A 72,089-nucleotide genomic window follows, 5' to 3' on the forward strand; every position below is an offset into this window, starting at 1 on the left:
CCCATTTTTCTTTTGGTCAAGTTATCTGCATTGATACCATTACAGTGCTCTTGCCATTTCTACTTTGAATTAACTCACAGGACCACAACTAGTTATTAAACTAGTATTGCATGTCTAAGTACTGATCATGGCCAAAATGCAAAACAAGATAATACTTAAAAGGTTATACTGTAACTCAGGAAAGGTATTCAGTTTCCTGGATGTTGCTAATATATTTGTTATTCATACATTTCTGTTTGTTTGAGGGCCCAAATACATTGTAAGTTTGAGAACTGAATCAGGGTTTCCCTTTGCCTATTAAATCTTAACAGTAAAACATACCATTTAATTTCTCCTTGGTTACCTATAAGTACCAGACATCAAAGATTCTCCTGGTTTTTGTGAAACAACATTGGAATCGGAGTAGAAACAGGACATAAATTTTGCTCAGTAGCTATAGGCTCTTAAGCAAATCAACTCTGAATTCTGGTTCCCTTGCTTTCAACAAGGCAGTAGTTTAATCCCTAATTTTCTAATGCTGCTAAAATGCTATGACTGTGCAGTCAGCTTACATCAGTTGAATTTCTCTCATGTCTTGTCTAAATACTTTATAAATTAAGTGCTGTTATTGGCCATCTGCCTATTTACACCAAGAGTTGTCTGGTGTATTTGTCCCGTTAGATGTTGGATATTGTTTTCAGAGATATGATTTAAGCTTCCAGGCAGTTAAACTTGTCTCAGTTATTGAGACTGGGACCTCACTTTTCTACAGTCTTATATATTAGTAGTCATTTTGGAGTGGTGTGAACTTCTTTACAGATCCAGTATCTCTCTATCTAGATATAAACATATATGGATATATAGCCACACATATGATCCATTTCATGTACACACACATGTGCAAAGATAGATATACTCTAGCTCTGATTCTGTTTTCTTAATTCTTTTGTGTATTTTTGGCTGTGCTGGATCTTCACTGCCTGCGGGCTTTTCTCCAGCTGATCCAAGTAGGGGCTAGTCTCCAGTTGGGGAGCAGGGGCTCGAGGGCGCGCGGGCTCGGAAGCTGTGGCCCCAGGCTCCGTAGCACAGGCTCGTAGTTCTGGTTCACAGGCTTAGGTGCTGCGTGGCATGTGGGATCCTCCCAGACCAGGGATCAAACCCTAGCCTCCTGCCCTGGCAGGCAGATTCTTTACCACTGAGTCACCAGGGGAGCCCTGACCCTGTTCTTCTACCTAGAGCATCTTGGGTCTTCTTGGCAGTCTGGTGGTTAAGACTCCATCCTCCAATGCAGAGGGTGAGGGTTTGATCCCTGGTTGGGAACTAAGATACCAAATGTTTTTTGGTGGCCAAAAAACCAAAACATAAAACAGAAGCAACATTGTAACAAATTCAATAAAAGCTTTAAAAACAGTTCACATCAAAAAATATATTAAAAAAAAAGAAAAAACCTAGAACATCTTGAGATCTATTGCTTTCGTTGGAACAATTTCTCCTCAGTGCACTAAATTATTGGGCTCTCCTACCTAAAGATATTGAAAATGTCCCGAGTGTGTTCAGTATACATCGAATGAGCAGGATGGTCAAAGAGAAAATGAGCCATTTTCATTTTTCAAGGGCTGAGCTAAAAAATCGAATCCTTGACTCACTCACCTTCAGTGTTCTGTGGGAATGATTATAAAGACAAATAGTGTGTTATAGGTCTAGCCCCCGAGAGGAGATCAGGTTTGCACATTGTAACCTCACATGGGGTCTCCTATTAATGGTTTCATTCTGGCAGCTACACACCCGAGAATGAGACACACAGAAGCCACACTCTTACAACAGCTGTTTCCTACTTTCTCCACAAAATTATTTTAAACACCTTGTGACCTGAGGGGTTAGGAGTGAGTGGATGACTTTCCAAGTGAATTATCACCTGTCTGCTATGTCATTTCAGAAGCACTTACTAATTCACAGAAGGATTTTTCACAGTTATCTTTTACAATATGCATATTTTAAAACTATACTCATTCTCCAGTCTTATGTTTCATTCATAAAACCTCAGTGTGCACAGAATCAGAACTTCTTCAAGAAATATGGAATTGTGCTTCACTTTATAAAACATACAGGATTTACTAAATACTCTCGAATCCTTTTGAAAACCTTCTCATCAGTAGAGAGCTTCAGGATTAAGTCTGCGGGGTTTTAAATTCTAACGGTGCTGTCAAAGAGCTATCTTTTTTTCTTTTTTAAAGACATAAAGAAGTACCCAAACTTATGTTTTAAAATACCATATTGAGGATAGGAGTACACTTCGGTATTAAAATCTAAAACAAATTGAATGATATAGCTGCAGTAGGAACACTCCCTAACTGGTTGCCTGCTAATACTTCCATGATTAACATTATTTCAGTGATAAATCTTTGTCAGTAAAGCCATATCCCACCTCTGCAACTATAACACACACACACACACACACACACACACACACACACAGAAGTGAGAAAATGGGAAAAGCTGAAACTTTCTGACGTTGTAAGCCAATTTGCACAGTATTAAAGTATCAGCCCCTTGGACAAAGGAAAGCAGGCAGTCATTAATCTTAGCTCCACTATGATCTTGAATGTCTCTTCTATTGGTAGACGGGATATTGTGCGGGCAAGTACCCTCAGTTGTGTTCGACTCTTTGCAGACCATGGTCTGCCAGGCTACTCTGTCCATGGAGTTTTCCAGCAAGAATCCTGGAATGGGCTGCTGTTTCCTTCTCCAGGGGATATTCCCAACCCAGGAGTTGAAACTGCGTCTCCTGCATTAGCAGGTGGATTCTTTGCCACTGAGCCACCAGGGAAGCCCACATTCTAGCCCTACTGTATCCTTAATAAATTCCTCCTCTTAAATGAAGTGAAGTCAGTATGGACACTTATGCCCACACATCCCTGCCTAGCACAGGTGATAGCAGAAAATAATAACTTTCTTAATATAACTAAATCTGATTTTATAAATGAAAATGTAATGATGTGATGGCAATTCTGAGGAATGAAAGTCCTAAAGAGACTATGATTTTTACAGAGTTAAAATTGTTCCAAGTTAGAGATTACTGAATAATTCTGGAACCATATTAACCTGCTTTAGAGTAACAATTTAAAATACTGTATTTGCATAGGATATCTTGAAAAAGTTACAATTTAATTGGCATGTCAAACTGGAAATTGCTTTGGGGAAATATTATTATAATATTAATCTGGTTTATGCCTAATTAATGCAAAGAGTTCTTTCACATTAAAGCAATCTTTTTCTTCTCAATCTATACCCCCTGAAATTTCCTGCTTTCAGAATTTGTAGAAAGACAACATATAATCCTTGTCTCTAACTGCAGTCACCATGATGTTGGTTAGGCTTTTATTTCTCCCATAAAATGTCTTTTATTTAGTAGAATCTATTTTCCAGGTGTTAAATTTTCCAGAAGAGTAATTTCCCTTGTTTTAAGTCCTGGCTTCTTTGGTATTGGTCTCTCTTGACTAGTTACTTGCAAATAAAAAGAGTTAATTTAAATTCAAGTCCATAACCTATTTTCCACTGTTTGTAGATGATACTATATGGTGAAAATTAATATAGTTCCTTGTTTCTTTTTTCTACTTCAAAAGTGATGTGACTTTGAATTCAATTGCTCAGTTATTAATGATAACATCTAATTTAAAGATGCTATGTTTTAATAGAGAGCAAAGTTAAGTTGATTTAATTGGGACAAATTTCTCTTCCAGAAGACTGGGGTAAAGATGTTTATATAGGTAGAGTTCGGTTGTCATTTTAACAGTAACTCATGTGGTATCATAAAATTTAGATTGGTACAAACATTAATCACTAAGCCACATACTTCCTTTTTCATTTTATGCAGGCTTCAAAGTCCTGCAGAATGTATTATACCAGGAGGTACCTGTTTATACTTCTGGGTCACCATTTATTGGAAGAGAGAACACTGGGATAAATCTTTTACCCTAAGTCATAAGGAAACGAGATTTCTTCATTTCTTTTTTTTCTTTTAATAACGGCTACAAGTATGAAAGTTTAGCCAAGAGGGAATTGAAAATATCTTCCTGTTACATTTTTTCCACATCTGCAAGGCCTATGCTTAGAGGATTTAATTTTAAAAAGATTTCCCCTTATCATGAACAGGTTATGACTTAAGCCAATTCTAGTTTAATACCTTCTTAAATAGAACAGAGCTTTCTCAGAATTCCTGTGAATTTCCCTGTTTTATTCTCTTCTTGCCTGTCAGTTTCCAAGACTTCCTATCATCTTTGCTCCACTGTTTGCTATCTGTATGGTCCTTCAAGACCTGTGCAAGCTCCACAGAACTTTCCTCAAAAATTCAAGCCCACAGCTATGTCTTCCCACACTTGATTTACCAAGATAGAGTTATGCTCTGCATTTGTAAGTATTAGGACAGATCTTTTATTAACGAATAGTTCCTGTATGGTTTATATGTGTAAGCTTTTATAATTATTGAAGGCAAAAAGAGAAGGGGTGGCAGGGGATGAGATGGTTGGATGGCATCACCGACTCAATGGACGTGAATTTGAGCAAACTCTGGGAGGTGGTCAAGGACAGGGGAGCCTGGAGTGTTGCGGTCCATGGGGATGCAAAGCATGGCTTGACTTAGAGACTGAACAAGAACAGCGGGCACTTCTCCTCTCCTGCTACACCCAGGTGGCTACTATGGCAACAGCAGAGGTTGTGCGATGAATCAATGCTTCTTTACAAAGAGCTGAGGGTAAACGTGTGAGGCCATCTGAAGAGAATGGTCAAGGCCTTTTCTCTGCCACGCTGCTCATTCAGTTAGTAAACCATAGGTGAGCTTTCCAGTGAGACATCTCAGAAGACCTTAGTCATTAAGCATGAGGGTGAACATGGTCCTGAAGTCCTTCCTCTCGGGGCAAAATCATCTGGATTCAGGGAGTCAGAGGAGAAACAGGAATGAATGAGAGGAATCTGGGAATATCTCCCGGATGCATGCGTGCATTTCAGGGAGACTGACAATCTAATCATTTCTTTATTGCAGTGAAAGGTTATCTCTAATTTGGAGTGATAGGAAGTCACGAGCAGTGTTCTGAAGGATTTGCTAAATATATGCTGCTGTGTGGCACATTCGTGATCTGGAAGAGGGCTTCCTCTACTACCAAAGTTCAGGTGGCCCTGTCAGCTGCTTGCTTCTCCAGATGCTTTGCTCTCCTCCTCTGAGATCTGTTCCCTTTGTACACACTGGGCTCATCCAGGGGAAATTGCGTCTGACGGCTCCTCCACCGAGGAAGCAGAACCATAGTGGTTTAATGACTTTGACATTTCAAGTCAACTCGCTGGTTCACATACAAATCAAAATTTAATACAATCTATGATGGTTTTATTGCATGCTATTGCTTCAAAAGACAGAAGAAAAAAAAAACCCTTCCATCCTTTGGAAACTTTCCCTAACTAATTTGAAGATAGGTAGTAAATCTGTCCATTGCATCCTGCCTTAATTAAAAAAATAAGAATAAATAAATCAATAAAATAATCTACCATTCTTGCTTTACCTGTCATCTCACAGTACATGTTGACATCATATTTAGGAGCATAATGTGAGCATGTTAAGGCAAAGAATGTCAATGTATAATATTAATCTATAAGAAGGCTAACGCAAAACTGGTTTAAGCTGTGAAAGAATCCAATAGACCAGTTTCAGGCTTACTGTTACGCTAACAGGAGAATAAAAAGTACTCTAGACTGTGACACCCTGTACAGAAGAATCTCCAAAGACGGGATTTTGGCCCTCCTGACCTTGGCAAGGTCCGGAGAGTGTTTTCATCAGTGTGGATGGAGGGGGGTCGCTACTGACCTCTAGTGGGTGGAGAGAGGTCAGGGACGCTGGACACTTCCTGCCTTGCTCAGGTCTGCTGATGCCTGCCCCCAGCTCCCATCAAAGAATCACCAGGTCAAAGTGTAAATAGGGCCAAGGTTTCAATTCCTAAACCACAGGCAAGCACTTTTCTTTCCCTGATATAATGAAGGTGTTGTTTCTATTTTAGAGTGTTTTGGGTGCATGTGTGGGTATGAGTGGGGGGATGTAGGAGGGAGTGAGACTTTTTGGATGAGAAATATATGTACTGAATATGAAAATGCTTTCTCTGATAAATTGTGCAGGCATTGTGGAAAACAGTTTGGAGGTTCTTTAAAAAACTAAAAATGGAGCAGCCATATGATCCAGCAATACCACTCCTGGGCATATACTCAGGGAAAACTCTTACACAAAAAGACATATGGACCACAATGTTCTTTGCAGCATTATTTACAATAGCCAAGACATGGAAGCCACCTAGGTCCACGGACAGAGGAGTTAAGATACAGTGCATATATACACAACCGAATATCACTCAGCCATGAAAAGAATGAAATACTGCAGCAACATGGATGGACCTAGAGATTATCATAGTAAGTGAAGTAAATCAGAAAGAGAAAGATAAATACTACATGATATCTTATATGTGGAATCTAAAATATGACACAAATGAGCTTATTTACAAAACAGAAACAGGCTCACAGACACAGAAGGCAAACTTATGATTACCGAAGGGGGAAGCGGGGGAGGGATAAATCAGGAGATTAGGGTTAGCAGATACACACTGCAGTTTCAGTTCAGTCACTCAGTCGTGTCCAACTCTTTGTGACCCCATGGACTGCAGCACACCAGTCTTCCCTGTCCATCACCAACTCCTGGAGCTTGCTGAAACTCACGTCCATAGAGTCAGCGATGCCATCCAACCATCTCATCCTCTGTTGTCCCCTTCTCCTCCTGCCCTCAATCTTCCCCAGCATCAGGGTCTTTTCCAATGAGTCAGCTCTTCGCATTAGGCGGCCAAAGTATTGGAGTTTCAGCTTCAGCATCAGTCCTTCCAATGAATATTCAGGACTGATTTCCTTTAGGATGGACTGGTTGGATCTCCTTGCAGTCCAAGGGACTCTCAAGAGTCTTCTCCAACACCACAGTTCAAAAGCATCAATTCTTTGGCGCTCAGCTTTCTTTATGGTCCGACTCTCACATCCATACCTGACTCCTGGGAAAAACCAGAGCTTTGAAGACATCCTCGGATCTGGCAATAGAGCAATACTTCAGGTTATGTGACTAATAGTTACTAACACCTCACACTTTCTCTGTGTGATCCGCTTAAGGCATGAAATTGTCACAGGCGCTATCACTATCTCTATTTTATTTATTATTTAGAAAGTCTTAATTTTTATTGAAGCATAGTTACAATGTTGTATTAGTTTCTGCTGTACATAAAAGTGAATCAGCTATATGTATACATATATCCCCTCTTTTTTGGATTTCCTTCCCATTTAGGTCACCACAGAAGACTGAGTAGGCTTCCCTGTGCTATAGAGTAGGTTTTCATTAGTTATCTATTATTATCTCTATTTTAATGATGAGAAAACTAAACCCCAAAGGTCCTCTTAGCAAATGTATACTAACTAAAAAAAAAAAATCTAAGGCATTTATCCCATTATTATAATACATAAGTCATAGGTTTTGGAGACCAGCCACCTTGATGAAGGACACACAGCTATGCAATGAAGGGACCAAGAAGAAAATGTAAACTTGTATTAGTTTTTTCCCCATGATCCTTACACTATTAACACAGGATCTAACCTGGATGGAAAGAAAGTGCTATGAGTAATTAAATTGGATCACACATTCTCCAGACTAAACTGGCACACAGCTGAGGCATCTAACACATGGTCCTATAGGTACAATTTTGCCTGTCACTCTTGACACAATATATTGCATTCTGCAGCCTAAAAGAGTTGATGACTGTATGTTTTTATGTTGAAATAGTACAGGCATGCTTTCTTTTTAATGCAGGTATAAATCAAGATACACCAAGAAAGCAACAAGTTAATTTATTTTGAACTTAGTTGGTTGCTGAAAAGAGACAAGACTGTGTGTCAGTGTGGAAACCAATGGCCTCATCAAATAAAGAGAATTTGGGGAGGATTTATTTACAGAGGATCCACTTGTAACATGTGGATGTGGTAGAGAAACCGCAAAAAGAACCCATGAGGGAAGAGATAACCATCTGTCACCCCTAGATCAAATATAAGGTGCCCAGTTAGATCTGTAGTTCAGATAAATAACAAACAAATGATGTAAGTTTTAGTGTCAGTATGTTCCCCCCACCTTCTCTTTTCTGTTTAATCTTGCAATGCTAAGCCTCCTCCCCAAAAGGAAGGAACAGAGTGAGATTCCTGGAAGACCAGAAGGCAGTGATTTGGGTCAAGAAGATGAGGAACCGTAAGAGGAGTGAAGAGGCAGAGTGAGCCATACAGGGTGAGGACCTCGGGATGAGGAACCTGGTCTCCCTTTCCTACTACCTTGAGCCCCTACCTAGAGAGGCTTCCCAATGTCTGAACCCCCAAAGACCAGCTTCCCAGGACACAGAGCCCAGGGAAGAAATGGGCAGAATAAATCGAAAGAAACTAGTAGAATCTGTCTGGCCCAGATAGGACTACATTTCTAACATAGCAAAGGTGGTGACCAGGCTTTGGAAAAATAAATCTATACTTAAGGTGACACCTGACTAGTTAACCACCTTAAAATTAATTTTTTGAAGTGTTCTATGTATGGGGGAGCTTGGGATTAGCAGACACAAACCTGCTATATACAGGGTGGATAAACAATTTCCTACTGTGTAGCACAGGAAACCTTATCCAATCTCCTGTGATAAACCAGGATGGAAAGGAATATGAAAAGTATACATGCTATGTATAACTGAGTCACTTTGCTACACAGCCCAAAACAGCACACTGCTGCAGATTAACCACACTTCAACAAAGTTTTTTAAAAATAGTTACTTTGTAATGCCCACCTCCCCCCGCCCCCCCGCAAAAGCGCTAAAATTAATAGGAAATTATAAACAAATGACATTATGAGCTCTTTTACTCCCAATACTTAGCCTGTGTAACAAAGTTTGAAACAGGGAACACAAATGATGCAAAAAAATATATGAAGTGAATCAAAGGAAAATTTAATAAAACTAGTTCCTTGCTTCTTTCAAAAGGCAAGGCAAGTCACAGAATGGAAACCAGTTTAAAGCAGCTACATGGTAATAAAAAAATAGAATAGCCTGTACCTATTGGATTTTTCTTACAAAATTGAATAAATGAAGGCTGAAATTTCTAGAGATTCAATCAACTTTTCTCCTTTGGAGAACATTGTTTAGGATATAAAAACTTTTTTTAAGCGATTTGAGATAGGTCATCTTATACCGGTACTGTTTATTATTAATCATTGCCTGTAACCACAGCATTTTGCAAACTTTATCTGCACACACGATTGTGGATACCTTATTTTTGTTGTTGTTGTTGTTGTTCAGTTGCTAAGTCATGTCCAACTCTTTGCAACCCCACTCACTGCAGCATGCTGGGCTTCCTTGTCCTTTACTGTCCCCTGGAATTGCTCAAACTCATGTCCTTGAGAGTCAGTGATTCTATCTAATCACCTTATCTTCCGTTGCCCTCTTCTCCTCCTGCCCTCAATCTTTCCCAGCATCAGGATCTTTTCCAATGAGTCAGCTTTTCATATCAGGTGATCAAAGTATCGGAGCTTTAGCTTCAGCATCAGCCCTTTCAATGAATGCTGCTGCTGCTGCTGCTGTTGCTAAGTCGCTTCATTTCTGTCCGACCCTGTGCAACCCCATAGACGGCAGCCCACCAGGCTCCCCCGTCCCTGGGATTCTCCAGGCAAGAACACTGGAGTGGGATGCCATTTCCTTCTCCAATGCATGAAAGTGAAAAGTGAAAGTGAAGACGCTCAGTCATGTCCGACTCTTAGCAACCCCGTGGACAGCAGCCTACCAGGCTCCTCTGTCCATGGGATTGCCCAGGCAAGAGTACTGGAGTGGGTTGCCATTGAATATTCAGGGTTAATTTCCTTTAGGAGTAACTGATTTGATCTCTTTGCAGTCCAAGGGACTCTCAAGAGTCTTCTCTAACACCACAGTTCTAAAACTTCAATTCTTCGGTGCTCAGCTTTCTTTATAGTCCAACTCTCACATCCATACATGATTACTGGAAAAATCATAATTTTGACCTTAAAAATATGGACCTTAAAAATATTCATTGTAAGTCAAAACCTAAATATCAATTTACACAATACGAGCACACATGTATGGTGAAGAAACACACAAATCTAAGACACAAAGGATTTGTGTGCATACATATATATGTGGAAATAAACGCACAGAAATGATGACACTGCCTAATTCTGCATGTGAGAATTACAGGGAACATTTCACTATTATGATTTTTTTTCCTGTACCTTTGAAATTCCCCACACGACATGACTATGATCAGTCAAAATAAATAGTTTAATATTCTCTTTTATGAAAATTTCATGTTTTAAAATATGTTGACTTGTCCTTTTACAATATTTGTGCTTTACTCCTGGATAATACATTGTATTTATCCATTGCGAACGCCCCAGAGAAGAGGACTGAAACTTTGTGTTTTCCTTTCGTTTTCGTAGTAAAATGGAAATTGTTTGTAGTCACTGCCAAGAATAAGGCTTTGTACCTTTGAGTTTGGCACTAACCGTATACTGTGTATCACTATCCAAATGCTGCTGGAAAATCTGAGACGTTTTTAGATGCTTTTGTATGAATGAGTGAAGGATTATCTTATCACAATGACCAATTATATGCTGGTTTTTTTGAATGCGTACGAGGTGGGTGGGATGTCAAGGGACATTTCTGGCCTGGCATCTTGACTCCCCATATTTGGCAAAGGAATGATTTTCGCTCTGTAACTTTCTGTAGGGAAAGGAGAAATGGCTCACGGTAGGGGACGTGCACTTGGCATCGTTTAGGCCATTTCTCAACATTTCAGTAACTGGAATGCCTCGTTTCTCTGTGTCGACAGTCCTGAGTAACATAGTAGTACCCAGGAGATCATTTAACGTCTCATTTTTTTAAAAAAATAGGTAGCTTTTCCAGGCAAGCGTAACATTTTGAATTTTAAATCCTGTCATCACCCATAGGAAAAAAATATATATATGATGTATTTCCTTTCCTGAATCTAAGTTCAAATTTTTGAGGTCTTTCTTTTTTTCCAAATAATCTCTGGGTGCAATCCTTTTTTTCCCTGTTAGTTTCAATAACTTACCCTTGAAAGATATAATGGATTAAAGAAATGTTAAGATTTGCATTTTTTTCTGAAACTGAGATCAGCACACACTTTATGAAGCTGATATCCTTCCATCGGAAAGTATAATAATAATTTGAGGGTTTCTAAGTTGCTGAATAAGAACATTTTTTTAAAAAGTGCCTTCTAAGTTATCTAAATGCTGTTGTTCAGTTGCTAAGTCATGCCCAACCCTTAGCGAACCCACGGACTGCAGCATGCCAGGCTTCCCTGTCCTCCACTATGTTCCAGAGTTTGCTCAAGTTCATCTAAATGTTCTTTGGTGGTGGTGGGTTAGTGGCTAAGTCATGTCCGACTCTTGTGACTCCATGGACTGTAGCCCGCCAGGCTCCTCCGTCCATGGGATTTTCCAGGCAAGAGTATTGGAGTGGGTTGCCATTCCCTTCTCCAGGGGATCTTCCCAGACCCAGGGATCGAACCCGGGTCTTCTGCACTACAGGCAGATGATTTACCAACTGAGCTATGAGGGAAGCCCATAATATATATATATATATATATATATATATATATATATATATAAGCTCTATATAAATGTTACTAATTATTGCCATTGAGACATTAGCTGGAAATTCAGAGAAGGGTTAGATTACAGAATGTTTTGAAAGTTAATAGAATTTAGAGGTTATGTGACTTTACAATAAATCAAAACAAAACATTGTGAAGTTAACAGAGAGGAGAAGAGAAGAGAGAATCAACATTGCTTGTTCCCGCTTGAGTTTTTGCTACAGGTGTAGAAAGAAGGTCAGCTGGGAGCATCTGATATCATTTTTTCACTGAGGTGTTCAGAGAATAATGTACGGATTCTATGTTGTTATATTTGCTAATTCGTCTCTGACTCTTTGCGACCCTGTGCATTGTAGCTCGCCAGGCTCCTCTGTCCATGGGATTCCCCAGGCAAGAATACTGGAGTGGGTTGCGGTTTCCACCTCCAGGGGATCTCGGGACCCAAGGACTGAACTCTGGTCTCCTGCGTTGGCAGGCAGGTTCTTGGTAGCCGGTGGCTACTTCAGAGCCACCAGGGAAGGCCCACAGTTTCCATGAGTCTATGCTAATTACAAAAGAAGCAAGTGTTCTTTGTAGCCCCATCTCTTATTGGACATCAAATTAGTTAGGATAACCAGGGATATGGAGTGAAGACTCCTTAGAGTAGAATCAACTTAATCAAATCACATTTTTGAGTTCTTTCATTTATCTTCATCTGAAACGTGGATAACTGTGGTCAGTCACATAACCAATGATTAAAACATGATTTAAAAAAAAAATTAAAAATGTCCTTGCACACACATTCACATACTTCCATGCACGCCTCCACATGATTATCTATTGGAGTAACTCAAGACAAAGAATGGGAAGAGGCTTCAACGTATCTGGTAACTTTAGAGACTAGAAACTATAAAACACGGCCGTGTTAAATCTGTCAGCGGCCATATCCGCCCCAAGCAGTGGCAACGTGCTTTCATTTTGGGGCTGCTTACTTTATTGTGGAACACGCTCATCAACACATGTGAGTTATGGAAGTTCAAGTCCAATATCTGTCATTTGATTTGGGCTGCGGAGGATGTTCAGGATGCCTGAGGCGGACTTTCTGGGACTTTTCGCGGGTGGCGCTTATCAAACCTAAGTCTGCACAGCCTTTTGGTTTGCTTTTGCCTTCCCTTTCTGGAATTAGAGTGTTTTTATTAGAGAAGGTGTACAAACATGAGCTGGCTTCCCTGGTGGCTCGGCAGTAAAGAATCCGCCGGTGGGTTCAGTCCCTGGGTCAGGAAGATCCCCTGGAGGAGGAAATGGCAACCCACTCCATTATTCTCACCTGGGAAATCCTGTGGACAGAGGAGCCTGGTGGGCTACCATCCATGGGGTCTCGAAGAGTCGAACATAACTTAGCAACTAAACAGCAACGGAGTCTAGCTCAGTTACAGAGTAGCTGCAGTGGCGTCGTAAGTATTGGGTCTAACAGTGTCTCTTAAAATCAAGATGTCTCAAGGATCTGTCTTGTGAATGAGCTATGAAGTTTTCATGGTTAACAAGATGTGGAACAAGTACTAATATAAGGTGGATAAGAGCATCCCGCCTGGATGATAGTTTACATTCTTGGCATTTTCAAGGTGAATGTCTTGTAAACATTTCCCAGTTTTTATACATGTTGAATGAGACATAGCTCAGGGGATTATCTTCTCAAAGTGCCTGTGTTATAATGAATTTTTTTAAGTGAGTGTGTGTATGCTTGACAATTCTGGCTTCAGTTTAATCTCTCAGCCAAGTTAAATTAATGAATATAAATCTATAGTTTACTATTACATAGCAGCATGCAGTCTTCAAACTGAGGAAATATGAATAAAATAACTAGTTTAACCTGGTTAGAGCATTTTAGATCTAATTATAGCCTCATTTTCTACTTCTCTTGTTCCTTGCACACTGGTTTCACTTTTAACCTCACTGTCTTCCAAATTATTTGAAACATAAAATCCCAGCTCCTGACACATGTACTATTTTGAAATAGTTACTGGTGCTACTCTTTCAAAAGAAATTTACTATCATATTTGACATTTTATATCATCATAAATAGCCCAGAAATTTGAATTCTGCCTGAAACTGCTTTGTTTCCTAGGTAAAACTCTGGTCATAATAATCTATCTATGCCGTTCTTTCTGAATATTTTGAGAATGTTTGTTTTTATTGATTGGGAGAAAGTTTTCATATTTTTTCCCAAATATTCTGAATGCATTCAAGAGACATATTGTTAACAGCTGGTGGAAAACTCCCACCAGAAATTAGTTCCATAATGAGACATTACATTTGACTGTTTCCAAGAGCCCACAATCTTGATCTGCTGATAATAGGCGATTGGGCAGGATATCAGGACCAAATGATTTCCTAGATGTTACACGAGGGAGGAAAACAGATTTCCACCGGGCCTTTGTTGGAAAGGAAACAGGATAAAACTTCCTCTTCTCATTCTCACTCTTAAAATGTCAAAAATCACAACTTTCTATCACCTGTACAGTTTTATTTTGGTTCAAAATACGTTATCTATATATCTTTTATACATTTACTGATTTCCTCTCTTCTTGTTTTAGAAATTATTGAGAAAGAAATATTTGAAATTCTCTATAAAGGTGTTGAAACAACTGAATGCTCATGTCGGGGGAGAAAAAGATGCGATCCATGCTTATACCATGTGCAAAATTTCAAAGAAAATGCATCATAGACTTAAACGTCAAATGTAAAATTATAACATTTTTTAAAGTATACTTAGGAGAAAATCTTTGTTCCTTTGTATAAAAATTTATTAGACTCTAACACCAAAAGCCTGAGATATTAAAAAACAATTGATAAGCTCTCCTTTATCAAAATTTAAAATCTCTGTTCTCATAAGACATTGTTAAGGAGATGACGTCACCATAGGCTAACAGAAGAGATCTTCAAATCATGTGTTTGATACAGGGCCTATAGCCATACTACATAAGAATGTTCACAACTCAAAAAAAAAAGCAAATGATCAATTTGGAAAAGAGAAAAGTTTTAACAGCCACTTTGCCAAAGAACATAAATAAGCACATGGAAATTTGCTTAACATTATTAGTCATTTGGAAAATGAAATTTTAAAACACAATGGGATATGACTGCATAGCTAGTAGAATTGCTGAAATTCAGAAACAGATCCTATGAGATTTTGACAAAGGTGCGGAGTAGCTGCAAACCTCATGTGCTGCTGGTGGGAATGTAAAAAATACAACCCCTTGGAAAAATCCTTTGGTAGTTATTTAAAACTTTAAAATAAATCTAGAGTAACCCAACTGTTCTACTCCTTAATATTCATCTAAGGGAAAGCATGTGTTCATGTAAAAACACGTACAGAAATGTTCTCAGCAGGTTTACATGGGTAACTATCCCAAACTGGTGAAAAATGCATTTGTCCATCAACAGGTTGTTGTTATTCAGCTGCTAAATCATGTCTGACTCTTTATGATGTCATGGGCTACAGCATACCAGGCCTCCCTGTCCCTCACTGTCCCCCAGAATCTGCTCAAGTTCATGTCCTTTGAGTCGGTAATGCCATCCCACCACCTCATCCTCTGCCGCTCTCTTCTCCTTTTGCCGTCAATCTTTCCCAGCATCAGGGTCCATCAACAGGTAAATGGATAAAACATTGTTTATCCATTATATAATAGGATACTACTCAGCCATATAAAACAATGGACTATTGATAGAACCACAGGGTTGGATCTCAGAACCTTCTGCTCAAATGAAAGTAGAGAGACAACAAAAAAGAGTAAAACTGTATGATTCCAGCTATGGAAGACCCTAGAAAATCCAAACTTAAAATATAGAGACAGAAAGGAAACGATTGGGTACCTGGATGGGAGTAAGATAGAAGATGTAGAAAGAGGAATTACAGCGGGGTACACGGACAGTTTGGGGATGAACGTGTATGTTCACTGTCCCGGTGACAATCATGGTTTTATTAGCACTGAAATGTGAAATGAATCAAATTGCAGACTTTAAATATGTTTGGTCAATTATGCCTCAAGAAAGCTATTAAGAAACTGGGAAAGTGGTTGCCATTAGGGGAGACAGGGCAGTTATGACAGAGAAGAGACACGAGGAAGCTTCTGGGGTTCAGGAATATTCTGTTTCTTGACTCAGTTGCAACACAGGTGTTCTTTTTATTCCAATGCATTCAGCTTGATAGAAAACTATTCAACGCTTTATGTGCTATTTTTATTTCACCATTTTAAAAGTTTAAAAATTTTGTATATATACATGTATTATATTTGGAAACTATATAATTTCTAAAAAAAAAAGAGGTAGTTATCCCTGACTCATGAATTTGATCATTATTCCTTAATAATAGTCTTAATAGTTCCTTGATAATAATATATCATTGCCCCTTAATTATTGCATCATAATCCCTTAATAATCGACCATTTGGGTCTGAGGAGGAGTGTATATACCCCTTTGTGTGTGTGCTCAGTTGCTAAGTTGTGTCTGACTCTTTGTGACCCTATGGACTTGTAGCCCGCCAGGCTCCTCTGTCCATGGAATTCTCCAGGTAAGAATACTGGAGTGGGTTGCCATTTCCTGGGATCAAACCTGCGTCTCTTGTGTCTCCGGCATTGGCAGGTGAATTCTTTACCACGGTGTCACCTGGGAAGCCACATACCCCCTAAGTGACTTTATAAAGAAAGTGTAGTTTAAGTTGCTTTTGGAAATTGAGATCAGTTTCTACACTGTTGACAATCACATTCCTACACAAACTGCTTTGAAAAGATAAGCCGGGAAACTGAATCGCGTCTCTCTGAGCCTCACTGGTGGTCCATCCGCCATGGAAATTTGTCTGTTTATCAGTTTCTGTGGCGCTGCTGGGTTTATAGCAACATTAGGGTGGGTGCCTATGGGGAATAGTACAGTCTTCCATTCTGTGTCATTTTTATGGCTTTCCTACAGTCTGTAGTCATTAGGTGCTGTGCCTCTGTCATCCCCTGGGGTAGAGCAATATATTTATTGTACACATTTATCTCATCTCTGGTGGTTCATTTCCTTTCCCATCCGTGGAGAATTTCCTTTCTGCCTTCCACATCACATCGACAAGGTCTTTCTGTTCAATTGCTTGACATGCGTTAGTGTGGAACGCAGTCTATATGGAGAATCTAGGGGGAAGCGTTTGTATCTATAAATGTCTCCAAGAATATGTCCTTGGCAATCAAGGGGAACAGTTGTAACCTGTATCCCATAGGATGAGAGATCTGGGACAGGATTCAGAAGGGGGAAAAAATCTGATATCATAAAAACAGTAACGTCCATGTGGAGAGACGAGAAGCACATCCTAACATTAGGAAGAAAAGATAAAATGGATGAAAGAACACTTTCGAAGCAGTAATGGGGTGGGCGCTGCCTTCTCAGTGGTGGTTGTGATCTAGGGAACTAAAAAGTATCTTTTTTTTCCCCTTTTGAATAACCTTTGGGTTAGTAGATGCTTGATAATTTCCATTTTCAAACGAGGGAGATAAGCCAAAGAGTCTTAACACTAAATCCAAGACCACAGAGGGAATTGGGTTCGAAGTAGGAATTTTCATTTTGTTCTCTTTTGTGCACACATTAAAAGCATTAGTCGTAATAAAACTCAACCTGATGTGGCCTAGTGCTTCCCAAGTGGCTCTAGTGGTAAAGAACCTGCCTGCCAATGAAGGGGTCATGAGTTCAAACCCTGGTTGGGGAAGATCCCCTGGAGGAGGAAATGGCAACCCACTCCAGTACTCCTGCCTGGAGAATCCCACGGACAGAGGAGCCTGGTGGACTACAGTCCATGGGGTCCTAAAGAGTCAGACATGACTTAGTGACTAAACAACAGCAATATAATTACTGAAGACCTACCTACATTATTTCAAACCCTGGAAACATCACAGGCAGAGCTGGTCTTAATATCTCCATTTCATGGATGATCAGACTAAGGGTCAGAGAGGTTGCACCGTTGTTAAAGGACTGATCTGGTCTTCCTTCCGGGTCTGTCTGAGCCCTGCCTTGCACATACTTGCCCCGTTATACTATTGCTACTGCTTTTCACTTTGAAAGCAACCGAAAGGACTCTTTTAAAGGTGCATCAAGAGCTACCTGTCCAGGGGGCTCAGCTCCCTGCTCTGTGGTGACCTAGAGGAGGGGGCTTGGGGAAGTGGGAGGGAAGGGATGGATATTTTTTATGTGTAGCCGATTCACTTGGTTGTACAGCAGAAACTAACACAACATTGTAAAGCAGTTATACTCCAATTAAAAACTAAATAATTGAAAGTTATTTCTGATATTAAAAAGAGTGAAGAGGTTTCTGCTCTCAGCCTTCCTGAGCATTACTGTGGATGCAGGAGAAATAGATTAATAATATAACTAAGCAATGCACCTTTAGAGGCAGCATCTCATGGAAGAAATGCCCTAAGTGGGACCCAAAGGAATAACTCCAACTTTCTCACAGTTGTTTCATGAACTTTCTTTTTATTTTGGTATGCTCTTGACTTGTTAAAGAAAGTACTTGTGATCATGATGGTGATGATGTTGCAAATTTACATTTCTTTCCAATGCCAAACAATTAAAGCCTTTGAAACCAGCACTGATGCATACGAAATCTTGCAGTGATTGGATAGAAAACATGTCTACAAGTCTACTTCGGTTAAATAAAAATAGAACCATTGAGTGCTCAGGGATAAATATACTGAAATGTGAAATAAGAGGTAAAACTCAAAAGCAGGCATGGGTGTCATTTATGCCAGAAAAAAGTATCAAAACACTGAATGACTTCATCTTTAACATTTCTCAAAAATCATATTTTTGTGCCTAAGTTGACACGGTTTTATATTTATTGTCAGTTTGTGAGCACAGCCCAAGAAAATGATGAATGTTGAGACAGTCAACTCTAGGAAACTGTTTATCTCTGAGAAACTGTGGCTCCATCCTCAGCTAAGCATTGTTTGAATGTTGGCATTTTTTAAGGATCTTGTGTTTTTTTGAAGTCATGTTTCATCCTCTGCCAGAGAGCAGGACTGTTGTTATTTCATTCAGTTCTCCTTTCATAATTTCAGAGAAACTTGAAAATAAAAAGGGTAATTAATTTCTGATGTCTTACAAATGATTGACATAGTACAAGAAAAAAAGAAAGTACGTTTTTTCCAAGTTTAGAGACCTGAGATGGGATTTCAGAGTCAAACGTGCCTGCACACAGCTTTTCAATGGTGAGCCTTGCTCTTAGATGGTCCTTTTTCCATTCACCATTCCAGGATTTTTCCCCCAAAATCTCCTGTGAGGTCCAAATGGTAGCCAGCATTCTGTCTTTGGTTGATGAGTCTGTACTTTTCCTAATCCAACACTTGTCTTGAAAGAGAAACACAGAGGTGTATTGCAATTAATAGTAATGGGGGTATCCTGCAATTTTCCAAAAAATTGAAAATTTGCCTGCTATTCTTTTTCATCCCTTGGTTGAAAGAAAAACAATCAAAACCAAGGAAGGAAAGAGGCCCAGGAACCAGAATGTGGAACTACTGCCAGACTGTTTCACAGCTTTCATCCTGGTGTGTCATTGTTTTTATGCCATTTAAGTGTATTTAGTAATAATAACCAGCGACTTCAAAAGTATGACACTCTTGCAGAATAGATGTTTCTACAGCCAAAGCATGACTTTCTCTTTTTCACTCGATAAGTTTCCTTCCTGTCTGCTTCTGCCCTTCACTCTGTTAGTAGAATTCTGTTCTTTACCTTTTTATTTTGTGTTGAGGTTTAGCCGATTAACAATGTTGTGATAGTTTCAGGTGGACAGCCAAGGGACTCAGCCGTACATGTACACGTATCCGTTCTCCCCCAAACTCCCCTACCACCCAGGCTGCTACATAACACTGGGCAGAGTTCCCTGTGCTATACAATAGGCACTTGTTGATAATCTGTTTTATTTCTTTTTTTTTTCCTCTTTTTTTAAAACTTTTTATTTTATATTGGGGGTATAGCTGATTAACAGTGTGGTGGTAGTTTCAGGTGGACAGCAAAGGGACTCAGCCGTACACACGTTTCCATTTTCATCCAAACTCCCCTCCCACCCAGGCTGCCGCATGACATTGAGCAGAGTCCCACCGTGTAGCAGAGTTCTGATGCCCTGAGTCACCTGACGATCTGCACCCACTGCCTGTCTACCCTGACTTCCCTTTACTCCTGCATCATTTCCCTGTTCCTTTTTCCTCTGTCTTTTCTAAGAATTGAGTTGCTGATAGTTAACACTGCACACAACTTAAAAACTCAAAGGGAAAAGATCAGCAACTCATTTGCCTGCTCTGAAGCCAGAATAGGGTAATTCCACCACAGTCTCCTTGGAGGATTCTGATTCCTGCCTTCGGAATTTCAAGGAGGCTTCTTGTCCCCTGATGATTTGATATGACAGGTGACAACCTTCACTAAGCTTGAAGTTGCTCAGTACCTAACATGAATCTAATAGTATGTGAGCAACTGAGTGAGCGCTCAGTCGTGTCCAATGCTTTGTGACCCCGTGGACCATAGCCCACCAGGCTCCTCTGTCCATAGGATTTCCCAGGCAAGGATACTGGAGTGGGTTGCCATTTCCTCCTCCAGAAGATCTTCCTGACCCAGGGATCAAACCTGCGTTTCTTGGGTCTTGTGCATTGGCAGACGTATTCTTCACCACTGTGCCACCTGGGTAGCCAGTAAGCAGTTGAAGGTGGTGCCAAATCAGATGATAACGTCCTTATCCTCAAGACATCATTAAGTCAAGACAAATAACAATAATATTATTATTAAAGAAAAAGGAGGAGGGAGAGAGGGAGTAGGAGGGGAGGGGGAGGGAAAGAAATTGGATTCTAATCCCAGAGTGAGTTTTAGGAAAGAGAATCCCTGAGGTCTGAGATGCTCAAGGAGGTCTTCAGTCACTAGGTGAGACTCCAACACGATCAAAGAAAGGGTGGGATTTTCAAATGCAATAAAAAGTAGAAATCTTATTGGTTTTGGAGTTCATGTATCAACTCTTTCTTCTATACATTCTTTCTGCAATCATTTATTGAGTGTGTACTACATGCCAGATATTTTACTAAGGCCAGACAGACAAGAGGACCAGCAACTAAGTCCTTACCCAAGGGTAACAACACTATAAAATCTTTTTGAGATTACAATGAAAGATTATACTAATGCAGCTATGTACCAGATTCAATAGAGTAGGGAGATTTCTGAGAGCACAGTGAAAGGGGAGAAAACAGCAAAGAAGTCACAGAGGAGGTAATAGTGAGCATCAGAGCTGAGAGAGAGGAAGTAACGGAAGTGATATGGATTTCATTGTATTTTTTTCTGGCTGTGCCCTGTAGCATGCTGAGATCTTAGTTCTCTAACCAGGGATTGAAGGCCTGTCCCCTGCAGTGGAAGCATGGAGTCTTAACCACTGGACCCCCAGGGAAGTCCTTGAAACTAAGTTGATTTTAAATGGAAATTAAAGAACTGAAGCCAAGTCAAAGCTACAATGAGCTATCACCTCAGCTAGTCAGAATGACCACCATCAAAAAGATCTATAAATAATAAATGTTGGAGATAGTGTGGAGAGAAGGGAACCCTCCTGCACCGTTGGTGGGAATTAAAGTGATACAGCTACTATGGAGAACAGTATGGAAGTTCCTTAAAAACCTAAAAATAGAGCTACCTTGTTACCCAGCAATCCCACTCCTGGGCATGTACTCAGAGAAAAGCATAATTCAAAAAGACACACTCACCCCAGTGTTCATTGCAGAACCATTTACAACAGCCAGGCCGTGGAAGCAACCTAAATATCCATCGACAGAGGAATGGATAAGGAAGATGTGGTACATATACAGCATGGAATACCGCTGAGCCATAAAAGGCAACGGAATTGAGTCATTGACTTGGGGCTGAACCCAGAGTCTGTCATACCGAGTGACGTCAGAAAGAGAAAAACAACTATATATTAACGTGTATATGTGGAATCTAGAAAAATTTGTATAGACGATCTTATTTACAAAGCAGAAAGAGAGACACAGATATAGAGAACAAATGTATGGATACCGAGGGGGGAGAAGGATAGGATGAATTGAGAGACTGGGATTAATACACACACACACACACACACACACACACACGTATATATAATACTGTTGATGCTATATAGAAACTAGGTCACTAATGAGAATGTACTGCATAGCACAGGGAACTCTACTGTGCTGACCTGAATGGGAAGGAAATCCAAAAAAGGGGGGAGATGTATATGTATGTCTGTGTATGGCTGAGTCACTCTGCTGTGCGGTAGACACTACCACAACATTGTAAAGCAACTATCGTGCTGTGCTCCATCACTTCAGTCGTGTCCAGCTCTGCGACCCTACGGACTGTAGCCCACCAGGCTCCTCTGTCCATGGGGTTCTCCAGGCAAGAATACTGGAGTGGGTTGCCATGTCCTTCTCCAGGGGATCTTCCCAACCCAGGGATCAAACCTGTGTCTCATTATGTCTCCCACATTACAGGCAAGTTCTTTATCCTAGCACAACCTGGGAAGCCACAAAATAATCCAGTAAGAAATGAACCAAAGCCACAAGGCGTAACTCAGGGAGAGCCAAGGATAATGAGAAAACCCTCCAAAGGTTTACTCTGGAGGCAGTGAGAAAGTCTTGATGCAGGTGGACGATACTGCTTAGCGTCAAATATTCAGAGATTTACTGTGAGAAGATACAGAGAACACACTCCTGTCTGCTCTTATTAACGGAAGTGAGTCCAGGCTCACTCTGCGTGCATGTGTGTGACTCTCTGTGACCCCATGGACTGTAACACTCCAGGCTCCTCTGTCCATGGGATTCTCCAGGCAAGAATACTGGAGTGGATAGCCATGCCCTTCTCCAGGGGATCTTCCTGACCCAGGCATCAAACCCACATCTCTTATATCTCCTGCCTTGGCCACTCACTGCACAAGAGGCTGATAAATCCAAGAGACAAGGTGTTTGAGGCAAAGAATACAACTTTATTCAGCAAGCTAGCTGACCAAGAAGATGGCAGACTAATGTCTCATAACAAGCATATTGTCTGGGCCTGGATGCCAGATTCTTTCATAGATCAGAGATAGGGGGAGGGGAGGAAAAAAAGCAAAGAGACCATTGAATTCTTGCAAATATCTCCTCGAATGACAAACCTCAGGCAGGGGGATGTGTTAATTTCTTTCTTCCTGCAATCTACAGGTGGACAGGAATCTGAACAAAGGCACTTTAGTTGAACAGTCAGGCAGAGAGGCAGGATTCTCTGAGGCAGGCCATTATGTATGATTAAAATGACAAGAGCAATGGAAAGCAAGTCGAAGGAATAGGTCCAACGTGGAGTCAGAATTGACTTCTCCCTGCAACAGGAGGAGGTAAGCCACAGCTGCCAGGCCTCTGGATCCAGACGCCAGGCACTTACTAGCCGGAGCGCACCTACGTTTACTGGCCAATGACATCATCCTGACAGTATAAGCATGCTGCCCTCTCCATCATCCCTTTTTCTGAAGGAGGACCCTGCGGCTGGGAGCCACTGAGGATCTCTTTTAAGGAAGTCCTGCTACGAAGTCTGAGGGCCAGACCACGGATGCAGGATGCTGGGTCCTCAGTTCTCAGCGGTTCTGCCCCAGGGCCTCAGACTTGAACCCAGAGAAGGGAGAAGGAGGAAGAGGAAAGAAGACAGAATGTTGGTTCCAAAACCCGCCCCCGAGCCCAGAGGGCAGGGAGACACGGAAAGAAAGAGGCAGCCCCTCCAGACTGGGAGGCGGCAGGTTTAAGAGGCAGGGGACTTCCCTACGGGGGCTTGTCCTGAGTGCAAGGTGGAGAGACCTCCACACCTGCCCACCTGAATCTGAAAGCTTTCTTAGAAACCTTAACAGGATCTGGGTATGTTTTCAGTCCCAGAAGTGGTCACATATCGCTTTCTCAGGCCTGCACTGGCTCCTACTTTGGGGAAGGCAGGCAGCAGGTCTGTTTCAAGGATGGGAGGGAGGGGAACCTCCACCACTGGGTCCAGCTCCAGGGTCATCAGGAGGTCACGCCCTCCCTCTCGGTAACCCCTCTAACACAGAGCTCTGATCCTCCTGGCAGACTCAGAAAAATAGAGATGGTATTCAAAAGTGTAGCTGTGCTTGAAGAAGGCACTCTTGCATTTTCTCTGCAGACTTGAAATGGAGATTTTCCCTGGTTCCAAATATAATTTCTTTCGACCTGCTGTTTTCTTGAAAGACAAGAAATGCGTGTTCACAGAGCTCCCTGTGCTATACAGTAGGAACTTGCTGGTTATCCATTTTAAATATGGCAGTGTGCACATGTGTCTATGTGTGTGTGTGTATAATATATATATATCTTCCAGCTCCACTCAGACTAGACATTCTCAAGATGCAAAGCTTCTCCACCAGGCAGGTCCAAATAGAGCGTCTGGCATGGCTATGAACAGCTTCCACTGGGGCTAGAGTATAAAAAGGAAGATCTAGATATTTTGAGTAACTCAGTTGTCTAAATTCCCTGATCACAGTGGGCAGCTTTGTTTCTGTCGTCACAATACAAGGAAAATCCAGTAGAAACTTGAATCTCACAGACATTTCAACATGTGTCCACCCTTGGTTCCTGGAAAATGGCTCCCGTCATGCGTTTGGAGACCCTCGCTTTATACATTGTCAAATGTCAGAATGCTTTCAGATGAAAGATTTCTGCTTCCCTCCTGGTGTTTATAAAACAAAATTAAAGACGTTTCCCCCCTCTTTTTCATTTCAGCCGGATAAGGTTTAATGCTTGGAGGGAAAAAGCAATTACATTTATACAGTGTCATGTTTGGCTGAAAGTTTCAACTCGAAATAGAGTTGAGATCGATAGTGCTTGCATTCTCCCACAGTATAATTGTTACCTGGGCTCCAGAAGCCAAACAGTCTGAGAATGGCATTTATATCAAATGTTTTACAATGCTTGACTCTGCTTCCTCTCCTTCATATGAACCTCACACGAGTCCCACTAGAAAGTTTATAAACAATATTTAATGTATAATGCAAAGCTTATCCTCACTTTTAACTGCTTGGGTGGTTAAAAATAGAGTTGATTTGTTTCTCTCTGCCCTAGAAAAGTACCTTTCAAAAGAGAATTTCATCTCCTTTGAAATGGCAATGTATAGTTTATTTTGTTTGAAATTAGTGGCTTTTCTCTGGTGGAATTGGGTTTTCTTTATCTTGCCATTCAGAAGTGATTAGTAAATTAACCCAATCCTGGCTCATTAAAATTCCACAAAGCCATGCAAAAAAGCTCTATCAGCTAAAGTTGTAGGCTAACCATCAAGAGATTTAAAAAATAAAAAGCAGGAAAAGAAAAATGATGGTTGCTATTGTGGAGAAAATGGGAAAATGAAACAGTGATTAGCAAGGAGGTGGGTGAGGAGGAAGGCTTTGTTCATTGGCTACAAGTCTTCACTTCTAATTACTGTTTTTTAACCATATATATTTCCGTCATAGCTCAGTCGGTAAAGAATCTGCCAGCAGCAGGAGACCTGGGTTTGATTCCTGGGTTGGGAAGATCCCCTGGAGCAGTAAATGTCAATCCTCTCCAGTATTCTTGCCTGGAGAATCCCATGGACAGAGGAGGCTGGCAGGCTACAGTCCATGGGGTTGCAGAAAAATTGGATATCACTGAGCAGCTAAACAACAACAACAATATTTAAAATCTCTCATCTAGACTAAGAACTACCTTCCCAAGAGCAACCAGGAGCAAAGCAGGTGCAAGAAAAAATTCTTTCCTTAGAATCTTCAGAGGAAACATGGGCCTGTGGACACCTTGATTTCAGAATTCGAAACTCCTAAATGATGAGCGAATAAATTTGTCCTGTTTTAGGCCACCATGTTTGTGGTAATATACTATGACTTCCCTGGGAAACTAATACAGAAATGAAATCATCATCGTCATCATTGCTGTTATCATCAGCTCCACGAAGAGAGGAGCTGCTCTGGTCTGTAGAGTTAGGTCTAATAAGAGGTTGCAGGTACTTCCATGGAGAAGGCAATGGCACACCACTCCAGTCCTCTTGCCTGGAAAATCCCATGGACGGAGGAGCCTGGCGGGCAGCAGTCCATGGGGTCGCGAAGAGTCGGACAGGACTGAGCGACTTCACTTTCACTTTTCCCTTTCATGCACTTGGAGAAGGAAATGGCGACCCACTCCAGTGTTCTTGCCTGGAGAATCCCAGGGACGGCAGAGCCTGGTGGGCTGCCGTCTATGGGGTCACACAGAGTCGGACACGACTGAAGCGACTTAGCAGCAGCAGCAGCAGCAGCAGGTACTTCCAAGGGACTGTCATGACTTTTCGGAACAGTACTGCTCAGGAAATGAGTGGAAACTGTGCTCTTGAGGCTTCATTCCTTGATTTCAGCACATCAGGTGCTATTTTTCCAAAACTTTAACAAAATACTCCAAAGGAAAAACAGGTTCTATTTTTACTTACAAAGATGGAGTGCAATATTTTCCAGATCATACTTTGCTGAACAGTGTTTCCAGAAGATTATAATTGGAGGACGACAACAATAGGGCTTCCCTGGTGGCTCAGAGGGTAAAGAGTCTGCCTGCAATACAAGAGACAGACGTGGATTCAATCTCTGGGTGGGGAAGATGCCCTGGAGGAGGACATGGCTACCCACTGCAGTATTCCTGCCTGGAGAATCCCATGGACAGAGGAACCTGGAAGGCTACAGTCCATGGGGCCTCAGAGTTGCACATGGAGTAACTAGCACACTTCTTTTTTTCACTTTCAATAACAATAAAGGAAAGAAAGAAAGATTTCAGGATCCAAAAACTGAAAACATTTCATGCAGAGTACTTCTCTCAGAGATTCGTAAGCACATTGAGAATCTCAAAGATCCTGAGGAAAGAGCCCGCTTTTCTTTAGTTGAGGTAGATCCTGCATTTTTAGAGAAATGTGGAATGGGATTTGGGTAAACCCTGGGAGAATGGAAATTAAGTGACCCATAGATGACTCAAACCTAGCTTTGTCCCCTTCAGTCATGCAATCTGATTCCACCCACAGCCTCAGTTTTCTTTGAACACAAGAGATAATACCTCCGCCATAAATGTTGTTGGAAGGCTCAGCAACCAAAGTTACATTGGTTTATTTTATGCTTTTATTCACTTATAGTATCTCATATCTTGGATGTTGATAATACTTATAATATTTATCTAAGAAGTTTGGCCCCAAGTAACTGATGTATGTGAAAGCACCTTGGAAAATAAAATACTATTTAGATAGAAGATTGAATTTATAGCTTGATTTTTTTTCTAATTTATTGATGCTGCTGCTGCTAAGTCACCTCAGTCGTGTCCGACTCTGTGCGACTCCACAGACGGCAGCCCACCAGGCTCCACTGTCCCTGGGATTCTCCAGGCAAGAACACTGGAGTGGGCTGCCGTTGCCTTCTCCAATGCATGCAAGTGAAAAGTGAAAGTGAAGTCGCTCAGATGTGTCCGACTCTTCGCGACCCCATGGACTGCAGCCCGCCAGGCATCTCCGTCCATGGGATTTTCCAGGCAAGAGGACTGGAGTGGGGTGCCATTGCCTTCTCCATTATTGATGCTAATTTTTTGGAAATTAATAGGTTTTTTAGTTTGGTGCAATACAAAGTTAAAAAAAAAATCAGTCTATACCTCCATTCCAATTCTGTGTAAACTGGATGCCACTTCTGAGATTAATGCTTTTACTATGCCAATAATATTTGTAGAAGTGGGGACATGTTCTTTTTTTATTGCCACGCATCCTTCAAAGCATAGAGAAAGGGAACTGTTTCTATTGAATCTCCGTTTCTTTTGTACTTTGTACTTCATCAAGGATGTGTGTGTGTGTGTGTGTGCGCGTGCGCGCATGCATGTGTTAGTTGCTCAATCCTGTCCAACCCTTTGTGACCACATGGACTGTAGCCCACCAGGCTCCTTTATCCATTCGATTCTTCAGGCAAGAATACTGGAGTGGGTTGCCATTCCCTTCTCTAGGGGATCTTCCTGACCCATAACCCAGGTCTCCTGCTTTACAGGCAGATTCTTTACCATCTGAGCCACCAGGGAAACCCTAAGGATGTGTAATAGACTATTTATTTCAGACTAGGAGAAATAGCTACATGTCTACTAGTGAGGCACATTAAAGTAAATAATGAAAACGTTATTATTACTTCACTGGAAAATGAAATTATATATCCACATGAATGAGATACTGCAACTATTTGTTTTTCTCTATCACACCATCTAGCAAAAGTTATTATACCAGGAGTCTACAACTGGTCTGTAAAAGGAGATGCTTCATCATATCTTCAACTGAACATTAAATCCAAAAAATGGCTATCTTATTCAGAAAATATCTGACTCATAACAAATGGACTGGAATTAAAACACAGTGAATATTACTAAGGAATTTGACAAGCCAACAAACTAAATTTCAAACACATTAACACACACCAGTTCATCTGCATATATAACTCATTAATTTAAGAGAATACATTGTCTAATTTTATTTGTAGTTTAACAGATTTTTTTTGAAAACAAATACAAGTCTCTACCTCTTCTGAAAATATGAAGATATTAGTGAAACCACACACACACATACCCACGCTATACACATCTATTTAAAAAGTCCAAACAGTATAATTCAAAAGAAAAGACGTTACATTTAAAAGGCAGAGTCAATTGCCTACACAATCGAATTTTCCAGTGGATTTTTTAATTCTATGGCTTACTTTGTACATTTGGAAGTGACTTTTTAACTAAAATTTTTCTGAATATTTACTGCAGCTCTATAGAGATCAAACAGGCTTTGACACACACAAACCCACAAAAACAACATTCCACTTTCCAAAACTTTTTCTATAATATATGCAAAGAATGACTTATTACTTGTCACGTAAAAAAAACCCCCACATTTCCTTTAATGTTGGGCATTTCATGGAGCTGTCTCTGTAACATACTGTGTGTCCATATGTAGACAATGTGTAAAATAGACTCTGGACGTTCTGCCACGGCTTGCAGTGTGTGTGTTGCTGTCCCATGCCAACTTTCCATTTTCTTTACCAAAGAAGTTGTCTAAATTGTTAATGCAGAATATTTTAAACACAGACTGTCATCCAAACTTGCTTTTTTCTACTATACGTTTTAAGGAGTAAAGGTCAGAGTACTCCGATCAATTGACCCTTGTTCTAATTTTTGCAACAAGGACCTCAAACCTGTGTTGTTTGACCATTTTCCATTTGTCCCCAGTGGAATTAGCCATAGGTTTTTCTCAGTGAATTTATAATCCAAATTAGAGTAAAGAGAGAAAAAAAAAAGGTTATGGAAGACAGTAGCTGTTGCAGCATTTTGTTTGTGAGGGGCCAATTTGAACACCTGGAAATTGCATTGGAAAAACTCGCAAGGAAAACAGAAGCACATCGTTAACCCTTTCCATCTCATAGGAACAAATAGTAACCTGAGATTGGTGTCCTAGAACTATTTTAAGGAATAGGGACTGTTTTGCGAGGACACAGCTGATGCCATCTTTCCAGAGTAGAATATTGGCCTTGCAGAAGTGATGGGCAAATTGCTAAAAATGGACTTGCTGCCATTTCAAATGAGATGATACGTTTCCAAAGAGTCTTCCATGGAAAGAAAAAGGACGTTAGTGAAAATAAGAATTTCCATGTGTTTATGAACGAAAAACATGTTTTTTTTTTGCAAAGAGGGTTAGTAAAATTCCCCCTCCTCACACACACAAAAAAAAAACACCACAATTCTTCAAAAGATGAAAGGTAAAATAGGAAAAAAAAAAAGAAAACAACAGCAGTGTGAGTTCCAGTGAAAATCAGGCTCAGCCCTGCCTGGAAGATCTAAAGAAAGTCAAGCTTTTTTCAGATGCATTTAGGGTTTTGTGTTTGTCTGTTTTTTTGTGTGTTGTTTCTGTTTTGTGTCTGTTGCTTACAACAAAATGAACGTTAAGAAACTTTAAAAACAGCTGATAGTTTTTAACCCAAGTAGAGTATGCTACTGAGGCATTTTAAAATTTAAGTGTTTTATAAGAACCCAAGGTTTTGACTTTAATGTCCCTTGGAATATAGATTCAAATCTCTCCGCTTCTGTCCTCCTTTCTGTTCATTTATCACAGTGACCAGTGGTAAGTGCATTTAATTACATATCAGTAGAAAGTCATGAGGCTTCCCTGGTGGCTCAGACAGTAAAGAATCTGCCTGCAATGCGGGAAACCTGGGTTTGATCCCTGGGTTGGGAAGATCCCCTGGAGGAGGGCATGCCAGCCCACTCCAGCATTCTTGCCTGGAGAATCCCACGGAGAGAGGAGCCTGGCGGGCTACAGTCCATGGGGTCGCCAAGAGTCAGATGTGATGGAGCTACTAAGCACAGAAAGACATGAGTTATAGTTCCACTGTGTATTACTTGGCCACAGTTTAATGGCCCAATTGCATCTGTTAAGTATCTGCATCCCTTCAGGAGAGGACGTTTTTCTGTGGATTCCTTATCTTGCCTCATCTGAAACCTGCTGAGTGGGATTAGCTGGTGTCCAGGGTCCCTCCAGCTTTACTTTCTGATCTAAGACTTCATCTCAGAGAGAGGAACAAACTCACAAACAGGATTTTATCTTCACTTCTTTACACCACATCTACTCAGTTCTAATTTCGGAACTGTGTGCCTGTCTTGAGATTTCAGGTGCCACAGAGACAGGCCTTGGAGAAGTGACACAGCTAAATAGTTCAAGGGAATAAGGAAGAAATTGGAGGACTAAGGTTTGAATTCTTATCTGTGCTCCTTGGAGCTCTGTGACCTTGGTCGGTTACCACACGCCTCTGGGTCTCTGTATTCTCTTTGTGAAATCCATTAGGATTACCTGCTGGGATATAATTTGGCAAATGTGCTTTAAAGAATATTCTGTCTTACTTGATCATTTGGTAGTTCCACTTCTTGTCATAAACGAGTAATTTGCTGAGACTGATGTGATGGGCTGGTTAGTATTGCTGTTTTAATTAGCTAAACTTTAAATTCACATTCATCCCTATGTAAACCAAAGGAATGGATGTAAACTAATGAGACCAGCCAATAGGAAAATTACAAATAAGACAAAAATTGTCAATATTGATCCTCGTCTGCATCTTATTATTTGCTGTTGTTGTTGTGTTTTGGCTGCACCCTGAGGCTTGCGGGATCTTGATTCCCGGATCAGAGATAAAACTCTTGCCTCCTGCAATAGAAGCAGGAAACCCTAACCACTAGACCACCGAGAAAATCCATTATTAGTTGTTTTTTTTTTGCTGCAGCTTCCCCAGCATCCATCTGTATTGTACTTAGTTGCTCAGTCATGTCCAACTCTTTGTGACCCCATGGACTTGAGTGAGTTACTATTTCCTTCTCCAATAGAGGTTGAGGACCCAGCAAAACCTAGTAAACCTAGTGTGGAAACACAGAGAAAAGTGTTATTGGAATCAGTCAAATATTTGCTTAATCCCTATAACCCTTAAAGGATCCATGGAGTAATTCTTTTGTTTTTTGGCATGGTCATTTGTTGTATTTTTAGAATGAAAACCAGGTGATTCTCCTGCTTTGCAGTCCCCAGAAATCTTCAGGATGGTGCAGAGGCTGCTCGTCCCGCACTTTGTGGTGTCATTAACAAAGACACCCTCAGAGCATCCCCTACCCTTTTGAAATAGGTGCTGAGCTAGAAATCTCTGGCCATGTGATTATCAAACCACACTCTGCTGCTATGCCCCAGGAGTTAATAGGACCCCCTCTTTTATTCATTGCTCCTCCCAGAGGCTGTCGGTTTAAGGACCTTGGGAAGCTTATTCAACAGAGATAGTAGCTAAATCCCTGTCCAGGGCCTTTGCTGGCGGTCCAGTGATTAAGACTTCACCATCCAATGCAGGGTGAGTATGGGTTCGATCCCTGGTCGGGAAACCAAGATCCCACATGCCTCATGGCCAAAAAACCAAAACAGAGAGCAGAAGCAGTATTGTCGTAAATGCAACGTGGTCTGTTTACACATGGCCTACATCAAACTTCCCTGGTGGCACAGTGGGTAAGAATCCACCTGCTGATGCAGGGGAACACGAGGTTGATCCCTGGTCCTGGCGGATTCCCCATGCTGCGCAGCAGCTGAGCCCGTGTGCACAAATCCTGAAGCCTTCGCCCTAGAGGCTGCTCTCTGCGGGAGGAGACGCCACCGCAGCGAGAAGCCCGCACCGCATCTGGACAAACGCTGGTGTGCGGCAACCAAGACCCAGCACAGCCAAGAATAAACAAATAAAATGGTCCACATCATAAAACAAAAAAAATCAGTCTCTCTCATAGTTCCAGACTGGATATTGAATTCAGGAAATGGAGACGTGGGTAAAAATATCCGGAGTGAAAGCAAAGGTCTCCGAGACTGAGGCATGGGAGTGCCGGGTAGATAGATATGCAGGGGAATATAGGGGAAACCCTTCCACTGGGGTTTCTGTTTTCAATATTAGGGCTGAATGTCACACATCCTTTTTACTAAAGGCACAGGACAGGTACATACCGAGTGTGAGAGAAAGTCTGAGACCACGTCCCCAAAGCAAAGTGATGGGTCCCATTAAGCATTCAGCCTCCTCTCAGCCCTCAAAATCTAGTTTTCTGGAGGAGTTCGGCAAATGACCATCTGAAGGATGGATGGGACGGAAATTCATCCTCTTCCTATCTTTGTAGTTCTCGGAACAATGGCTCTCTTCAAATATTGACCATCTGTGTTTTTTGAGACTACTGTTTACATATGATACACACATTTATTGCGCCCACTTTTTCTAACTCCTGTTGTTTAAACTAGCCTCTCAGTTCATTTTCTCAGCTGGGTGTCCTTAGCTAGTTCTGTAATAAACTTCCTGACTCACAGTAATAACATGCCTCCTGCCAGAAAGAGTATATTTTATGGATGTGTTGGGAAATTTTGAAGTTAGAAAAATCAGTGATTGTTGAAATGACATGCTGATAAAAACTGGGGCATGACTCGGGTTTGCTTTTAAAAGCCTCTGAAAAATAACAGGTCGCAAATTAAAATGTATAAAATATCGATCTGTCTTTTCAAATTAAAAATGAAGGAAGCCTGATGATTTTGGAAATAATTCTGGAAGTGTGTGTACATTTTAAAGGCAAATTTAAACACATTTTATTTCTTAGGGCTATTCTGAATGTCATCTAATACAGACAAGAAAAATAGACTCCCCCTCAGGCCAGCAAGTAATATAAAATCTTTTAGAATTCTTTGGAGTTTGAAAGAAGTGGATACAAATGAAATTATCTGGGTAGGACATAGAAATCAAAGTTTGCTTAAAATTTTTTCACATTTTTTTCCTTTTTCACTTTAGCCAGGTTCTATGTTTTCTGCATCCAGGACAAGGATCCAAAGTCTAAGATTTCAGGGAATGACTGTGTAGCCGAGTGCTTTGCGTCTTCAGTAAATGAAGGCAATAACATAGAGTAACATGCACATAAACTTCCACCCTAGATTTCCAGCTCAGAGAAGCTTAGGTGAGCGTCTGTTGACCTGCATCTCCCCATTTCTCTAGAGGCGAGTGAGCGGGGGGGGGGCCTGGAAATGTCTGAGACGAGGATTTAGAGGGTCCGCCTTTCTTTTCCTCTTCCTTAAGGACTCGTGCTCAGTCGTGTCCGACTCTTTGAGGCCCCGTGGACTGTAGGCCTCCAGGCTCCTCTGTCCATGAGATTCACCAGGCAAGAATACTGGAGCGGGTTGCCATGTCCTTCTCTAAGGGGAGCTTCCCAACCCAGGGTTCAAACCCACATCTCCTGCATGGGCAGGCAGATTCTTTACCACTAAGCCGCCTGGGACACTCCAGTGATTTCTTTCCCTCAAAATTCTATCAACATCTAAAAGGTTCTCATATCCCCTGGGACCTGGTGCCTGGAATTTCACCGGCCTTTTACTCCTAAACATGAATAGAGAGTGTCTTTATTTCTTCAAAGAATGGGGAAAAAACTTACAGATGATCTCTGTCGGCATTTTCTCTGCATTCATTTTCATTTTATTGAAGTGAAAAAAAAAAAAAAGGAATCTGTTACTTTGGTGAATAGGAAAAAAAGACCAGAACTTGGTGTGCAAAATCAAGCCTGATCTTTTGAAGTAAACCAGGTCAGATCTTTGCAATATACACAGACTGTTTCCACAAAGTCAAGCATGATGTGCACATAATGGAAAGACCAGAATTATAGCATCCCATCAAGGACGTTTTAAATAAGCTTTTTTTTTTCCCCCAGAGCAGTTTTAGGTTCAGAGCAAAACAGGCACATAACTGTTGTCACTACCACCCAGGAAACTATACTGAGTCTAAGAAAATAATTAAATGTTTCTACACCTTGATTTTTTCAATTAAAATGTATATCTTGAAGGTGTATGTAGTCTTGAAAAATATTCACAATCTGAAAGTTGCGAGTTACGTTTTATTCGGGGGGAAGTTTTAGGATGTAAGCCCTGGAGGCAGCATCTCAAATGACCCCGAGAAGCCTGCTCTGAGGAGACAAGTTATACAGAAGCTCTGCAACAAAGCCACTGGCTGTCAAAAGATGACTGTAAGTTATCCCAAGTTAAGGAATTCAGTGCTTTTCTATGTTTGGGAAGGTGCAAGAGTCCGGGCTCACTGAAATCATCCCTTTGATCAATATCTCAGCTCTCTGGGGCCAGTATCCTGTGTTTTCACATCCTGAGTTTCCTGGGGGCTCACCGTGGGGAGTGGCTACAGTCTGATGGTCGCTGGACGGCGGGTGTTCTCCGCGGTCTGATGGATGGTGGCTGTTCTCTCCCTCCTGAGCTCCCTCAGGGCTGACGAGCGCGCCATCCATGGTGGCTGTGATTGCCAATCACTGTGACGTCCTTTATATACTGATGTGGAAGAAACATTCCATTTCTCATGGACAACATGATGCTTTGATTTGCTTGATGAAACGATTACTATGGTCAAGCTGATAATTAGCACAGTCTGTATTATTAACCATCGCCAGCACTCTGTGCTTTGGGTCTCTATACCTCTTCATCCCACATAACTGCTGCTTTGTACTCTTGAACTCACATCCGTCCACCTCCCTGCCCCTCCTGACCACAGTTCAACTATCTGCTTCTATGCATTTGACTTTATTTGATTCTACGCATAAGTGAGATTAGGCAGTATCTGTCTTTCTGCATCTGGCTGATCTCACCTGGCATAATGTCCTCCAGGATCATCTGTATTGTATGTTGTTTAGATGGCAAGATGACCTCTTTATCAAGTCTACATTTTATACATTTGTATAAATTTGTATTCTTATGTTGATGGACACTTGGGTTTTTCCATATTTTGGGTATTGTCAATAATGCTGATGAACATAGGAGTGCAGGCAAACCTTCAAGGTACTGATTTCATTTCCATTGGTTTATATGCTGGTTTTTCTTTTTGTTTTGTTTAGAAAGCACCACGTTCTTTTAGAAAAAGTCAATTTTTACTTGCAAATCCCTGTGTGTGCACAAAAGAACAGTAAAGCAAAACAATGCATTTGAGACTTTATGGCATGTCTTCTCTTGACAGTCTCTTTTTTTTAACTTTTTATTTCATATTGAATACAGCCGATTAGCAATGTGATAGTTTCAAGTGGAAGAGAGACCCTTTTTATATGTTTGTGATTTTTGCTGCGCTGGGTCTTTGCTGTGCTGACATTCCTGCAGTTGAGGCGAGTGGGGCTGCTCTCCTGTTCTGGAGTGCAGGCCTCCCATTCAGCTGGTTTCTCCTGTGGAGCACGGCCCTAGGCACGAGGACTCAACAGCTGCGGTTCCCACGCTCTAGAGCCCAGGCTCCACAGTCGGGACGCAGTGGCCTTAGTTGCTCCGAGGCATGTGGGATCTTCCTGGGCTGGGGATTAAAACTGTCTCCTGCACTGGCAGGTGGATTTTTTACCACTGAGCCAACTGGGAAGCCCAAGAGAGGCTCTTAATATGATTACTTAGTCAAGCAAGTTTTCTTTGGCTTAAAAATACATATTCTTGTGTTTGCTTTTTCCTCTATCTTAACGCTCTCCATACTGACCTTCTCTCTAAAGTGACTCTTTTCCTCTAATAGAAGTGCACTTCTTTGTCATATGGTTATCCATCACAACTTTGATGTAATGGAATAAGTTCAATGTGTTATTTCAATGTTTTCTAAAATTCATGAAAATAAGCCTCTAACTATTAAATTCGAAGGAGCACATCTATGCAACCACCCCAAGTCACCTTGGATGTTGTATTTGTGGAAAGAAGAGGGTAGAAATGCAGGCCGCTAAATGTGAGGACGTCGCAAGACCACCGTCCTGGTTTACGTTCTTACCCCACTTCCTCGACTCCAAACACTCTGGCATTTTTATTTATTTGACAACATGTCTTAAAATCATCATTGGAGTTTGTCTTTCAAAGGGATTGACGAGACAGTTTAACTGGTATGAATAGATGCCTCACTGTTCTCTAACTAGGCAGCTCTTCATTTTTTGTTCTAATAATAAAAGTAGAAAAAGAAATCCTTAACTCCACATAATATTTATTTTAAAAGGGAGTATGGTCTGGGCAGGGGAATGATGCCTATTTACATCAGACAGAAATCGTATTTGTCCAGGCACTTTTTTTCCCCCAAACTCAGAATACAAGTCTTATTCAAGGAGCACAAAGGCTCCATCATAAAAGCTTAGCTAGAACCGGAGAATCATACAGTTCTGCTTTTGTCTGACTCCTTTCTAATCTGTTGACTTACAGAATTGAATGAGAAACATTGTTTCCTGAGAAGAGAAGGGAGTATGAAAGGCAGGGAGCACAACGGAGGATACTGTTACTCACCTGGGCTGGGGAGGCATCTTCCAGATGCTTCTGCCCCAGGACAATCGTCACAGGTGAACAGTTCAAGGGCAATGCGGTCCCGATTCCGGAAACCACTATCCCATGAAGTTCACAGGAGGAAAATACGAAAAGGGAGAGAATAAATGAATCCGTGGGAGGAAAAAATAGACAATAACTAAAAATTGAAAAAAAAAATGAATTTTAAAAGTTACGTTAAAGTATTGTAAAGGGTTAGTCGCTCAGTCGTGTCTGACTCTTTGTGATCCCATGGACTGTAGCCCTCCAGGTTCCTCCGTCCACATAATTCTCCAGGCAAGCATATTGGAGCGGGTAGCCATTCCCTTCTCCAGGGGATCTTCCTGACCTAGGGATCGAATCTGGGCTTCCCACATTGCAGGAAATTCTTTACCATTGAAGCCACCAGGGAAGCCCCTAGAGTATTGTAAGGCACCCCTTAAAATATCCTATTTTCACCCAAGAAATGGTTTATTTTGGTTAGATCTTTTAAAATGCTCAGGTTGAAAACTCTCTCTTTTTTTTTTTTAATTAAAAAAAAAATTTGGCCACACCATGTGGCAAGCAGGCTCTTAGTTCTCAGACCAGGGATCGAACCCTCTTCAGGGTACGCACAGAACCAGGGAAGTCCCAGAAAACTCTGGAATGATTCTGAGTAGAGTGACCAGTTTATATGGCGGTGGCAATAGGGAAGACCAAACCGGTAGTGTCAGGCAGAGTTCTGGCAGGGAATAGATAAAACGTTGAATTAATTCAAGGGGTTAACTGAAGAGAGTTCAAACAGCAAGGATTTTTGCTGATGTCAGGGCAGATTAACAGAATCATAAAGCGATGGCCCAGTGCCCAGAGGCTCATAACAGTAGGAAGCTCAGCCATAAACCCTCTAAGCCTGGAGAGGGCAGAGGAGAAGGCTCTGATGTAGAACTCAGAGAGATTTGGATGTTGAAGAGGGTCGCCCTGCAAAAGCCACGGTTGAGGAGTGACGGCCCAGCAATAAAGTAGCAGAAGTCTACAGGACCGTCCTTCAGCTGGCAGCTCTGTCAGCAGAGCCTGGAGCCAAAGGGAGAGACCCTGGGCTTTGCAGTTCCTATAGTTAAGCTCCGTGGGCAGAAAACAAGGCAGAGAATGAATCTGGAAGAGCAGAGAACAGTGCTGACGGATAAGGACATCAGAGTTTCCACTCACTTCTCATAAGCTGCAGTTCTTGCCATATTCTGAAAGCGGGATCGAACACTTGTTATTTAAAGGACCTCTAAAGTGGCTTTGTGGATTGGAGCTTGGAACTTTGACTTAACTATCTTGCACAACTGATATCTCAGGCCGCCTGGGAGCTTAACCTCTAAGTCCTTAGACTTTGCTTTTGAACAGTAAAATGCTCAATTTTCTGTCAAACAGAGCACAACTGATTTAGATACAGTTCCTAACAAGTGGAGTTTCTGTTGTATTAATTATCAAATTTGGAAGTTTATATCAAAGTTAAAACCAGATGATCTGCAGAAATCCAATTTACTTCTTGGACATGAATCCAATTATCATTGTTTGAATCAAGGTAGCTGAAAGAAATCACACTACAATCTCAAGAGTGTTGAGAATTCCCTGGCAGGCCAGGAGTTAGAATTCCACGCTTTCACTGCTAAGGGCACAGGCTTGATCCCTAAGCAGGGAACTAAGAGTCTGCAAGCCACATGGTCAAAAAAAAGAAAGAAAAAAAAATTATCACCTTTCAAGTAAAGCTCTCAATTTTGCTTATTCTATTTCAAACTGAGAGTGACATTTCAAAGTAAATTTGAGACTTTTGCTGTTATGGGATATCTGGGATATTTGCTATTTGTATCATGCTGGATATTTTACAAGTATTTTTCATCCACTTTGGCTGCATGATCTTTTATGTTGGAGTCTCATGGTAGCATTGATTTTGGGCAAATGCCGAATAATATTTCACTTGTAAAATGGTCTCTCTGAGTTATCATAAATCATTGCAAACCAACTTTTTTTTTTTTTTTTTTAAAGGTAAGGCTAGATTCTTCATGGCACTGAACAATTGATTAAGAAGATTCCAAGGAGCCAGGGGACATTTTTCTCCAAAAATTGAACGTGAAATTTCTTTCAATGAGACACCTTGCCTAAATGAGGCAACTGGAAGCAATGCAAGACTTTGCATGCAGTGCTTACAAAATAACACATCGTCAACTCAATAGACCTTAAGGTAGATACAGAGGGAAAATGAAATTCACTACTATTGATACAAGTAAATATTTGCCACATATTAGAAATAATAGACTTGCAGGGAAAAAAGTAGGACAAAGTATGATTAAACTCACGTGTAAAATATTACAAATAGCAAGGCTAAGGTCAACATCCAAAAATGTGCAAACATTCTGAGCAAACCACGTCCTATTAAAAAACAAAAAATAAACAGTTCAAAGAGAAGATCAGGAAGCACTTGACATAACGATTGGGCCACAATAAAATATTTATGAGTCTCTCTCATTCATTCAGGAAACGATCTGATGCCATCATGGCGTGAACAAAGTTGGAAGCCAGGAAAGATTATTGACGTCAGCATGTATTATGTTAGTGAAATAAATATTGAGAGAGGGTTTAGTGAGTCCTGTGACCATGAAACACGTGTATAGTCACTTCCAACAAACACACCAGGAAAAATTGAGTCTTATTTGACAATTGATGCATTCTTTTAAAGGTAGTTGACATTAGGAAATCAGAGGAATAGCTTTGTTTTTATTAATTTTGTAAAAATCTATAAATTCCATAATCTATAGCCACCCAGGCATGATCCTGCCTCTCCTAAAAACACCCCAGATATCAGTCAAATACTGTGAAAATTTCTATTTCATTTCTCTATTTGTCATTGGGTGATAGAGGCCAACACAGCTATAAACATTCTCAGAAAGAACAGTGAAGAGAAACTAGGAGTCAAAGAAAACTTTGTCCTCTCTATTTCTGACCTGGACAAAGAAAAACATTAATTAAACTAAAAACTGTAAGAAAGAACAGAAAATGAATTTTGCAGTATGTAATTCTGAGTAGGTAACATCAATATCAAGATTATCTCATTTAATTCCAATCAATGCACCAATTCTTTTTATTTTATTTTATTTTTATTTATTGTATTTTTTGGCTGTACGGCTTGTGGAACCTTCATTCCCTGACCAGAGACTGAGCCCAGGCCCTCTGCAGTTAGAGCTCAGAGTCCTCATCATTAGATCTCGAGGGAAGTCCAGTTAGCACACCAGTTCTTTTTCTTGCTGTGAAATTGCAGTTACCTCTGCATCTCACAGTATTTCTACCATCTAGATTTTTGCTTCTGGGAATAGATGAAAAAGTAAGTGCTCCAAAGAGCTCAGGATGGCTGGAAACTCATCTTTCTCGTTGACCTTTTGTATCTAGATGCAGCGTGTTCTTTAAGTGATAACATTCTTATTTGAGGGATCAGGATAGATTTCAGGTTCTTTGGAGTCCCCCTAGACTGCAAGAAAAGAAGAAATATTCTCTAAGACTGAAGGTACAGACAACATTCTATAGGAAGCAGGAAAAATGCTGACTTTGGGGTCTAAAATTCTAACCATTTGAAATACAATCCTTTCGATTAAGAAGGAAATAGATGGGCTTTTCAGCTTTTCCCCCCAATGAATCTGTCTTTTGGAGAAGTTCCCACAAAAGCAAATAAATTTTGATAAAGAGGGTAGAGGAAGACACAACCCAGAAACAGCCAGCCTGCAGGAGGACAGGCATGAAAGGCTTCTGGGCAGCAAAATCAACAGCCTGAAAATCCCAGCCATGAGCGGGGAGGATGGAGAGATCTCTAAGTGCAAGATTCAGTGATGAAACTCAAGGCTAGAAGAATTTTAAAAGGGCACACTGTGCTCTGCCTGCAACACAGGAGACCTGGGTTCAGTCCCTGGGTTGGGATGATCCCCTGGAGAAGGAAACAGCAACCTGCTCCTATATTCTTGCCTGAAGAATCCCATGGACAGAGGAGCCTGGTCCACGGGGTTGGCAAAGCGTCATACAGAACTGAGCAACTAACAACATACTGTGCAAACGTGAATTATACTAGCATAGCTTCCATCTATTTTTTGGATTAAAAGCAAACAGACAGGGGGTTTCTGGGAAAGATGCTACACCAGTGGTCCAGGTTTGGCATCTCCCGTACATTCGTTAATGTGTAATGAATCTTTATGCATTGAACAGGCAGAGCACCGGGGTAGGAAAACTGAAGAGTTACTGAGAAAATTATGTCTGCATAAAGACATGAAGAAGATGAAAGGGCGAGTCACCAAATACCAGAGAGGAGAGCAATCGGAGCAGAGAGAACAGGTCCAGGAGCCTCAGGGCTGGAGGGAGCCTTGTGTGTGTGAAGAAGATGGCGCGAACGTGGAGAGGAAGGAGGTGAGCAGGAGAGGCGGGAGGTGAGGTCAGAGCGGGAGCGGGGCGGCCCGCGTGTCCCTGGACTTTGCCTGCAACTCGTGTCAAGTAGGGACCCGTTGGGAGATTGCAAACGCCCGAGTGGTGAACTGTGTTTAACATGCTCCCTCTAACTGCTATCCTAAGATGTGTTTGTGTGAACTATTCCCGAAGAGCTAAGAAAAAGGACGTAGGGAAAGGACAGGATAAAACACCAACATTATCTCCACTAGGATCTCAGGGGACAGGAAAAGGGAAGCTGGTGTGTTTTTTTCCCCTTCTTTCTCCATCTCTGATTTAGAAATTACAATCAGAATGCTTTATTTTGTTTTGTATAACTCTTTTCTAATTTTTTTATTGTGTTAAAAGTCACATAATATAAAACATACTGTTTTGACCATATTTAACTTTGCAGTTCAGTGACGCTAAGTCCATTCGCATTGTTACGAAACTTGCCATCATCCACCTCCCTAATTTTTCACCTTCCTAAACTGAAACTCTGTCCCCACTAAACACAGAGTCCCCATTCCCCCTCTCATCCACCTCGCCCAGCCCCTGGTATCTACCAGTGTTCTCTCTGGCTGTATGAATTTGACTATGCTAGCCTCCTTGTGTAAGGGGAATCAAACAGTATTTGTCTATACCTACTGTATACTGGGATGCATTTTTAAGCTTAACTTAATATGTGTCCTACATATTGTATCTTTTCCCCCCCCGTGCTATACAATAGGTTCTCATTAGTAATCTGTTTTATATATAGTAGGGGATATATGTCAATCCCCAATCTCCCAATTCATCCCCCTTTTCCCTCCTTGGTGTCCACATATTATTTCTCTTTATTTTTTAAGTAAGTATAATCATATCTACATTTATGTCTCAACTTCCTGGGTATCAACGCACCTGTGTTGCATACACCATCTCCAGCCACCCTGATGATAAATCATCTCCAGAATCATTTCTCTGTCCTTTCCCCCCCAAGTCAGTCTTATCTGGGGGCAGACTTTGTTAGGAACAAGTTTTCTTATTCTGATCTCAAGTCTCCTTTCCTGTAGCTTCTCTGCAACCTGTCCTGGTTTGAATCACTAGGAGATGCAGAGAATGGGCTTCACAGTTCTTTCACAAGAGTCTCAGCATCTTGCTGTAGAACGGCGCTTGAACTTGGAGAAGCCTAAAGAGCATTGTATGAATTTCACAATTTAACCAAGGACTGGTCCTGCCTACTGGACAGAAGTAAACAGATGTAAGAGGAAGAAATAAGCAATGAAGGAAGTGTAGCAGGCGCACGTACTGCTCTGGGATATAAAAAGAAACTTCCATTTCATGTTGGGCAATCTTATAAGATTGTAGGTGAGTGACCCAGAAAAGTTATTGGGAAATATAAGGTCCTCATCGGCTACTAAAGGCTGTGCCAATGTAGAATAATTGAGAAATTCAGCCTAGAGAGGACTTAACACCCTCTTATTGGTTTCCAAGTGGACTGCTTCTCCCACCAGAATTTATTTTTAGAAATGTTATCTCATGTTTTCCATGCTTGTATTACTTTTTCCCCTTCTAATTTTACACCTGACTGCCCTGAGTGGGTGTGTGTGCATGAGGGGTGGGAGGTTAAAGAAGGAAGTGATAGTTTCAAAACACAGAGGAATACAAATCTCCTAGACTCAAGTGTAAGAAGCCCACATGAGCTCTCTTCCCACTAAGCCGTTCTGCTGACTGAGTGGACTCACACAACTGCTTTCACAAACGGAGAGGCACTTAAATCACTGCCTTCTGTGCTGTGCTTGGTTGCTCAGTCGTGTCCAGCTCTTTGCCATCTCCTGGACTGTAGCCCACCAGGCTCCTCCATCCACGGGGAGTCTCCAGGCAAGAATACTGGAGCGGGTTGCCATTTCCTCCTCCAGGGCCCAACCCAGGGATCGAACCCAGGTCTCCTGCATTGCAGGCGAATTCTTGAGCAGCTGAGTTATCAGGGAAGCCCAATTCACTGCATACTATCAATAAGAGTGTGAGTTCAATGAAAATAAGGCAATAACTTTTATAAAGAAATAAAGGTTGTATTGATTATGTTTGGTGGGAAGAACTGAGAAGGTTTGAGAGATGGAAAAGAAAACTAGAGAAGGCTTTTTTTTTTAATTTTTCACATAAAGCCTTGTTTCTTGTGTGAAGCTCTGCCTTTCGCTGAAGGAATAGTGTGCTATCAGCCTAGGGAATGCTCTTGGTAATAGAGAATTCGATTAAGAAAGCATTTGGGAGAGTTCCCAGGTGGTCCAGTGGTAAAGAATCTGCCTGCCAATGCAGGAGACACAGATTTGATCCCTGGTCCAGGAAGACTGCTCCTGCCGTGGGGCCACTACGCCTGTGGGCCACGACTGCTGAAGCGCTTCTGCCCTAGAGCCCATGCTGGGCGACAAGAGATGCCACCACAGTAGAAGCCTGGGCCCCGCAACCAGAGAGGAGCCCCTACTCGCCACAGCAAGAGAAAAGTGCTCACGCATCCACGGAGACCTAGGGTAGCCACAAATAAATAAGTATGGCAAAAAGAGAAAGCATTTCATGTTTGAGTTTATGGAAGGGACAGGACCTAACTGGTAAAGGATAGAAAACGTTTTTCTGTTCTCCCCAAGTCCCTCGTGGAAAAACACTTGCAAACACAAAACATGCATCACCAAACCTACACGTGCAAACTCACAGGAAAATCACAAACACAGTGCGAGTCAGAGGGATCAGAACCACCAGATCAATGGGGTAGGTAGAGAGAGATCATGAAAATTAAAAATGCATTCATTTCCCAACAATGATGCCTCCTATCCCATAAGTCATTTTTTCCCCAGACATGGCCAAAACCCAGAAGAGACGAAGCAAGAACCCTAATATGTTTTCTAAGACAAGTATTATAGTAATAGGACTTCCTGGTGACTCAGTGGTAAAGAATCCACCTGCAGGGCAAGAGCCACAGAGACCCAGGTTCGATCCCTAGGTCAGGAAAATCCCCTGGAGGAGGGCATGACAACCCACTCCAGTATTCTTGCCTGGACAATCCCATGGACAGAGGACCCTGGTGGGCTACAGTCCATAGGGTTGAAGAGAATCAAACACGACTGAAACGACTTAGCAGAGTACACTATATTAACAACCACAACTACCACCTTCATGTTGGTGAAACTCTTTCTAATTTCCAATAACAGTGCTGAGTAAGCGATGCACTTTAATTGAATTAATTCACTCAATCAAGTGATTCAGTTTGTCAGAGATCACAGTGGCTAGTAAAAAAAGAGTTGGTCCCCAAATGGGTCTTCTTGTCATTTTCATCCAAGCTGTACAACCAGAAGCTGCCAGATGGGCTGGACACATCTCTGCAGGTATATAAAATGACCTATTGGGGTGTGAGAAGAAAATATTAAAGAAGTTCATTTCGATTTTTGTGTTTCTTTCTCTTGTTTTTGTATATGATATGACATATGCATAATATAGTAAGTTTATATAGAGTGCATAAATACAAAAATTTACATACTGTAGGTTGTGCTTAAAATATGTGATGATAAGAATGTGCAATCTGAAATGTTTTAAAAAGAATGCTTAAAGTATTAAGCCAGATGGCTCTGAAATTTAGACCAACCCCAAAAGCCATACACAAATTTCTTTTAAAAGTTCATTTTTAGTACATTTTTATCAATTTTCTTAGGCCAAGTAAAAAGCTCCTTGTAAAACTCGATTTCCATTTTAGAAAAATTGGTAGCAACACTGCTGCTGTAGTAACCCAAATCCTTGTAGATTAAGGTTGCAAATTATAAGGGTAAAAGGGATTGCTGGAGGCAAATGGTATTATCTAGAACTTTGAATTGATGTAGATCAAAATATTTTTTGAAATTGTTATAAATAGCAAATACTAAATCTTTAGAATAGTCCATCTGAGGTCATTTCATGTATATTTCATTTTATTGTAACATAATACCTCAGACAATAAACAAAATGAGGACCCGTCTTCAAGAAGAAATGCTCCCCTCCTTCTCAATATTTTCTGCTTAAAAAATGATAGGAATGCGTATTTAAGAGTCAGAATAGCTAAGTTGTAAGTATTAAGGGCACAGTAATAACAGTTATCATTGATATCGCGTTAGTCTCCTATTACTGTTGTAATGATTTAACTGCTGTTTTTGTCATTTGCTAAGTCATGTCCGACTCTTTGTGACCCCATAGACTGTAGCCCACAAGGCTCCTCTGTCCGTGGGATTCTCCAGGAAAGAATAATGGACTGGGTTGCCATTTCCTTCTCTAAGGGATCTTCCTGACCCAGGGGTCAAACCCAACTCTCCTGCAGGCGGATTCTTTACAGCTGAGCCATCAGGGAAGCCCCACTGCTATAATAACCTTCCACAAATTTATTATCTTTTATTTCTGGAGGTTGGAAGTCTCAATGGGATTTATGGGCTAAAATCAAGGTATTTGTGGAGCCATGTTCTTTCTAGAGGCGTTAGGGGAGAATGTGCATACATGCCAAGTTGCTTCAGTCCAACTCTTTGTGACTCTTTGTGACCCCATGGACTATAGCCTGCCAGGCTCCTCCTTCCGTGGGATTCTCCAGACAAGAATACCAGAGTGGGTTGCCATTTCCTTCTCCGGGGGATCTTCCTGACCCAGGGATCATACCCACATCTCTTATGTCTCCTCTGTCCATGAGATTTTCCAGAAAAGAACACAGGAGTGGGTTGCCATGCCCTCCTCCAGGGGATCTTCCTAACCCAGGGACTGAACCCACATCTCTTAAGTCTCCTGCACTGACAAATGAATTCTTTACCACTAGTGCCACCTGGGAAGCCCTTAGGGGAGAATATGTTTCCTTAACTATTCCAGCTCCTCAAGGTAACTTGCATTCTCTGGTTTGTGACCATATTCAAAGCAAATCATTCCAGCCTCTGCTTCTGTCATCAACACCTCCTTTTATTGACTTCACAACCTCCCAGGACCTCCTGGATAATCTAGGATAACGTCACCATCTCTAGTTCCTAACTTAATTACATCCACTGAGTCCCTTTTACCTTGAAAGGTAACCTATTCAATGATTCCAGGGACTGGGGTATTGATATCTTCAAGGAGCCATAACCCAGCTTATGACACAGTTTGAACTCTGGCCCCCAAAGATGTGTGCCCATCTCATACACAAAATACATTCATCTCCCTGCAGTGTCCCCCAAAGGCTCAACCCATTACAGCATCCAGTTAAATCCAAAGTCTCATCTGAGTCTTATCAACTCACAGTTCCCAAATCTCATCATCTAAGTTGGGTACGGTTTCTGCTGCTGCTGCTGCTGCTAAGTCGCTTCAGTCATGTCCAACTCTGTGCGACCCCATAGACGGCAGCCCACCAGGCTCTTCTGTCCCTGGGATTCTCCAGGCAAGAACACTGGAGTGGGTTGCCATTTCCTTCTCCAGTGCATGAAAGGGAAAAGTGAAAGTGAAGTCGCTCAGTTGTGTCCGACTTTTAGCGACCGCATGGACTGTAGCCTACCAGGCTCCTCTGTCCATGGGGTTTTCCAGGCAAGAGTACTGGAGTGGGGTGCCATTGCCTTCTCTGAGATATGGTTGAGCCTCTGTATATAATCCATCATGGGACAAAGTCCCTCTCCATTTGTGGGCCTGTGAAACTGGAAAAATAAGTTATCTGCTCCCAAAATACAGTGGTGGGGCAGACATCAGATAACAATTCATAGTTACAGATGTTCCTGATCCAAAGGGATAAAATGAAAGGAAAAATGTAGTCACCAGTCCCAGGCAATTTCAGAAATCCAGCTGGGCAAACTTGATTACGGTTTGAGTCTTATAAAACATCCTTGGTGGCTGGCCACTGGTCCTTTGGAGCTATGGCCCAGCCCTCAGCATTATCCTTCCTTTATTTTGGAAGATAGAATATGCTTGGGGCCAAGTGGTTTCAGCAGACTGTTTCTTGCCTTTTAGAATTTAGGGGCTCAGATAGCCCTTCTTCATTTAAACTTTTCTTTTTTTTTTAAATTTATTTGTTCATTAAGGGAAGGATAATTGCTTTACAGCATCCTGTTGTTTTCTGTCAAACTTCAACACAGATCAGCCATAGGTATACATATGTCCCCTCCCTCTTGAACCTCCCTCCCATCTCCCTCCCAATCCCACCCCGCTAGGTTGATACAGAGCCCCTCTTTGAGTTCCCTGAGACATACAGCTAATTCCCATTGGCTATGTATTTTAGTTGGAGAAGGCAATGGCACCCTACTCCAGTACTCTTGCCTGGAAAATCCCATGGACGGAGGAGCCTGGTAGGCTGCAGCCCATGGGGTCGCTAAGAGTCAGACACGACTGAGCGACTTCACTTGCACTTTTCCCTTTCATGCATTGGAGAAGGAAATGGCGACCCACTCCAGTGTTCTTGCCTGGAGGATCCCAGGGATGGGGGAGCCTGGTGGGCTGCCATCTATGGGGTCGCACAGAGTCGGACACGACTGAAGCGACTTAGCAGCAGCAGCAGCAGCAGCAATGTAAGTTTCCATGTTCCTCTCTCCATACATCTCCCCCTCTCTTCCCCTCTCCCCATGTCCATAAGTCTGTTCCCTATGTCTGTTTCTCCAGTGCTGCCCTGCAAATTCTTCGTTATCATTTTTCTAGATTCCTTATATATGCGTTAGTATATGATATTTATCTTCTTTCTGGCTTCACTTTGTATAATAGGCTCTAGGTTCATTTGCCTCATTAGAACTGACTCAAATGCATTCCTTTTTATGGCTGAGTAATGTAACCAGTCCATCCTAAAGGAAATCAGTTCTGGATGTTCATTGGAAGGACTGATGTTGAAGCTGAAACTCCAATACTTTGGCCACCTCATGCGAAGAACTGACTCATTGGAAAAGACCCTGATGCTGGGAAAGATTGAAGGTGGGAGAAGAAGGGGACAAACAGAGGATGAGATGGTTGCATGGCATCACTGATTCAATGGACATGAGTTTGGGTAAACTCCAGGAGGTGGTGATGGACAGGGAGGCCTGGTGTGCTGTGGTCCATGGGTTCACAAAGAGTCGGACACAACTGAGCAACTGAACTGAACTGAATGTTCCATTGTGTATATGTACAACTTCTTTATCCATTCATCTGTCAATGGACAACTAGGTTGCTTCTATGTTGTAGCTATTGTAAATAGTGCTGCAATGGACGATGGGATACATGGGTCTTTTTCAATTTTGGTTTCCTCAGGGTATATGTCTAGGAATAGGATTGCTGGGTCATATGGTGGTTTTATTCCTAGTTTTTTAAGGAATCCCCATACCATCTCCCTAAACTTCTCTTTGTACCTTTCAGTCCAAGCTCATGGTGTTTCTAATGATGTGAAAATGCAAAACTCCTGTAGATCTCCCATTTGGGTCTGGGGGATTCATTTCATTAGACCAGAGGTTTCTCCACAAATCATTCCTGGATAAACACATCTTTATTGCTGGCCTCTGCTGAGATGGGGCTTGGGATTCACCATTCATACACTGAAGCTTTTCAAAGGGTCCTCTGTGTGATTGAACATTCTGTCCTTTCAGTCCTTTTGAGGTACTAGTGGACAGCCAATGACAGAGCATCTTTTCATAGACTCATTTGCCCTCTGTAGTTTATCTTCTTTGGTGAGATGTCTCTTCAGATCTTTCGCGCATTTTTTTAATCAAGGTTTTTGGTTTGTTTCCTTGTTGTTGAGTTTTAAGAGTTCTTTGTGTAGTTTGGATAACAGTCCTTTATCAGACATGTTTTTTGCAAATATTTTCTTTGTGGCATGTCTTCTAATTCTCTTGACAGCGTATTTTGCAGAGCAGAAGTTTTAATAAAGGTCAGCTTATCATTACTTCTTTCATGGATTGGAACGTTGGTGTTGTATCTGCAAAGGGCTTCCCAGGAGGTCCAGAAATTAAGACTTCACCTTCCAATGCAGGGCACGTGGGTTTGATTCCTGGTTGATGAGCTAAGCTCCCACGTGGCTTGAGGCCAGAAATGTGTTAGTAGCTCAGTCATGTCTGACTCTTTGTGACCCCATGGACTATAGCCTGCCAGGCTCCTCTGTCCATGGAATTCTCCAGGCAGGAATACCTGGAGTGGGTTGCCATTTCCTTCTCCAGGTTTCTTCCCGATCCAGATATCAAACTTGCATCTCCTACATTGCTATTGTATTATAGAAATATAGCACTGGCATGGGTGAATGTAACTCAGATGACCATTATATCTGCTACTGTGGGCAGGAATCGCTTAGAAGAAATGGAGTAGCCATCATGTTCAACAAAAGAGTCCGAAATGCAGTACTTGGATGCAATCGCAAAAACGACAGAATGATCTCTGTTCGTTTCCAAGGCATACCATTTAATATCACGGTAATTCAAGTCTATGCTCCGATTAGTAACACTGAAGAAGCTGAAGTTGAACAGTTCTATGAAGACCTACAAGACCTTTTAGAACTAACACCCAAAAAAGATGTCCTTTTCATTATAGGGGACTGCAAAAGTGAGGAATGCAAAAGTAGGAAGTCAAGAAACACCTGGAGTAACAGGCAAATTTGGCCTTGGAGTACAGAATGAAGCAGGGCAAAGGCTAATAGAGTTTTGCCAAGAGAACACACTGGTCATAGCAAACACCCTCTTCCAACAACACAAGAGAAGACTACACATGGACATCACCAGATGGTCAACACCGAAATCAGATTAATTATATTCTTTGCAGCAAAAGATGGAGAAGCCCTATACAGTCAGCAAAAACAAGACTGGGAGCTGACTGTGGCTCAGAGCATGAACTCCTTATTGCCAAATTCAGACTTAAATTGAAGAAAGTGGGGAAAACCACTAGACCATTCAGGTTTGACCTAAATCAAATCCCTTATGATTATACAGTGGAAGTGAGAAATAGATTTAAGGGACTAGATCTGATAGACAGAGTGCCTGATGAACTATGGATGGAGGTTCATGACATTGTACAGGAGACAGGGATCAAGACCATCCCCATGGAAAAGAAATGCAAAAAAGAAAAACGGCTGTCTGAGGAGGCATTACAAATAGCTGTGAAAAGAAGAGAAGCAAAAAGCAAAGAAGAAAAGGAAAGATATACCCATTTGAATGCAGAGTTCCAAAGATTAGCAAGGAAAAAAGCCTTCCTCAGGGACCATTGCAAAGAAATAGAGGAATACAATAGAATGGGAAAGACTAGAGATCTCTTCAAGAAAACTAGAGATACCAAGGGAATGTTTCATGCAAAGATAGGCTCAATAAAGGACAGATATGGTAGAGATCTAACAGAAGCAGAAAATATTAAGAAGATGTGGCAAGAATACACAAAAGAACTGTACAAGAAAGATCTTCACAACCCAGATAATCACGATGGTGTGATCACTCACCTAGAGCCAGACATCCTGGAATGTGAAGTCAAGTGGGCCTTAGGAAGCATCACTACGAACAAAGCTAGTGGAGGTGATGGAATTCCAGTTGAGCTATTTCAAATCATAAAAGATGATGCTGTGAATGTGCTGCACTCAATATGTCAGCAAATTTGGAAAACTAGGAGTGGCCAGAGGACTGGAAAAGGTCAGTTTTCATTTCAATCCCAAAGAAAGGCAATGCCAAAGAATGCTCAAACTACCGCACAATTGCACTCATCTCACACGCTAGTAGAGTAATGCTCAAAATTCTCCAAGCCAGGCTTCAGCAATACGTGAACCGTGAACTTCCAGATGTTCAAGCTGGTTTTAGAAAAGGCAGAGGAACCAGAGATCAAATTGCCAATATCCGATGGATCATCAAAAAAGCAAGAGAGTTCCAGAGAAACATCTATTTCTGTTTTATTGACTATGCCAAAGCCTTTGACTGTGTGGATCACAATAAACTGTGGAAAATTCTGAAAGAGATGGGAATACCAGATCACCTGACCTGCCTCTTGAGAAATTTGTATGCAAGTCAAGAAGCAACAGCTAGAACTGGACATGGAACAACAGACTGGTTCCAAATAGGAAAAGGAGTACGTCAAGGCTGTATATTGTCACCCTGCTTATTTAACTTCTATGCAGAGTACATCATGAGAAACGCTGGGCTGGATGAAGCATAAGCTGGAATCAAGATTGATGGGAAAAATATCAATAACCTCAGATATGCAGATGACACCACCCTTATGGCAGAAAGTGAAGAAGAACTAAAGAGCTTCTTGATGAAAGTAAAAGAGGAGAGTGAAAAAGTTGGCTTAAAGCTCAACATTCAGAAAACTAAGATCATGGTGTCCGGTCCCATCACTCCATGGGAAATAGATGGGGAAACAGTGGAAACAGTGGCTGACTTTATTTTTCTGGGCCCCAAAATCACTGCTGATGGTGACTGCAGCCATGAAATTAAAAGACGCTTACTCCTTGGAAGGAAAGTTATGACCAACCTAGATAGCATATTAAAAACCAGAGACATTACTTTGTCAGCAAAGGTCCATGTAGTCAAGGCTATGGTTTTTCCAGTGGTCATGTATGGATGTGAGAGTTGGACTATAAAGAAAGCTGAGCACTGAAGAATTGATACTTTGAACTGTGACACTGGAGAAGACTCTTGAGAGTCCCTTTGAGATACAACCAATCCATCCTAAAGGAGATCAGTCCTGGGTGTTCGTTGGAAAGACTGATGTTGAAGCTGAAAATCCAAAACTTTGGCCACCTGATGTGAAGAACTGACTCATTTGAAAAGATCCTGATGCTGGGAAAGACTGAAGGTAGGAGGAGAAGGGGATGACAGAGGATGAGATGGTTAGATGGCATCACCATCTCAATGGACATGAGTTTGACTATGCTCCGGGAATTGGTGATGGACAGCGAGCAACAGGCCGTGCTGCAGTCAATTGGCTCAGACAAGACTGAGCTACTGAACTGAACTGATATATTTATATTTAGTGTGCATAACATTAAGCTTTATAAAACTGATATTGTATAGCTCAGGGAACTCACCTCAATGTTATGTTGCAGCCCAGATGGGAAGGTAGTTTGGGGGAGAATGGATACATGTATATGTATGGCTGAGTCCCTTCCTGGGCACCTGAAACTATCACAAGATTATTAACCCATTGTACTCCAATATAGAGTAAAACATTTTAAGCAATATAAAGATAAAACTGGCATTGCCTTTCTAGGCTGATATGTATATAGTCAGATATAGAATGTTTCATACTTAGCTTGAGAAAACGTGCGCTGCATTTGTGAGCTAAATGACACACATTAGTAATTGTTTATTTTCATTTATTTTTATCTGCCTCCTGTGGGTTGAGTTGCTGCCAACATATTTAGCTCAGTAAATGTTCCTGTGCTACTCTTCCTGGCTTTATAATCAACTTTGTAGCTTCTAGTCGCATCCCAAATAAATATTGGCAGAACAATTCAAATCCTTCAAATGCTTCAGCAGATTGATATATTCTCAGCTAGAGGAAAAATAACAACAGAATCCTCAGTAGTCATCGCGTTTGTCAGCCTTTACCAGAGGTTCTCTGACTCGACTAGACTCAGTGAGTCAGCCAAGCTTTCAGTGTTTCTCTCAGACTCTGAAATCTTGGGCTAAGTGAAAGTGATGTTTAATATCCTGCAAGTATATTTGTATTTGATGGTAGTTTCCTGTGAAATGAAAGAGAATGGGGGAAAGTGACCTTATGTATTCACTCTGACAGAACCCATTATGGTAAATTCAAAAGAAACTCGATGGCAAACATCGCTGTTGAACTGGCAGATTGCCATGGTCAAGAAAGTGTGCTGGGAATTATACTCAAGGAAAAAATGTAAAGTTAATAAGCCACTCCCAGCCTAGATGTTCCTCTTTAAAGGACCTGGCTGCCAATGTCATCTCTTGACACCAAAGCAAGGAATCTCTTCCACTTCTGTCTTTATCAGGGTCTTTATTTCCCCCTCAACAATTAAGTCAAATCAGAAAGACATGAAGATAGTACCAGACAGAAGCCAGAACTGTGGTGTCTAGAATAAGCTGGACTCTTCATAGGCCTCATTATAGTAGGCACTGATGTAGATATATTTAGTTAATATCCTTAGGATTGTTTCTCATTGACCCCCTTCATCCCTTTTGTTAAAAGCACTTGCTTCCAAATCTAATTTCTCAGAGAGTATAAAGGAAATCCCTTTAGAGACCAAAGACACAGGCTCCACCCCTGTTTCCCTCTCACACTGGTATTTTTCTCTCTTCTGCAAGCTATATTTTTTATGTCTCTCAATCTAAATACAGGTGCTATAAAATCTATTGAAAATGTCAGATGTATCGTGCATGGTCCAATTAACCTAGAGGATATTGTGGAAGTTGTCTTGTGTGTTTGTAAGGAAATCTAAAATTTTACTCAAAGCTAACGTGCATTGCCGTTTCAGGAAACTCTGCCATGTAACTGGGCAGTTTGAGAATTTTGCTGATTTCTTTCAGAAATGTCATTTGATCGCAGTATTTCATATACATTGTGTTTGAAAGCAGGCTAATATTCATTCATTATTTTCATTTCATTTTGGTTATTTAAAGCAAAGATCTCAAAACTTTGTACGCAAAGTGAAATCGTCAGAGTTGCTCAGTCGTGCACTACTCTTTGCAACCCTGTGGACTGGAGCCCGCCAGGCTCCTCTGTCCATGGGATGCTCCAGGCCAGAATACTGGAATGGGTAGCTGTTCCCTTCTACAGGGGATCATCCCAACCCAGGGATTGAACCCGGATCTCCTGCATTGCAGGCAGATTCTTTACCGACTGAGCCACCAGGGAAGTCCCCTAAACAAAATTCAAATGCATTTATAAAAACACACGTATTTTCTGTTTCTAAAACAGAAAAAAAAAAAAAAAAACCAACTATGACTGGTTGGCTTAGGTGACCTACAATAGGAGGAAGTGTAATATCTTGAACTAACACATAAAAGAAAACACTGCGGGTTTACAGCCTTTATGTGCATAGTATTTTTATTACTAAATCCCTCCTCATTAAAGACCTTACTTGCAAAATAACTGTCTTTGAAAAGAGGAGTCAAAATAATGTCTCTATTTTGAAACTGAGCAATCATTTACTTATTCCATCTTTTACCTATTTTGCATTTAGAAAGCAAACTGTTACCATTGCCTCTTGAATAACAAATAAGCACCTAAGAATGAAAACAATGCAATATTTCTTCATAAAATTCTTCTTAAACCAGGAAAATGAATGGGCCATAATTCATGCTGATCAAAATGGCAGGTGGAATGCGCTGAGCTCAATGACCGATTTTTACTTGATCTGCAGCAGAGAATTATAATCTCTTATTAGTGATTCTTTGAGATTGACATTTCACTTCTGCTTTTCTTGGTGGTAAATTCTGTGGCCTGAAAAAATCAAAACCAGACATAAGACAAGTATTCATAGAGGACACAAACATGACTCCAAAATTTGTAAGTCACTTGGGTTCATTTCTCCTATTTTTGATGTTAGTGACCAGAAATATCAAACTAGATTTATTCACTATTTATAGCACCTCAACTACTTGGTAAAGGACACGATAAAATTGCACTTCAGGTGTGAAGAAGCAGGACAAATAAAAAGAGAAGCCTCTATTTCTGTTTTTTGAATGTTTTTGTTTCTCGAAACTGCCTGGTTTTAGCAAGATGATCAAGAAGAGGGTGAGAGGACTGGAATAACTATTCTTATCATTCAATGTGGGAGTTTTGTCTGTTTGCTTCTCTGCAAAGCCAGGAGCTCCAACCACATCTTGAGAAATTCTCCTTTCCAAAATGTGCTTGGGATTTGACAAACCACTGGGCAAATGCACAGAAGAATCTGAGTTTGATCTCAAAAACACCGCCGTCCTTTCCCTCCACCTCAGAACTCTTCTTTGAAGACATTAGTTGCGTTAGTTGCTCAGTTGTGTCCGACTCTTTGTGACCCCATGGACTGTAGCCCCACAGGCTCCTCTGTCCATGGGATTCTCCAGGCAAGAATACTGGAGTGGGTTGCCATTCCTTTCTCCGGAGGATCTTCCTGACCCAGGGATTGAACCCCAGTCTTCTGCTTTGCAGGCAGATTCTTTACCACTGAGCCACCAGGGAAGATTTTGAAGATGTTTTAAGTCACCCCAAACAGGAGATGGAAATGTTTTCTTTAAAGAATTTCCAGGAGGTGACTGTCCTCAAGGTCACTTGTGTAATAGTAGGTACCGAGTTCTGTTGGTTAAAAACATGAGGAATCTTCTGGGGGCATTTGGATGGCTGAGAAATTATTTCTCTCCATCCCAGTGCCCAGAATGCTCACAAATGGTTGCATGATTTATGTAGATGTATGCAGAAGCTCTGCCAACAGGTATGTGTGGGAGGATCACAGTCTTGCTGTCTCCACGCGTTTATTTCACCTCCACCTCCACTCCTCCTTAACGAGCACCCTGTGCTCTGAGTGAGTTATTTTTTCCCATTTTTTCCCCTCTGTTCTTGTCATTGGCCCATTTGGATCCACTGCCTCCTCCTTCTCCTGTAACCAAAGTATCAATGTACCATCTGTAGGTGCCAAATAAAGCCCAAGGCTTTCCAATAGCTTCCTTGTCTGGATACATTGTTATTTCTTCCCTGGAGCCTAGGATACATCATATGTGCAGTACTTGTTATGTGTGCGTGTGTGTGTGAGTGTGTGCAAGCGTGCGTGCTTCTACATTGCCCTTTTTGTTTCCGTTTCTCTCAGTACATTGCTTTTTTACATTGGAATATATTAACAATTGTTTTACAGTCTTGTGTTTCTGCTTCACAGTGAAGTGGATCAACTGTGTGTATGTGTGACTCAGTCGCTCAGTCATATCCGACTCTTTGTGACCCCGTGGACTAAAGCCTGCTAGGCTCCTCTGTCCATGGCATTTCCCAGGCAAGAATACTGAAGTGGGTTGTCACTTCCTTCTCCAGAAGATCTTCCCGACCCAGGGATCAAACCCACATCTCCTGCATTGGCAGGCAGATTCTTTACCATGGCACCACCTGTATACATATATCCCCTGTCTCTTGGATCTTTCTCCTACCCGCCCCCCGCCCCCCACCATCTCACTCCTCAGGTCATTGCAAATATTGCACTTCAAGCTTCTGCAACAAAAAAGGACCCTTCCTCAGCAGTAGTTACCATTTACTGACTATTAATTAGATGAAAATAGCACACACACAAAAATGTCGGAGCAAATGTTGAAGTGGTGAAAGAATCAAATAAAACTTTCTTATCTGATCACTTTTGTGTAATGTTGAATAGACAGCTGGTCCATTTACATATATAATTCTAAATGTCACAGTGGTGGAAAATATTAGTTTCCACTGATATTGTCTTTCTTTTATAGCCAAGCAATCCCTTCCCTATATCTAGATCTGGTATTGTAACTAGTTCTAGCAGAAGTGCTTTGTGCAATTCCTGTGACATGTCCTTAAAGGGAGAAGGCAAAATCTTTACGCTTTCCAACACAAACCCAATGGCTGGAGCACAAGCAACCATTTGGGGCCAGAAAAGAGCCTGGAACCTACTATCACATATCACCATTATCAGCCACAGAGAGCAACGTTTCAGAGTGGGGACTTAAAAAGTAATTAATAAAGAAAAGCAGATGAAATTTTCTCCTATTTTTTTAAGGCCACTGTTGGGTGGGTTTTTTAATATTGAAAGCTGAATTTATTATGCTCATACTTCTCTTTTAATCTGGGAGGTCCACATTCTCAGTTTACTTGGGACAGTCCTGGGTTATGGTAATGTCTCATTGTAATTTTTCTATTACTTAACGTTCTCAAAAGAATCTGTCTTGGATGATGTGTTATGTGGTGATGCTACATAGTTCTCTAGATTCTAAATGTTTCTAGTTGCAGAAACATTTATGGAAATGACATTTTTCTTGGGAGTTTGAATGTAAAACAGCTAAAAATGGAGTAACTCTGGGTTAAACAGGGTTGGCATGGTTACAGGTCTGTTCAACAACAACAAATTCCAGACTCAGGCTGAATTAGTATGTATGTGTGTGTTTGTGGGGGGCAGCTATTTGTATGTTCACTTGTTAGTTTGCTTTTGTTTTACACTGGATGGGAATTTCTTAGAAATAAATGTGATGATAAATATAAAGAAGGAATAAGGACGATCCCCTGGGTAATGTTAAAGGCTCTTTCTTAATTGCATTCTGTTGAGTTCAGCCAATTTATTAAACTTACATAATCCTTACCAACTCAGGGAATAAACACTTGGAATATCTGAATCTTACAAGAGAGAACGTCGAAGCTTAAAGAAGGTTCGTGACTCTTTGTGGCTGCATGGCGTCTGTAAGGGGTCGTGATGCCGCAGCCTGTGGACCCACAGTGTACCACCCTCCTTCAGAGCCCTGATGTGCTAGGAATCAGAAAAAGGTGTGAGACACACAAGCCATCACATCTCCAGAGTATGAGAGCAGTGAGTCATGTTGCAAAGTCTTCATTATGTATTTATTTATTCTGGAATGTGCTGGGTCTTCATTGCTACAAGGGCTTTTCTCTAGTTGGGGTGAGGGGGCTTCTCATTACAGTGGCATCTCTCATTGCAGAGCACAGGCTCTGGAGCAGGCTCAGCTGTCCCCATAACATGTGGGATCTTCCCAGATCAGGGATTGAACTTGTGTCCGCTGCCGTAATGGGCAGATTCTTAACCACTGGACCATCTGGGAGCCCAGCAGTGTGCCTTGGTGATGATGACAGGAGTTGGATGGAATGGTGTCTACCACCACCTGGATATTGTCATGATATGACAGTATGTCATCTACTATGACAGTAGATCAGAAAGGTAGTTGAGAGGGCTGCTGCTGCTGCTGCTGCTAAGTCGCTTCAGTCGTGTCTGACTCTGTCAGACCCCATAGACGGCAGCCCACCAGGCTCTCCCGTCCCTGGGATTGACATTTCCTTCTCCAATGCATGAAAGTGAAAAGTGAAAGTGAAGTCGTTCAGTCATGTCCAACTCTTAGCAACCCTATGGACTGCAGCCCACCAGGCTCCTCCATCCATGGGATTTTCCAGGCAAGAGCACTGGAGTGGAGTGCCATCGCCTTCTCTGAGTTGAGAGGGAAAGTGCCCTCAAAAAAGACTGGAAAAAACTGTTTTCAGGTTCCCCAGCCTTGCCATTTGGTTAAACACAATTGCCATAAGTACATGACCCAAAAAGTTTCCAATTAGATGGGTTTTGGCCATTTACTGCAGTATTCTTGCCTGGAGAATTCCATGGACAGAGGACTACAGCACATGGGGTTGCAAAGAGTCAGACACAACTGAGCAACTAACATTTTAACTTCACCAATAACAATTCATGCCACATTTAAGTTTTTAAGGAGCCCAGCAATTACTAAGGAGAGCATTCTTCATTAGATAAGGTATGGACCCACAGACACAGGTGTTCAAGATTCTAGTAGAGATGCTTGACTTTGGGATCGTGAGTCAGCTTGGAGCAGCAGGGCAATGTAGATAAGGCTTTCTGAGCAGGTTACCATGTGGGCTGGTAAACCATGAACCAGGTCACTGGTCTAAAAAATTAATACGACTATGATGGGTCAGTTAAAGCAAAAAAATAATAATAATGAAGTCATAGAAACTGAGATGAAGATGTTCATAAATAAAGTAACCAGGAAACGAAGATATGGAGGAATTCAGGTAGCTCTGAGCTTGTGCAGATGTCTTTTCAGGTAGTACAGTGGTAAAGAGTCTGCTTACCAAAGCAGGAGACGCAGGAGACAGAAGTTCAATCCCAGGGTCGGGAAGATCCCCTGGAGGAGGAAATGGAAACCCATGCCAGGATTCTTGCCTGGAGAATCCATGGACAGGGGAGGCTGGCGGGCTACAGTCCGTTGGGTTGCAAAGAGTCAGATGCAACTGAGGACACACACACGGGTCACTAAGTCCAAAAAATTAATACAACTATGATGGGCCAATTAAAGCAAAAAAAAAAAAATAGTGAAGTCATATAAACTGAGATGAGAATGTTCATGAATAAAGAAGCTAGGAAACAGAGGCAGGGAGGAATTCAGATAGCTCTGAGCTTGTGCAGATGTCTTTTCAAATGCTTACTCCTGCGTTTTAAGTATAGGATTGCCCTGCGGGTGCAGGGATACAGCCTAAAGATCTTTAGAATCATTCACTATTTCTTTGAACTTTAGGTGACCCAAACCAAGGGATAAGGAGGAGCTTAATTTGATGAAAGTAGAAGGTAAAAAATGGTCTCATCTATTTGGCAAAGGACTTATCTGGCAAGCAGCAGACATAGTGTAGCTGATGGAGGCTCAGAGATACCATAAAAGGCTTGGGTTCCACATGGAAGGACCCAGAGAGGCACCAGAAGTGCGCACTGCATTGTCATGTATTTCCACCTTGCAAGGTTGCTCAGGGAGATCGCCTTCCTGCCGGAAATGTTACTTTAAGTACTTTGAAATGTAATATCTTCCGCCCTCTGGTGGTTACTTGTTTTTTCTTTTTTTTTTCCAATTTTAAGTAAGAAAATGGAATGAAGAAATCACACACCACCAACTGCAGGAGTAGCTGGGCTCACAAGAGTCACTTGACTGAGCGGCGTATGTGACGCCCTGACCCGCACGCCGTTAGCCCTCAAACAAGAAAGAAAAACACTCCATCCTTGTGCGGATTGCCAGGAAGTCTATATTCACCCCGTTTTTTTTTTCTCTCCCACTCCCCAGAAACTTTTCCACTACACTTCTTGCATGAGAACACTTCAGAGATTCCTTAAATTCTGACTTCACAAGAGGTGGCCGCCACTGCTTCTCGCTATTTTGATAGAAAGACCTCTTGGAACTTGAAAGGAAATCTCTAAAAGACACTTTAAGCCACACAGCGACTTTAAAATTGGGAAGTAATTTGAAAAGGAATAGATGCATGTATGTGTATGACTGCTTATCACTTTGCTGTATATCTGAAATGAGCATAACATTTTCATTTTGTGTTGGAGCGTTGCTGATGAACAATTTAGAAGATAAAAGTGTGATAGCATGGGAAGACATGGAATGATGCCTGGCTAGGATTGAACCGACTTGTCTCTTTCCCTCTTTGGTGTGTTTGGGAGACAGAAAAAGAGCCTGGCTATTATCATGACAAACTGTCATTAAATTATGTCAAGTGCAAATAGTTGTGACTAACGCTCACAATCAAAGACAGGGAGTCCAGGAATAAACACTTTAATGAAGATTAGATGTTCTTTTAGTGACAGATTTTAAGGACCTAGATTCCACTGAATGAAAATTCCATATATATGTTTGCACATGTATGGTGGTGGGTGCAACTTGCTCAGTCATGTCCAACTCTTTGCGACCCCACGCATGTGTGTGTATATATGTGTGTGTGTGTGTGTGTGTGTGTAATTTTATCAGAACCCTCGTGTGTATATTATATATAACCAACAAAGGTGCATTTATGAAAAGATAAGAACATTGGCTAATATATTTCCACTGACTTAACAAATATTCACAACCTGAAATTCGAGAGTTATATTTTATTCAGTGGGAATTTTTTGGACTTCAAGCCAGGGGGAGACAGCATGTCGGGTAACCTTGAGAGAACTGTTCTGAGGAAGTGAGGGGAGGAGCCAGGTTAGATAGAAGTTTTGCAACAAAGGGCGGGTAGTCTGAACATCAAAAGGTTATTGTTAATTACAGAAAACCAGATATCGCAAGCTGAGGAATTTTGCATTTATGCAGAGAAGCTACAAGAGTCTGGGCTCACTGCAATTATTCCTTTCACGTGCATCTCAGCTCTCCTGGGCGAGTAGGCTGTGTTTCTGCACACCCTGAGCTTCCTTGGGGCTCTCTGTAGAGAGTGGCTGACGTCTGGTGGCTGATATTCTTCTCCTTCCTGAGTGCCCTTTGGGCTTGGGAACGCACAGTGAAGGGCTGGAATTGCTTTAATGATTGTGACGTCCTCATCTGGTATGGCAGGGAATACTCAACTTCCCATTTCTCTTTTGCAAATGATATTGAAATTCTTATATTGAACTTTAATGTATAAAGGGTCTGTTCAAGAAAACCAGCTACCATGTTTCAAGAATATGTTTTGTTGGGAGTATTTTTTATAGAAAGCTATATATTTCCATAGAGTATAAACAATGTATGTTGAATACATATTTATGAATGAATTCAAGAATGAGGAATTTGAAAAAAGTCTTACAATATGTGCCTGAAATTTTAAAAAAGAACTTCTGACAAGCTATACAGTGTTCCTGATTTTTTAAATATTGTTGGATGGGAACACATTCCGATTCAGAGCAACCTATAAAAGGTATTTCAAAACGTTTTAATAAGAAAACTTAGGCAAATTTCAAGAGTTGTATTTTGATGGTTACTGTATGGGTAAAAAACCTCCTATAAATAGCTATTGGAATTTTTCTAGAACTGCCCTAACATTCTAAAATGTCTGCAAAATGTGCCCTGCCATTTTTCAGTGTAAAATGGGGAAATACTAAAGCCGAATTCTAAGACCATCTTTCGTGCGAGTGTAACTCTGTGTGTTGTTGGGAAATTCTTCCATTTCTCTTGTAGGAAGGGGCTTGCTTGTGATTTCCCACTCATGAGGAAAACCCACTGACCCTGTGGGGTTCCTTACACTTGGTTTTAGTTATACTTTCCTGTAGCTGGCCATTCTATTTGGTTTCAAGGCAAGGAAGACTCTCTAGGTTTGGAAATGCTAATGACGTCTTCCTAGCAACTTTAGCCCCAGGAGCCCAAAATGCATTCACTGGGGCAACAGTCTTCCTTTTGAGTTAAAAAAAGAAAAAGGAGAAAAGGGCATACAGAACAGAAGGAAGGGTCTCGGAGATGATTGCTAGAAAGCAAACACACACAGCGCACTTCCGCACACTGAGCCAGCGGAGGTGCTGGATACACTAGTTTCAACGCTAATGCTTCTGAATTAAACTCTTGCTTCCAGTGCAGAAAACAAAGGTGCCCAGGAAATAAAAATATAAAAACCTCATATACTGGACTTAGTATCTTTAACATCAAAATTTGATTGAAAAGCTCTCATCTCTTATCAGGATAGGTCTATGTCAAATACTGAAAACTTAAACACTTAAACTTCACAACTTGTTTCATTCCCTTAAGTAATTACCAATATCTCCCTTTCTATTAATCTCTCTCACTGTACCTACAGATATTTTGTGTAGAATTTACATTGTTTATTTAGAATTGATTTCATCCACATTAATTATAGGGGGTCCCGGGAGGCACAGTGGTAAAGAATCTGCCTGCCAGAGCAGGAGACACGAGAGACACGTGTTTGAACCCTGGGTGGGGAAGATCCCTCCGAGTAGGAAATGGCCAACCGCTCCAATATTCTTGCCTGGAAAATTCCATGGACGGCAGAGCTTGGCAGGCTACAGCCGTGGAGTTGCAAGGAGTCAGACAGGACTGAGCCTGCACACATGCCATGCCATGTCATACATTAATTATGTTGAAGAATGGATTATTTGATACGGTAATATTAACAAAGGTTGTTTTACTAGGCACCTGGGTCGTATTTCAATATCACTTTTATTATACATGAAGAGCCAATAATATTCAAGTTAATTTATTAATTTTAATTAAGCTTTATGGCTCAATTGAAACCAGAAATATTATGCTATCTCATTCAAATGGAACATTATTGTATACTTGACTAGTTCCGAATCTGACATGGAAAATTTAGGGAACTTTTGGATTTATATACACTATGAAACTCAAGGTTGATTGTTTTTAATTAAAAGAACCTAAATGAAGAGTGTTGAAAATCAACTATGAGGTGAAAACTACCCAAATATTCATTAACAGTAGAATAGATTAATTAATTGTGGTCTCTACAAACCCTGTAATAAATGGAACCAAGTGATTTAAAAGCACATGCAACAGTACAGATGAATCTCAAACCATGATTTGAGTGAAAGAAGTCAAGCCCAAGAATGTACATGCTGTATGTTGCCCCTTATATAAAGTAAACATCATGCAAAGCTGCTCTTTGCTATAAAGGGGAGAAGGAAATGACTATTAGGATCATGAGGAATGTTCCTTGATGCTCATGAAACCTCTTGATTTTGAGATATTTTTAAAATGGCATGTGGCGTGCTCTTTCACAAACGTTCCATAAAACTCAGTGTCTCAGCCTTCTCTCCTAAAAGCTAAGGCTTCCCGTTTCTAACCGAATGACGTCCCCGTAAGCCCTCACCATCACTGAGCCTGCCTGCCGCAGCCCCTCTGGTCCCTCTGCCCGGCCTCCTCTGCCCGGCCTCCTCCCTGCTCTCAGCTCCGGCCTCCCTTCCCTTCCCACCCTGCCTACGTGCGTGCGCTCTCAGTTGACTCTGACTCCTCAGGACACCGCCGGGTTCCTTATTTCTCACGCAGTGCTCCCTTCCGTGGCCTCGCCAGATGTCAGACCTCTCCCCACCCGGGTTAGTGACTTTTCCTAGCTGCTCTCAAGGCCCCGGATATTTCCTTCAACGCAGAGGTGCCACACTGCTCTGTAAACGCTTGCCCGCTTTCATGTACCTTCCACCAGAACCCGAAGGCTGAGGAAAAGGTCCTTGTTTATTTGCACTGTGAAGTCTTATGCTTTGAAAATAATAGGCTCTGGGTATGTGTGTGTGTGTGTGTGTGTTGTAGAACTAGTTAAATTAGTTTGTATCATGGATATGATGCTTTGAAATTATGAATGGGATTTTTTGTTTTTGCTCTTTTGTCTTGCTATTCATAAGGTTTTTAATTTTAGTTCACTTAGAACATCTGTTTGTGTGATGAAATCAAGATATAGAATGCATACCCATGGAAAGACTGGCATAGTCTTCTGACCTGCAATATGTGTGTGCATAAAATTTACAGCATTCTTTATATAGGTATTTAAACTTTTCTTATCTTCTCTCTTTTTTGTCCTTATGAGGTCTTGTGAGAAATCAAGCATTTTTTTAAAAAGAGAAACTAAGAACCACTATAAGATTTCTTTTGAGTGATCCAAGTACATGAATACATTTTTCTACTGCTCATTATAAGATGGGATGAAGGAAAATGGCAAGATGAAGGAGGTACACCATACAGAGATTGTCTTTATCTTTATATCTCAGTTGTAGTGTAAGTTTAAATTTGTGAACTAGCCGCTAATCCACGAATGCAGAAAAACGATGAGATATTTTTAGACACACACTGAAGTTATTTCGTGAATATTCATGATTTGATAAGGCATATGCAAAAGGTATTAGCTAGATATTCCTAGCCATTCATATAAACCAGATGAGATCTTTCCATTAGAAGGAGCGGTAGATATACCGTCATGAGACTTGGATACAGAGAGCAACCCCAGTTACTTCCAAGATGCTGTTTGGAAAATTACTGTGGGCCTGAGTTTCCCCATCTCTAAAGGAAGAGGACTGGACTAGTTGATTCATGTGTGTGTACTAAGTTGCTTCAGTCGTGTCTGACTCTTTGGGACCTCATGGAAGGTAGCCCGCCAGGCTCCTCTGTCCATGGGATTTCCCAGGCAAGAATACTGGAGTGGGTTGCCATGCCCTCCTCCAGGGAATTTCCCAACCCAGGGATTGAACCCACGTCTACTGCCGCTCCTGCGTTAGCTAAAATAGAGTGTTTGAAAAATCAATAGACCTGTCTTTGGAAAGTGAATGTATACTTTTAAGGGCAACACATTGCTTTGTAGCTCTTTAAGTACTTTTCCATGACAACTCTGTATCTATGTGTTACCAGCACCCGGGTCAAGAGGTAGAATTTTCCTGTTTTTTACAGAACAATTTCCTCTTGCTGTATTTTGGTCAGTCCTTCCCCAAGGACCATTTCTCTGACCTCTGTCGCCACAGATTAATTCTGTCTATCCCAGAATTCAACATAAATGGATCCACATATGTTCTCTTTAGTCTCATAATTCCATCATTTGCATGATGTTTTTGAGATTCTTCCATGTTGTTTTGCCTATGAGTTGCATGTATATTTTTAATCTTAATTTTTTGGCTCAGCAGTCTTCCTGTGGTCACTTACCACAATTTATTTGCCCATTCACCTGCTGATAGACATTTCAGTTATTTCTGATGTTTGGTTATTATGACTGCAACTGGCGAAAACATTCTTGTGCAAGTCTTTTGTGTGATACATGTTTTTATTTCTCTAGGATCAATACCAGTTGCTGGATCACAGGCATGATGAATATTTAAAATAAAATGTTGTGTGTTTAAACAACAATAACAAAAATCAGAAAAAGAGATTCTTCTTGAATTCCTTGAGCTTTCATGTATTTCTGAGTGTGATCTACAGCATCATTTAGTCTTTTTTTCCCCTTGGCTTGAGTCTTGTCTGACTTATGGGAATTTGGAATTGCCCTTGGCGCTGCATGTGGCAGCACAATTGTATAGAAGCTCCTGTGAAAGGTTTTGTTTCCATGAATATTGGGAAGTGCCAAAATTAAGAATCATGTACTCTGAGTGAACTCTCACATAGCTGAAGTTGGTGTCACTAGGTGACAAGCCCAGGGCTTAAACAAATAAGCTAAGTCAAGACAAGTTTTTCTTTTTTTCCCCCAGAAAGTGGTCCAAGGACTTGATTGCAAATCATCTAGGTAGCTAATTAGCCACACTTTGATTTTTTTTACTTTTTTTTTTTTTTTTGATTTTGTATTGGGATACAGCTAATTCACAAACAATGTTGTGTTAGTTTGAAATGAATAGCAACGGGATTCAGCCTTACACATACATGTATCCATTTCCCCCCAAACTCCCCTCCCATCCAGGCTGCCACATAACACTGAGCAGAGTTGCTTGTGCTGTAAAGGAGGTCCTTGCTGGTGATCCATTTTAGACACACTTTGTAACAAGCATCTTGGAGATCCTTCTGATCAGATTAATTTAGGAATAACTGTATCTGTCTAGACCAGTGACTCTCATTGGCGATTGCACATTAGAACCATCTGGAGAACTTTCAAAAAGGGACACCCAGGACACACCTAAGGGACTCACCCAGGACACACCTAAGACTAATGAAAACAGAATCTCTGTGTGCTTTAAGCCTCTCCAGGTGGTCGTGACGAGCGGCCACTGATAAGAACTCCTGGTCTATTCTGTGCCATGTTAGTACAGTTGAGAACCCCATGACTTGCATCTCTGACCATTGGCTTTATATCCACATCATTCTGACAATATTGAAGAGGATTAAAGAGGATTTTTAAAAAAATTTTCTTTGTACAAAAATACCTTGAGCAAGCAGAATTCTCTCAAGTACATTGTCATCATTGTTTGCCTTTATCTTCTTTCTTGTGAAACAGCACACATCTTAATCTATAAAAAGTTATTATACATTCAAATTTAAGAAATGTATGTATTTCTGAAAGTGAAATTCACTTTTTTTTGGAGAGTTTATTGACATGTTTCATTGGAATTAACTTAATAATAAGAACTCAATAAAGTATATTTCGGTACACATGATTAGATTTCTAGTTTAAGGCTAACCTTTCAGTATGAAATTTTGCTAACGTTGGCCATATAATTTATCCAGAAAGCAATCCGAAGAACTTTTCTATTTCATAATTCTAAGAGCAATATCCTCTACCTGTCACACCCGCATTACAACTGCCTCCTCACAAGAGGGTGGATTTTATTCTTCGGTGAAATATGATTACTTGATGGAATACATCTAGATGAATACACAAGTCCATTTAAACCATCTAATTCCAGTATGCTAACTGAACAAGAACAGAATTTGTCGGGCTTCCCAGGTGGTGCTAGTGGTAAAGAACCTGCCTGCCAATGCAGGAGATATTAGAGACTCGGGTTCGATCCCCGAGTCAGGAAGATCTGCTGGAGAAGGACGTGGCAACCCACTCCAGTGTTCTTGCCTGGAGAATCCCATGGACAGAGGAGCCTGGGGGGCTACAGTAAGGTCACAAAGAGTCAAACATGATTGAAGTGACTTAGCCCCATGAACAACTGAAGAAGAACACAGTTTGTCACCCCAAAATATGCCTCTTTGGCTTATTATTTGTAAAGAATAGCAGACATCAAAGAAGCTCTGAAAACCAAGTTACATTTTTGTAAGGGCTATTTACATTTATAAGAGAAATCTCCATTTGTAAGGCTATCATCCTCTGTTCCAGAAAGAGAATGGCTAAATCTATAGCAACTCTTATCAACAGAGAAAGGAACAACTTAAATCCGCAAAATAGCACTACCTATGTTTACTGTTGTTGTTCAGTCACTCAGTTGTGTCTGACTCTGTGAGACCCCATGGACTGCAGCGCGCCAGGCACCCCTGCCCTCCACTGTCTCCTGGAGTTTGCTCAAATTCATATCCATTGAGTTGGTGATGCTATTTAACCATCTCATCCTCCACCACCCTTCTCCTTTTGCCTTCAGTCATTCCCAGGATTGGGGTCTTTTCCAATGAGTCGGCTCTTTGCATCACATGGGCAAAGTATTGGAGCTTCAGCTTCAGCATCAGTCCTTCCAATGAATATTCAGGGTTGATTTCCTTCAGGAATGGCTGGTTTGATCTGCTTGCAGTCTGAGGGACTCTCAAGAGTTTTCTCCAACACCACAGTTCAGAAGCATCAATTCTTTGGCACTCAGCCTTCTTTATGATCCAACTTTCACATCCATACATGACTACTGGAAAAACTATAGATTTGGCTATATAGACGTTTGTTGGCAAAGTGATGTCTCTGCTTTTTAATACGCTGTCTAGATTGGTCATAGCTTTCCTTCCAAGGAGAAAATGTTTTTTAATTTCATGGCTACAGTCACTGAGTGTTTTGCCTGAAGAATCTGGCTCTTCCCAGCCCTTCCTTCCTTTGTCTCTAGCTGGAGATGATATTAAAGATAATGACTTGGGCCATTTCTGAGAGCTACTCAATTTTCCTGAGTGTACATATTATTAATCACTTGCTTGCTTTTCTCTTATTTATCTTTTATGATAGGAGGATCTCAGTGAAGAAACTAGGAGAGTAGCAGAGAATGAATTTTCTTTCTCTGTGTAACCAAATACCTTCAATTCAGTTCAGTTCAGTCGCTCAGTTGTGTCTGACTCTTTGCGACCCCATGGACTGCAGCACGCCAGGCTTCCCTGTCCACCACCAACTCCCGGAGCTTGCTCAAACTCATGTCCTCTTTGATGAAGAAAAGTCTTGAACGTTCGGATAAGAACCTTTGACTGTTTCTTACTTCTTGTATTGAGATTGCTTGAGTCTACTTGGAGGTAACCAGATACAAGATGCTATTTAAAGGAAGCAGTAATTTCATTTTGCTCTGATCCAGAAAATTGGTCACACTGGAGAAAACTTTTCTTTTTTCTAGCCTTCTGCATGTGTGGTTTGGATTGCCCGTCCACAAAGTAAAGTCAGTTGATGGTGACTCTCCTGATTAAAATCATGTTAAAACCTTGAATAAAGCATTCTCCATGTCCCATAATCCCCATTATCCAGAGAGGCTTTGAACCACAAATCAAAGAGCAGCTTGGCTGGCAGAGAGTGGAAGTCATCTCTGAGCCATGGTGGGCGCCCCCTCCATCTGTGCCACCATGCCAGTCACGTCTCTTTGGAATTTCACAGGCCGTGGCCTCCGCTGTGTGCCCGTTAAGCAACCCCTGTCCATCCCCCAGGCTGATGGCCTCTGGCCATCCTTCCCAGTGCACTTAAAGTATAATTGGCATTTGCTTGGCTGGGAGTCAGTTGAATTTCTTGCTACCTTTCCCAGTTGTCTTAACCATCGGATGTCTTGACAGTTGGCAAGTGGAAACCATGGTTCTGATATGTCACATAAAATCTGCTGGATGAATATTTTCCTCTAGGAAAGAGTGAAAGTGAAATCCCATCCCGACCCACCCTCTTTCCAAAACAATAAACATTTCCTGGCTGCCACGATTTTCCTAATCATTTAAAGCAGAACATTTGTTACGGAAAGGGCAGCTGAACTTCATATTTGCCTGGGCCATCTGTTCAAGAATTTAGTCTTTAAGCAGATGACTTCAGTGACTGCAGTTCATTGCAGAACTGAGAGGGTGCTATCAGGGAATGTGTCAGGGCACTGGGTCACAGAAAAACATAATCCAGAGACTCTGGAGAACTAATTTTTCTTTTTTCTTGTATTGCTGAATATCTGTGGGAAAAAATAGGATTTCTCCTAAATACATAGGTAATACAGAGATACACTTATCTTCAAATTTGTGACTTGTGTTACATTGTTGATACAGATGAATATGGTGGTAGACAAAAGCCAAAGTGTTTGATTTCTCTGTTTTCTTGAGACGTATTTGCCATTGTTAAGTAGACATCCTAAGTTGAAAAGTTCAGATAAAGGGAAAAATTTATGCATAATAAATGTCATGAAGTAGGTAAGCCTGAAAATGCAGAAAGAGTAGAGATGAAGAGAGGTTATTAAGGGAAAACACACTCATGTAGATTTTAATTCTCACTTTCTACTCTATTTCTGGGCCCAAGATGTTACAAATAGGATGTTTCAACAGTCTTTGCCATAAGAACAAAGACTTCTGGAATACTTGAGGTTAGAAAGGACAAGCTAAAACTCTGTGCACCAAAAGGACAAATACGTGATTCCTCTTTTATGAAGTTCCTAAAACAGACACATTTATACAGATAGTAGAATGATGGATAGCGTGGACTAGGGGAAGAGAGAATCAGTGCAGTTCACTTCAGGTGTTCAGTCATGTCCAACTCTTTGTGACCCCATGGACTGCAGCACATCAGGCCTCCCTGTCCATCACCAACTCCCGGAGTTTACTCAAACTCATGTCCATTGAGTCGGTGATGCCATCAAACCATCTCATTCTCTGTCATCCCCTTCTCCTCCCACCTTCAAACTTTCCCAGCATCAGGGTCTTTTCAGATGAGTCAGTTCTTCGCGTCACATGGCCAAAGTATTGGCGTTTCAGCTTCAACATCAGTCCTTCCAATGAATATTCAGGACTGATCTCCTTTAGGATGGACTGGTTGATCTCCTTGCAGTCCAAGGGACTCTCAAGAGTCTTCTCCAACACCACAATTCAAAAGCATTAATTCTTCGGCCCTCAGCTTTCTTTATAGTCCAACTCTCACATCCGTACATGACTACTGAACAAAACATAGCTTTGACTAAAGGGACCTTTTTTGCAAAGCAATATGTCTGCTCTTTAATATGCTGTCTAAGTTGGTCGTAACTTTTCTTCCAAGGAGTAAGCGTCTTTTAACTTCGTGGCTGCAGTCACAATCTGCAGTTATTTGGAAGCCAGAAAAAAAAGTCTTTCACTGTTTCCATTGCTTCCCCAACTATTTCCCAAAAAGTGATGGAACCAGATGCCATGATCTTAGTTTTCTGAACGTTGAGCTTTAAGCCAACTTTTTCACTCTCCTCTTTCACTTTCATCAAGAGGCTCTTTAGTTCCTCTTCACTTTCTTCCATAAGGTTGGTGTCATCTGCATATCTGAGGTTACTGATATTTCTCCTAGCAATCTTGATTCTAGCTTGTGCTTCATCCAGCCCAGTGTTTCTCATGATGTACTCTGCATAGAAGTTAAATAAGCTGGGTGACAATATAGAGCCTTGACATACTCCTTTTTCTATTTGGAACCAGTCTGTTGTTCCATGTACAGTTCTAACTGTTGCTTCCTGACCTGCATACAGATATCTCAAGAGGCAGGTCAGGTGGTCTGGTATTCCCATCTCCTTCAGAATTTTCCACAGTTTATTGTGATCCACACAGTCAAAGGCTTTGGCATAGTCACTAAAGCAGAGGTAGATGTTTTTCTGGAACTCTCTTACTTTTTTGATGATCCATCAGATGTTGGCAATTTGATCTCTGGTTCCTCTGCCTTTTCTAAATCCAGATTGAACATCTGGAATTTCACGGTTAAAGTACTGTTAAAGCCTGGCTTGGAGAATTTTGAGCATTACTTTACTAGCATGTGAGACGAGTAAAATTGTGTGGTAGTTTCAACATTCTTTGACATTGCCTTTCCTTGGGATTGGAATGAAAAGTGACCTTTTCCAGTCCTGTGGCCACTGCTGAGATTTCCAAATTTGCTGGCATAATGAGTGAAGCACTTTCACAGCATCATCTCTTAGGATTTGAAATAGCTCAACTGGAATTCCTTCACCTCCACTAGCTTTGTTCATAGTGATGCTTCCTAAGGCCCACCTGACTGCACATTCCAGGATGTCTGGCTCTAGGTGAGTGATCACACCATCATGATTATCCGGGCCGTGAAGATCTTTTTCTGCATATTTTTTCTGTGTATTCTTGCCACTTCTTCTTAATATCATCTGCTTCTGTTAGGTCCATACTATTTTTGTCCTATATTGAGCCCATCTTTGCATGAAATGTTCCCTTGGTATCTCTAATTTTCTTGAAGAGATCTCTAGTCTTTCCCATTCTATTGTTTTCCTCTATTTCTTTGCATTGATCACTGAGGAATGCTTTCTTATCTCTCCTTGCTATTCTTTGGAACTCTGCATTCATATGGGTATATCTTTCCTTTTCTCCCTTGCCTTTCACTTCTCTTCTTTTCACAGCTATTTGTAAGGCCTTGTCACACAGCCATTTTGCCTTTTTGCATTTCTTTTTCTTAGGAATGGTTTTGATCCCTGCCTTCTCTACAATGTCAGGAACCTCCATCCATAGCTCTTCAGGCACTCTGTCTATCAGATCTAATCCCTTGAATCTATTTCTCACTTCCACTCTATAATCATAAAGGATTTAATTTAAGTCATACCTGAATGGTCTAATGGTTCTCCCTGCTTTCTTCAATTTCAGTCTGAATCTGGCAATAAGGAGTTCATGATCTGAGCCACAGTCAGCTCCTGGTTTTGTTTTTGCTGACTGTATAGATTTTTTCCATCTTTGACTGCAAGGAATATAATCAATTTTATTTCGTTATTGATGATCTGGTGATGTCCATGTGTAGAGCCTTCTCTTGTGTTGTTGGAAGAGGGTGTTTGCTATGACCAGTGCATTCTCTTGGCAAAACTCTATTAGCCTCTGCCCTGCTTCATTCTGTACTCCAAGGCCAAATTTGGTGTTACTCTAGGTATTTCTTCCTATTTTTGCATTCCAGTCCCCTATAATTTAAAGGACATCTTTTTTGGGTGTTAGTTCTAGAAGGCCTTATAGGTCTTCATAGAACCATTCAGCTTCTTTGGCATT

General features: G+C 41.2%; 1 long non-coding RNA gene across 5 annotated transcripts; it reads left to right on the forward strand.

The window, feature by feature from the left end:
• The first annotated feature begins 15,205 nt into the window (after positions 1–15,205).
• LOC145543543 (uncharacterized) lies at positions 15,206–42,370 on the forward strand. 5 transcript variants are annotated; one of them, XR_014080777.1, is made up of 5 exons: positions 15,206–15,321; positions 31,482–31,594; positions 38,560–38,755; positions 40,762–40,959; positions 42,027–42,370. It is a non-coding gene; the product is annotated as an uncharacterized LOC145543543 (long non-coding RNA). The 5 variants fall into 5 exon arrangements; XR_014080779.1 differs by lacking the exon at positions 31,482–31,594 and adding an exon at positions 36,454–36,846; XR_014080776.1 differs by lacking the exon at positions 31,482–31,594 and adding an exon at positions 36,454–36,587.
• The last annotated feature ends 29,719 nt before the right edge of the window (positions 42,371–72,089 follow it).

This window comes from Giraffa tippelskirchi, chromosome 3, assembly GCF_054371585.1.
Source record: "Giraffa tippelskirchi isolate mGirTip1 chromosome 3, T2T-mGirTip1v1.2.pri, whole genome shotgun sequence".
Lineage (NCBI taxonomy): Eukaryota > Metazoa > Chordata > Mammalia > Artiodactyla > Giraffidae > Giraffa > Giraffa tippelskirchi.